The sequence below is a fragment of the Hirundo rustica genome, chromosome 9 (genome assembly GCF_015227805.2).
Source record: "Hirundo rustica isolate bHirRus1 chromosome 9, bHirRus1.pri.v3, whole genome shotgun sequence".
In the NCBI taxonomy this organism is placed as follows: domain Eukaryota; kingdom Metazoa; phylum Chordata; class Aves; order Passeriformes; family Hirundinidae; genus Hirundo; species Hirundo rustica.
Genome location: NC_053458.1, coordinates 8,814,305 through 8,880,705, shown reverse-complemented (window position 1 = coordinate 8,880,705; position 66,401 = coordinate 8,814,305). Strand labels below are relative to the sequence as shown.

The following is a 66,401-nucleotide window of genomic DNA, read 5'->3' as shown; positions in this document are numbered from 1 at the left end:
TGGGATTCAGGCCTGGCTGTGGGGTGTGAAAAGCTTGAGCTGGAAAGCAGTTGTGTGAATGTCAGTCAGGGATAGAAAGGGATGCTGGAACGGGGCGGTGAAATACTTTGGAAAAACACTAACTGTGGATCCATGTGTGTGTATTGATGTTGCTCACAGAGAGAAAACTGCTCCTCTCGGCTTTTGTGAATCAATTTTTCTGATAAAAGATGCAATCTCTCTCTGCCAACCTGCCTGTGTTCAGCTCATGCAGGTCACCCTCTGTTGTCTGACAGAGGGGCTGCTCGCCTGCGGTGTCCTTGGACAGCCCCCAAGAGCTCACAGCCTGCACAGACAAAAGCTGTGCAGTGATCAGCTGTGTTTGACAGACAAGGAGCTAGAGATGGAAGAACTATGAAGGAAGGAATCTCCCTCTGCAACTGCAGTTTTGAAGCAACAGGATTCTGAATCCAGGGCTGCCTTTGCCTAGGGCTGGGAGCCTCAGAAGCATAAGTGTCCTTTGATTTGCCACCAGGCTTCAGAGTGGGACAGACTACAGTTTCCAAAGGTGAGTGAAATAATAACTAAAATGCTGGAGTAAGAAACCAGTATATCTTGATGGGTAACACCAAATGGGACATTGCCCATGGAAAGCTGAACCTCATGGAGTGCCACAGAACTCATGGAGCAGAGCAAATACTCACGGTGGAGAGGATAAGAGAAGCACAACTAAACAACAAAAATAAATCTTGAGAGGTGTGGGCCTCCTGATGCTTCTTGTTTCCTGCAGAGTCTCTGCCTCGAGCAGAGCAGGGCGATGAGGAGCCCTAGAGCTCCTGCCTTTGCAGTCTGGCCCTTATGTCTACAGTCTTGTGCATTTTATTCGTTGATTGACAAGAGTGAAGGACCCTCGTGCTTTAGTGAGTGCATAATGGCTGCCTTGATGTCATTTATTGAAGCTTTGGAATAGCTGTGCTTTCTAATTACTTCTTCCCACCTGCCTGAAGAGCACCTTTTGCTTTCAGATTAACTTCTTGCTGTCTCTTTGAACTTGTGCCTCTGTACTCCAAGCACCCTGGGTTTTGTGAGATCAAGGCAGGCTTGGTTAAGGTAAAAGGCAAGTAGTGATCAAGGTGGTTTTTATTTCCTTTCCTGCAGAGAGACGTGCCAGGTTTGCTGATTAGACTGTGTGTGGCACAATCAGAGCCCTTGTGCCTTCAAAGAGACCCTCCAAGAAGAACAAGTTAGTAAGTGGCCTTTGAAGGGGAAAAGCCTTCTTCCTAATCTTCAGAGGGGCATCAGCAGTGTCCAGCGTGAGCGTGCATCCATATGCACTGCACATATATCCTGGATGTGTGCAGTGGCTTCTTAGCTCCTGCAAGCAGAGAGATTTGGGGGCTGTGTGAGAGGTGCTTCCTGTGTGAGTGACGTCTTGCAATTCAAGCTGCAAGGGCTGATTTACTGCAGATGGTTAAATGAATATGCCAATGTCCAGATCCAGACCACTGCATAGTGGGATAGTGGTTTGACTGAGCTTAAATTGGCAACGATCACGTTGTTCTTATCGAATATTCAGTGGGGCTTTTAAAATTCCATTCACTGTAGTTTAGTTGTGGCGTGGAGGAAAGTCCAAAGGTTTTCCTGAATACACTTAAGACATTGAGGCATGAATGATACTCTGGAATTTGCAGCATCCTTATTGTCTGAAGCAAGGGGGCAGGAGTTGTCCTTGGGCTTTGTGCAGCACTGAGCACACCAGGCAAGCTGAAAAAATGACATCATCTCTTCTAAGATTTGTGTCCTGCCCATCTATTTCAAGCAGGGCATTAAGCTGCTGGTGGTCTCCTCAGAGATGGTGGTTTCTTACAGAAAACTAGAAATTAAGTCAAGAGGGAGGTCTAGGGATCGCTTTAATCCAAAGCATAAACCCAGCTGAAGGCTGTACTGCCTGCTCTTAAAAACTGCAGTGGTGGAAGGCCATCCCTGTCCAGACAAGGTTTTCTCTAATTTCTGACCCAAACATATCCTCTTGAGCTGCAACTGGAGCCTACCACTTTCCTTTCTTACTTCTCATCACAGAGAAGATGCCCTACTTTGGAAGAACTTCTTATAAATTTGCAGATTGATCTCATATTCCCCTTTCCTGAGATTAAAACAATGATATCCTTTTCAGTTTCCCTCTGATAATGCTGATAATCCCTTTGATAATGCTGGTCACTTCTCACCTCCTAACACACTGGGACTGGGGACCCAAAACTGGGCAGGGAATTGCAGTGTTGAGGGAAAGGATGCTGCGTGGCACCTGATGGTTTATGCCTGATGACACAGTCCAGGATGCAGCAGAGCCCTTTAACAGCTGCACATGTGGTGGCTCCAGCAGCTGAGGACTAAAGGAGCCCTGAGCACAATCTCCATCCGTGCTAGAAATTATTGCTGCTTGCACACAGGCAGTGCTCAGAGCAAACTGCAAAACCCTGCTGTAAAGCAGGACAAGTTACTTGGGAGACACGTGGGCTGATGTGAGCACAGCCTGTTTCCCATGGAGCTGTTCCTGAAGGCTGAGTTCTCCTTGGACTCCGTGGTGTCCTGTAAATGAGATGTTTCATGCTCCGGTGTGGCTGTCAAGAGGCATTTTGCACTAGCAGAGTTTCTCTCTCCTCTCCCCACCTACCTGTTTGCTCCAGACCTGTCAGAATGGCGTGTCTAGTTCCCCTGTGAAAAATTTGGTGCAAGCAGCCAAAGGATTTAAAAGTTATTAGGAAAAGGAGAAAAGGAAAAGAAAAATAAAAAAGGGGGGAAAAAAAAGAACTGCAGAATAATTCTGCTTCCTTCAAAAATAAAGCTTAAAAAGATGAAAGGTATTTGCCTTCACTCTCTGAAGGCTCTAACTTGGCAGCCAGCTGGAGAGAATTTGGGGAATCAATTCCAGGAGCCCAGAGCTCTTACTGTCAGTAAAACCTGCTGCTGGGACAGTGGAGCCATTTCACTGCAATCCACTTTCCTCTGCTTCCTGGCAGTTTCAGCTTTTTTACAGTGTTTTCTTTGAGCTGAAAGTCCCCCAGTAGCTTGATCCACTTCCTGTGCAAGATGGCAAGTGATTGCCCACAAGTGGCAAGTCAGTTCCTTGTGTGGCAGTACAGACTGTGGCTTTGGGGTTCTTCCTTTTTGAATTTTTTTTTCTGCAGAGACTCAGAAATGTTCTCCTATAGGAGGAGAAAACAAGGATGACAAACAAGGTGTCAGAGCTAAAGAGTAAAGTGTGCTGTGGTGGGGCTCAGCGTGTCCAGCACAGCTGCCATGGATGAGACACCCACACTCAATTATTCATGTCCCTGCTGTGGACAGAGCCTGAAGGTTTCCAGAAGTTCTGGCCAGTATCTCTTCCTTTTAGAGGCTTCTTCCCCCACAGTGGTAGATGCCACTGCACAGCCCAGATCTCCTTCCATGACAATCCCAGAGCGCTGAGAGGCACTGGGACATTTTTCATCGGAACACTGAACCAGAAGGCTGAAAACTTGAGTTAGTGTGAATGGGACAAGGGGTTGGGCTGCCCATCCTCAGAGATCTTCAAATCTTGACCAGAAAATGCCCAGAGCAATCTGATTTAATCTTTGAAGCTGGTCCTTGGAAACTGGAACATGCAGCTGGACCAGAGACTGCCAGAGGTCCCTCCTTACCTAAACTAATCTGTGATTGCAGGCATGGTTTGGGGTAAAACTCATCCTTCTGCTCCTGAGGTCTCCATCTCCAGTAAAAGGAAAGTCACCTTCCTGATTCTGCATTATCCATCCAGCTGAAATCATAAAGCAGAAAGTCAAAAATAAAATACCCAATCCCTTTTTTCAAGGCTGGAAAGATTGTTGTGCTTGTCAGACATTTCATTTTCTATGACATTTTCACAGATTCTTTTTTTCCTGAAAATGTTATTGCTTTTTAGCTTGACTGAAAACTCTGCTTTCAGAGAGAACTTCTCATAGCCATTTTGATAACGCTTTCTGTTGTTTAAAAAAAACCCCAAACCCAAATGATTAAAAGCCCTCATTACAAATGCTGAAAAACCCCTCACAGCCTGCCTGTTTTGAACCCAGCAAAATGAGAACAACAGATAGTTCTGTATTTTTCACGAAATAGTTCTTCCTCTGTATTTTTTTTAAGTCTTTCCATTCAGGCTGTGAGCTTTTCAGGGCAAAAATTGCCTCTTTAACAATGTCATTTTCCAGCTCCCACTTCACCAAGGTTTTCAATTCAGATGGGAGCTCTAAGTCAGATAATCATTCAAGACCACAATGTCTCTGGCTCAAAGCAGTGCTGACCATTTGAGCTCCCAACTCTAAACTAAGACTTTCAGTTTATTAAAGCCTTAAGTTCGATTTTTTTTTTCCCTCCCAGTAGCTTTGTTCACTGGCGCTGTTTGTTTTGCAAGCCATTATTAAAAAAAAAAAAAAAAAAAAAAAGAGCTTTTTTTTTTTTTTTTCAGGGAGATGCTGTCAGTTCTTTGCTTTTCAGGAATTGCAGCTATCAGAAATTATTGTCTTAGTGCCTAAGAATTCTGTCATGTCTGCCCCTTCCCTTAACACTTACAAACATGTATCATGTTGATGAATTTAGATGGTCATTTAAAGGCAAATTGCTTGTCCTACTTTTTGCTTCTTATTGATTGTCATATAATTAACTGATTCATTTCGTTAATATAATCCAGAGTGCCTGTAACCCACTTAATCAGCAGAGCCTGATCGGAAGACTTGGGTTTAATTAGACTGCTCTAATTGCCCCAGTGAAGTGATGTTTCCTCTGTCCTGAGCTGTTACTTATAGAAGCCAGATTTTTTTATTATTATTTTTATATTGAGATTTAATCAGGGGCAGAGAGAATAACATTTTGCCTCCTGCTAGAGGGAGGACTCTCTACCCAAAGACAGAGGGGTTAGGGAGAGCAGTCCCACGTGAGGTGACACAGCCTTTATTGCTTGGCAAGGATCCAGCAGGATCAGGGGCTGTCCACGGTCCATAAGGCTGAGATCTGCCCTTAGATTTGCTCTGCAGCTCTCTGAGTGCTCTCTAAGTGTCTGAGCTTGGCAAGGAAAATTGTAACTGACTGTAAATTTCTTGCAAGAATGGACCTTCAGCTGGGCTAAACCAATTTGCAAAATCAAGCTGGATTTAGAAAGTCATTTCTGCCTCCCATCCTCCCCATAAGAAATGAGGGATGTGTTTTTGGAAGTGCCAATATAGCTTGAGTCTGATGTTTCCTAAATCCAGGCTTTTTCATATTCACAGGTTGCGTTGTTAGCTTGCATGTGCTTATAAAGGTGAGCGAGATAAGACTAGCTAATTAGCTTGTAAACAAAATTGAACATTTTGCTTTGCATCAAATGAAATATTTTGGGTTGCTGAGTCAGACTTATGCATGTTTAAAAACATTCAAAAAAAAAAAAATTAAATTAGATGCAAAGGTGGTGCAGGGGAAAATACCCTGTGGGGATTGCCTTTCTCTTGAATGAAGGGCTGGCTCCTGAAGGCAATTCCATCGAGTAGGAAAATGCCTGAAGCACTCAAGCTGCTGATGGTTTCCCTCAGAGTGGGGGATATCACTTGGTGGGTGAGCCTGTGTTTACGGGTACTTTTCAGCCAGTGTCACCAGCCTGAAGAGGAATCAGCTGATTAATGTGAAATTAGCTGCAGAGCCTGTGATTAATGGTGGATGCAGGAGCAATGTAGAAGCAGAAAGCCCAGGGTTCTGTCTCTGGAAGAAGTGACTGCATTACCTGGAGGTCATCCCTCTTCCTGCTGTCCCACTGATCCCACCTCCTCCTCCTCTCTCCGTGCCACTGGTCCCCTCTCCATCTAATGACTCTCAAGCCATGGCCTGTGGCTCGGCATGGTGTGCAGGTCTCTGTCCTCGATTTCCAGCACAGGGCCAAGGAGATATTTGGAGAGGGATGTGGCAAACCCATGAGGAAGAAAGTGAGCTTGCAGCATTTCTGGGGCTCAGAGGTCACTGGAGCAGCAGCTGGGGAGATTTTTCCCTGCTCCTTTTGCCTTTGCTGCTTCAAGGAAATAGGATTTTGCATCCTTCCTCCCTCTTCTAACAATAATAAGGGTTAGGTACCACTGGAGCCAAAGGGACAGCAGTCAAAAGAACCAAAAGAACCAGTGAAATCTGGTATGTAATGCTGGAAGGTGAAGGGTCCCCAGAGTGACTCAGACAGGGTCACCCAGCTGTGCCACCCTGGCGAGGGACACAGGGCCATGCCCTAGGTGTGCTCAGGCTGCCATGGGCGATGGAGGGGGCGAGGGATGGGATGTGGCTCAGCCCCCCCAAGCCCTTCCCTGCCAGGCACAGCTGTAGGAGCTGGAGGCTGTGCCAGCTCAGCATCCAGACGGCCGGGGGTGGGATGTGGATCAGCCTGACTCACGTCGCTCCGGGCTCGTGACTGTGTTCTTTGGGTGGTAATCCTGCAAACGTGCCAAGAGCAGCAGCAAGCACTGCTGGGTTCTTTGCTGCTGATCTCCTGTCTCCTTCCATCCAGCCTGGCTGCATGTAGAATGGCACCCAGCCTCCAGAAAGGAAAAGGATTTTTCTCCCTGAGGTTAATATTTCCAAAGCACTCGGTGTTTTCCCTCTCGGTAAGTGGCTCTGTTGGAAGGGCAGATGAGCTGTCTGGTGGTGATGAGACCAGACCACAACTGCAGCTAGCAGTAACTTGGTGTGATCCTAGTCAGTTCCCTCTCCTGGTTTGCAAAGGAATTAACTGGAAGGATATTTAATTACTTTCTCAGATGAATATGGTTCAGCTATGCTGGTACATCTTGCAGTCCTGGTCCTGTCAGAGCTTCACCTGAGAAGATCCATGTGGCACTGCTGAATCTTGTTAAAGCTGTAGCTCTGCCCTTCTGCCCATAATTACAGATTTTTGCCTCTCCTTTCCATTGCAGAATGGCTGGAGCTGTTAGACAAGGTCTGAGGTGTCCTTCCATTAGGAGATATTTTCTTACATTATCTCTCCCTCGTGCTGTTTTCTGCCTGCTACAAAGGTCACAAGTTCTCTTGCCTGTGAAAAGCTGGGTAAGAGGCTCCAGTTCTTCCAAAACATTTCTTAAAAGTTTCTGTGGGGATCTGGGGAAAGCCTGCATTCCACAGAAAAGGAAGGACCCTCAAAAAGAAAAAGAAGAAAAGGGGGAGTGTGCAAAAGAAGGGAGATCCTACGAGTCAGGGAGGCCAGTGGAGAGCCACAGCATCCACAGGGGCTGAGTGCAACAGTGGTCCCAGGGAAATGTGGTGGTGGTTGGCACCCAGGGAGTGCCCTGAGCTCATACCATGGTGGTGACTTGGAAGATAGGCTCTGTTTGATTGTGGACAAACAATATAAACAATAAATATTTTTGGACTGCTTTTTTGCCTGGTTCTGGTGTCCCTGAGGAAGATGTTTGGCATCCTCCCCTCTCCTTGCTTATACTGGAGGGACTCAGTATCCTGCAGAGACAGCAAGGGAAATGACAGGATTATTCCCCATGGTGATTATCCTGTGATCTCTCAGGGCTGTATAAATGGGAGCTGATTACAGCAGAAAAGGAGTAAATTGTGTAATTAGAGAGGGGGAAGAGGGGAGGACTTAACCTCTGCGTGAAGGTGCTGGTTTGGAGAGTTGAAAAGAGAACACTGAGCAGTGTCTGTTCTGGTACCCACAGCCCTGGAAAGGGCGAACCTGGTCCTTGGCTGTTCCTGTTGCTTTGTGCAAGCCCTTTGATTTTTCCCTTCTGGAAAAAGAACAAATTATTTCTCTCTGCTGGAACTTTTGGCCAGTTTCTTTGTGAAGAAAGTCCCTCTTGCATGTCCACCTTGCCCCAGGCCTGCAGTGTGGTTGCCTTACGAGGGGACTGGCTGCACTCAGACACTGGCATCATCCCAAATTTCCCTCTGAGACTTGTCATGAATGGTTAGAAGAGAAAAGCCATTGCAGGACGGAGTCCACAGCAGTTCTATGTTGGGTGTAAGATGACTAAGATCTTTCCTGCTGCTCTGCATGGAGCAGGAATTTTGCCGCCCCTTTTTTTTTCACCTCAATTTTCCCATTGCAGGGAAAAAAAAAAAAGCACACAGCAGAACTACTCTCAGAGCCACGGAGAGGGAGGCTATTATTGTGAATATTATTCATGCCAGGAAAAATAGCCAATTACCTTCCTATAGAACCACTCTCTGCCCAGTGAGCCAGTAATTGCAACATCTAACATTCATCATGGAGCTCTGAAAGTGCTTTGGGAAGAAAATACTGGCAAATGGATGGACTTGAAAAAGACAGGGGGAAAAAGTAAGGTTAAGGCACTAGATATCCAGGGGGTGTAAAATGCCTGCAGGAAATCTGTGCCCACTTACAGCTCAAGTCCTAGAGACGCAAGAATTTGGCTTTGTCTTACGGCCGCTCAGTTTTATGTTTTAAAGGTACAAAACTGCATTAATGTAGATGGTTAATAAACTGAATACTGTGACACATGTAAGTTCTTGCATTTATTTCCCAGGTTTACCAGTGAAACAACCAACAAAGGGGAAACCTATCTTCACCTTTCTTCTTTTCCTCCTTGGAGGAGGAAGGAAAGACAAAGTCCTTTCAAGAGCTGCAGGGTGTTGAATATGTTTGCTCTGCTGAACTGCACTGAAGTCCACGTTTTACTCCCTGCCTGTCCCCAAGGTGATCCATGGACAATGTCTGGAGATTTGTCGGGTTTCCCAAGACCTATTAATGCTGTCAGCTGCTGAAACCTCCAGGAACCCACAGGTTCTGGGGGATGTGCTCCAAGGCCCGTGAGCAGCACCTCTTCCCCATGAGCAGTGCGGGAATCTCATCCTGAGGAAGATGCCTTTCCTATCTGGCAATGGAAGAGTTAACTGCATGTGTTGGAGGGCTTGGCTCATTTCACCGAGTTGTCTGGGGTTTTCCCTGAAGGGAAAGCCAGAAGGATAATTTAGCTGTGTGTCTTCAAAATGCTGCGGTTTTGCACCCTGTAAAATGTCTGTCCTTTAAATTGCTTGGTGAGCACCAGCCCTCATTTATCATGTCAGTTGTGATCCATGGAACAGCAACAGCCTGGCTCTTTCCTGAGGACTAGCCCGCCCTTCTGTTTGAAGGAAAACAAATCTATGCCGAAATTGCTGCTGCCCTGAGTTCGCTTTTTTGCCCTGAACTCTCACAAACACCCTTTAGGGTGCTCCAAAGGGATTTTCTCTTTGTTCCATGGGTGCAGAAAACAATGCTGGCCCATAATCACAGACTTTGGATCAGCCACAATGTCACTTAGGTAATGTCAAACCTGTCAGAACAGGTAAGCTCACAAAATAACCTAAGATTGTGACAAATTGGAGACAAAATTGTAGAGGGACAGCTTCCCCCTCTGCATTGCTCTTTCCTGGGTGCCAAGGGTCACCTGCCTGCTCATTACAGCAAGCAGGGCTGTAATTCCTGCTGCCAGGATCCACCGCAGCCATGGGCCCGCTCTCCTCTTCCGTCCTCTGTGTGGAGATGCCTCCCTTCACCTCACCGCCAGCACCTCAGCCGCTGAAGAGCCAAAATAATAATAAATGCTTATTCCTTGTACTGATTTCCCTACTACAGTCTTACACCCTGATCCTTTTGCGGCTCAGCTTCTGTAGGCCAACACGACTATTGCTTGAAGGGAACAGACCCGGCAGGATCTTTCTTTGGATAGAAAAAAAAAAACCAACACTTTTTTAAATTTTATTTTTCTCTCCCAGTCCCCCTTTGAACACCTCTGCTTGACACAGAAATTCACGATAAATCAAGTCCTCTTATTACTATATACAGATGTAAAAGCAGCGGATTGCCTGTCTTCGCCGTGCCCTCCCTCCGAGGAGCGCCGAGCGGGTCGATGCGGCTCTGTTCCGCTCGGCGCTCGCTTGGCCACGCCTGTGGGCGCGGGGCGGGGGCGGCCCGCCGGTTTTCCCGCCAGCGGCGCGCGCGGGCCGTTACCGCGTCCGCGCGCTCCCGTGAGGCGATGGTGGGTGCGGGGGGGCACCGGGCCGGACCGGGAATCTGTATCTGTATCTGTCTGTGCCAGGACCCTCCCGGCCCCTCACTGTGTGTGTTGTGCCTCTGTTCCAGAGGAGGAGCCTGGCCCCCAGCCAGCTGGCCAAGAGGAAGGCGGGCGATGAAGATGAGGAAGAGGAGGAGGAGGAGTGGCAGCCCCCGACGGTGAGCGAGGGGCCCCGGGACGTGGCCCCGTGTCTGCGTGTTCTCGGCCCCGTGTGACCCCGCAGCCACGGACAGGGGAGATGCGGGGCGGCGCTGCGTCCAAGTCGCTCCCCGGTGCCTCCCCATCCTCTGGGCATCGCGCCCCCGGTTTATGCTGCCGTAAAACTTTGTGTCTCGGCATGTGGTCGGTGGAAGAACTTCATTGTGCACTGATAGTGCTTCGTGGTTATGGAAAAACTTATCCCTGTGAGAGCTTCGAGTGCTGTGTGCAAGGAAGGGTGACAGGGTGACTAAGAATTGGCTGTTCAAGGCAGCTGGTAAGGCATTTTTATAACAGGACACGGGAGGACCAGTTTCACCGATTATCTGTAAGAGGCAGTAAAGGCCTCGTGTAGCCATTCATAATGACACGAGTCCTAGCCCTAATCCTAATTTACGGTTATGTTCCATATCGTGCAGGTTAAAGAGTCTCACATAATGCTTTTTGTGTCAAATCCATTTTTTCTGTGCCAGCGGGTGTTTGAAACCGTGCCTCATGCTGAAGAGGACTGTGTTAAATCAGAAAACAGATCAAAAACTTAGTTATTTTCATGCTTTTCTAAGTGTTTGAAATACAGTGTTCTGTGTGAGGTCTTTCACCTGCATAACACCAGGTGCCATGAGCCTCTGGGGACTTTGATGTAGCTTGTTCCACGCTACTGGCCCTTCCTTTTCTTAATTCTTCTTTTGTTTTTGAGTGGCAGGACAGGACAAATCTTAGTGTGGACAAGCCTGCTCTTTTACAGGTTAGAAACTGGTAGTTATTTTCTTAACTAGGAGAAGGTTTTTAAGCTTCATATAAACTGAACTTCAGGATGCGGTGTCCTTGCTGTGTGAGTCCTGTGGCAGCAGGGGTGAGCGATGATGGCTGTGTGTGCTCAGAGCTGCTCGGCTGCCTGGGCGACGGTTCATGTGCTTTGGTGCTTACTGACTGTGACTGCTGAGCATCTTCTGCCCTCCCCAGCTGCCCCTGAGTTGTTTTCTGTTTCCCAGAGCCGGAAGAGGCAGAAGGCAGGCGGTGAGACGGAGAGTGGAGAATGCTACAGGTCGCCTTTCCGCAAACCCTTGGCTCAGCTGACCAACAGACCCCACTGCCTGGACAGCAGTCAGCACGTGAGTGAGGTTGCTGCTGGTACATACACAGCTCACTCAGCAAGGAAACCCAAGTGCCTCCATGGCCCCATTTGAACTGAGGTGTTCTGGAAGTGCCATGCAGACATGACATCTTTTGGAGAGGCTTTTTGCCAGCTTCAGTCCTTTGATGTTGAAGGAGCTGTGGTGGGAGAACTTGCTGTAGTGGAAATCCTGAATGAGGGAGTTCTGTGAGGCCTGGGTGAAGGACAGTACCCAGAGATGTGAGTTGCTTTCCAGCCAAGTGGGTCAGATGCTGTCTGCCTGCCCAGTTCCCTCTGGGCTTCCATTGCAGGAGACCAGATGCTGGACTAGCTGGGTGCTTGCTGATCCAGCATGGATGTTCCTGCAGTGGTAACCCAGCTCTTTTGCAGGAAATGAGTTGCCTGACTGAATTACCAAGGCAGGGGAAAGCAATAGCTTTTAAAGAAATGACCAAAGCCAGTGGATTTAGAAAGATGGGAGCTACGGAAAATCCATTTAATGTATTAGAAAACGCAAAGGAAAATAGTTTGAAAAGCAGAAGTGGTGGAGGAAATTGTGCTGAATTGTTACTTTCTTCCTTTTGGATAGTCTTGAAAGTAGTTGGAGTTGAAGCTTGAGTAGGTTAAATCGAGGGACTCTGAGTACTTGGCAAAACTGAGTTCTCAAAAAATGTCCTGGACTTGCTTTCTTGAGCAATCTCTGATTTCAGACTTCTGAAATGTGTTTTCTTTCTGAATTTCTAGGAGGCTTTTATCCGCAGTATTTTGTCCAAACCCTTCAAAGTCCCCATTCCAAATTATAAAGGTAAGATGAGGAGGTTTAAGGATTGTCTGTGTTGGCTGACTTGGGTAAAACAGATGATGCTTAGGCCTGTCAAATATATCTGTGGGGATTATTGTTATTTTTTGCACTGATGCATGTGTTCCAGAAATCCTGACTTAATTTTGAAAGCAAAATACTGGCATATTAGCAAAGTCTTCGTATTTCTTACTAGTGTTGGGTTTGGATAATCCTACATTTCAGAATTGGATTTTATAGTCTTACTGCTATGTATTTGATGTAGTGCCAGGAGATTTTACACTATATCACAAATACAAAAGCAAAATGAATTCCAAGCCACGAAGGTTTATCATTTAAATAATGATGCTAACAGACAGAAGGCTGAAGTGAAAAAGATTGTATGTGCCAGTTTTATTTCTACTTGGCTTGGTGTGTTGAGCCTCAAGGTGATCTTCAGAATGAGATGGTTTTGAAGTTCAAAGCCTCAGCTGGTTTGAATCAGTGAAACATAAGATCTCAGAAACAAATGGGCCTGTTTGTGTCCCCTGCTTCCCCTTCACCCTCCAGCTGAAAAACTCAAATGCAGATCAACCAGTTTCACACAAACTTTAGTTACAAAAATATCTGTAAGCAGCCACTGAATATGGAATGACAAGCCCCGAAAGGGTTTGGCAAAGCTCGCTTCTGGAGAAGTGTATTTGTCAGGAGGCTCAAACAGAATTGTAACTGGGAAAGCTGCTTTCTATGGCTGTTACCTTGCTCTATTAATTGGGAAAAGTGGCTGTTCCTTGTGCTCTTCCTTGTTGTGTGTGCATTGCTACCTCAGCTTGTGGTACTCTTGTTTTGCAAAGAGGAGCTTTAGTAAACAGCAGACAAATAGACTGAATGTTTTTCAAGGAAAATCAATCCTAGGAGCACAGTTGCCCGAGTTTTGATGGGAAAAGGGATTTTTATGTATGTTCTTGTGTTCATCTCCATTTCAAAACTGACATCAAAATACAGTACTAGGAAAACGGACTCAAGCTTGGTTTCTGCTTTTCACAGAAATTGGCTCTGAGGCCAAACATCTATTATTGCTCTGCAGAGAGAAAATGATACCCCAGAGCAGGTAGTGACAGTATGATGCTGTCTGTGGTGCTGTAGAGCTTTGTCACAGTTAAAGATCAGTTCCTGACCTTGCATTGAAGATATAACTGGCTAAGTCTGGGTTCAGTGACCCCAAAAGAGGATTTCACCTAGCATATTCTAGATGTAGGAGTTTATTTGTTGCGATGTACATTCTGGAATCCTCCTTGGCTTTCAAAAAACTGCAACAACAGCTGTGGGTGAGCAGTGCCATTGCTCCATCTTGCCTCTGTTCCTCTGTTCTGTTTTTCTTGCTGCTGCAGAGCTTCCCACTGTGTGCTGCCAGAGCGCTGCCAAACAACGGCCTCGCTTAGGTTTGCTGTCTGCACCAGCTGTGTGTGCACCTCCACTCCAGCACCCAATTAATTCACTGTTCCTGAGTGTAATCAGACTCTGCTGCCAGGCTCTGCTTGCTTCCAGGAAGATGTTGTTGTTTGAGCTGTGCCTCTGTTTGCTTTCAGGGCCCCTGGGCTTGCGCTCACTGGGTGTCAAACGGGCAGGACTGAGGGGTCCTCTCCATGACCCGTTTGAGGAAGGAGCTCTGGTTCTCTACGAGCCCCCAGTGCTCAGTGCCCATGACCAGCTGAAAATAGACAAGTGAGTCATCACCTGGCGTGAGTGCTGCAGCTCTGACCTCTTTCTGGGTGTAGGTTTATGTGCTTTTCTCCCAAACGTGTTTGAGCTGCGGTCTGAACATCAAGGGGAGTCTGATTCCAAGTATTCTGCTGGGATTGGTTCAGGTATGGTTACCATCAGAGGAGGAATGTACCCATCCTGGATTGTTTGAGTTCTTCCACTGACTGTTCCATCTCTCATGCATCAAAAATTTAAACCTGTTGCAGGGAATGAGCATACACGCATGGAGAAGTTGCTTAGAAAATCTCATGGCTTAGTCGTTAGTCAGGAAACATCAGCATCTGATGACAAGCAAAGGGAGATGACTGTCAAATGTTAGGCTGCTTACTGGTTTTCATTCTAAAATTTATTTTGTGCTATTGTTACCACTTAAAAAGGCTGTCAACTGGATCTTCGTGGACAGAGGGAGGGGTTTCTTTCTCCAGAAGTTTAGTTACGATATTGTTAAAGAAACAAGAAAAACAATACTGACCTTTTAACTGTGTCTGTGAACCACATTCTGCCCGTGTTTTAACCACAGCCCACATGTGGTTTCACTGATGTTTCAGACTGCGGGTAGCTCTCTAACTTCATTCTCAAAGCTGAATTAATCCATTTTTCACTTTCTTGTTTGAAGTTGCTTCCCCTGTGCCACAGGGGAGTCCTTAATACAGCAGTGAGATGTAACGAAACCTAAACATGTGCCAAATTCCTTAATCACACTCTTCTTCCTTGACTGCCTCCTGCAGGGACAAGGCACCTGTCCATGTTGTGGTGGATCCTGTCCTCAGCCGTGTTTTACGACCCCATCAGAGAGAAGTAAGTTTTCCATTGGGACCTGAGGATTTGCTCCATTTCAAAAAGCTGCTTTGCATCTGCTGGAGTTGTTACAGGTCTGCATAGACCTCACAGACTGACAGTCCGACAGGCTCTAATCTGTTGCAAATACCAAGTGAAACTTTTGTTTTAAGCATCCTCTGTGAGGTTTGAATGCTGATGATACTCCCTGTCCCTTTTCAAGCAGAGTCAGGGCTGAAAGTCCTGCTTTTACTTACCTTGAAGTGTGGAGATGTAGCTCTGCTGGGTGGAATTCAGTGTGGAAGGTGATGGGATATAGCTGCCATAAATGATATTGCAGCCCGGTTTGGAGTCAGAGCAGGGCAGGCTGTCCACCACTGTTTTACTGCTCAGCAGAATTGACTGGATCTGCAGTCCCTGAGCCAGCAAACACTGAGGCTCCAATTTCTGGAGTAGGTTCCTACTTCAGTGGCCTTTTTTTGGAGGTTGCCCTTGGTAGGTGTGAGCTGTGCCTGACCTATGCAGACTTGAAATTTGACAGTGGAGACTGACAAAAATATTTTATGTTGTAAATATGTGCAACATTGTAATATAGCAGCAGTGGGTACAACTCTCCAAATGTCTGATGTAGGCTTCTGGACTGCTCGAAGTTCATCCTGGATGCAGTATATTATCATTTAAGCCTGGAGGGAGCACAGATGGAAGCTGAGATTGCTGATCTTGCAGGTCAAGCTAGATGTGTCCCTGCATGGGAGATCTTCAGATAGCTCTGAGAGCGTTGTAGGCTGCTCATGGCTTGTAGTTTTATCTCAGATCTGGTAATGATCCTGTGACCCAGTGTCATGCTCATCTCTGGCTTCATAGCTGGGGGCAGTGTGGTTTTGGGTAAGCTGCTGCCTGCTGGTGCTTTTGTCAAGTAATCAAAGTTATGTTGGTGTCCTAGGCACACTTTTTTGGCAGGTAAATGTCAATGATAAAGCAGCTTCTGCTCTAGGCTGACTAATAAGTCTCTGCCTGCTGAAATTCCTGTGCTGCTTTATTCATCTGATGGATCCTACATAGTTGTACAGCTCTGCTCCAGCTTTGTTGTGACTTTTGCCCAGGTGCTCGTTCTGCAGCAAAATAAATTCTTGCAGTCAGTAATGTACTTCGTAGTTGTTCAAGTGGCTTAAATAAATTCCATTAGCCTGTTACTAAAAGCCTGAGAAAGAAACAAAAGGACTTGAAAGTGCAAGTGAAGATGCTCCATCTTCAAGTCCTCAGTAGTGGAGCAGAGAGGATGAATCCTTGCAGATGTGTTTAGCTTGTGTATTCCCAGCACAATGCCCTGGTTTTCTTTGACTCGCTTATCATCACATGGTACAGGAACATTTTGAAGTTTGTCTCTTCCCCCCCACTTTTATCTGTCTCAGTGATGTGTCAGAGCTTTATGCAGGGCTGAGGAGCTCTTCTCCCACCATGTGACGTGGGTTATAACCTCAGCCCTGTGTCTTCTCTAAGGCTAAATCTGCCTTGGACCTTGAGCCCCCAGGTGAGTCACTGCTTCTAGGCAGAAATTATGAGGGCTGATGATGGTGTTCTGGGAATTACTCGGGCAGCTGAAAGAGCTCTGCTCCCTCTGATTCTTTAAAATTACCTGATGTAGTGGTGTTAAGATTATAAACCTCTTTGAAATGATTGTTGCATGTTAGTTTGTGGCCAGGCCTTGACTAATGCAGCCAAGGGTAGAAATTTCTGGGAATTCACGTTAGGAAGCTGGTTAGAATTGTACAAGTAAAATGTAGCAAGATTTTGTGCATGTTGTGAGGTACATGTTGGCACCAGTGGTGCTGTTTCACTTCAGATGTGGCAGCTTTTTAGCTGTGCCTCGGGTGATTTCCCTCTGTCTCATTAGAACACTGCATGTCCCCAGGGATGTGTGCGCTACGCAGATCCGTTGTGCTATCAGTCCTGTGCATTGTGGTAATGAAGTTGTCACTCTGCTGATGTTCCCATCCTGCTCTGAGAGAAGGATTTTTTGGCAGGGGGTGAAGTTCCTCTGGGACTGTGTGACGAGCCGGCGGATCCCCGGGAGCCACGGCTGTATCATGGCAGACGAAATGGGGCTGGGCAAAACTCTGCAGTGCATCACACTCATGTGGACGCTTCTGCGGCAAAGCCCGGACTGCAAGCCCGAAATCGAGAAAGCCGTGGTGGTGTCTCCCTCCAGCCTGGTGAGAAACTGGTACAATGAAGTAGAGAAATGGCTGGGGGGAAGGATCCAGCCGCTGGCCATTGATGGAGGCTCCAAAGACGAGATTGACCGTCAACTAGGTACAGAAATGTTTGCAATCTGGGCGTTTGGCTGGTTGGGGTCAAAATCTTGCATTGGAAGAAGGCTGCAGCAGCTCATGGGAACATCTCTGAGCAGTCACTGGATCTCTGCAGACTGATGGTTGTCTCTCCGGTGACATGTTTAGATCTGACCCTTGCATATTCGATAATAGTTGATCTTTTGCCATAATCCACATCTAGGCAGGTGTTAGGGTATGCTCCTGTTTTGCTCCAGCCAGAAGGCAGGAAAGTAGACAGAAGGGACATGGAAATGGTAATAGTTGTGGGAAAAGGAGAATGGGTAGTTATGGATGGAATGATTGTCCTAAATTTTTAAGGCAAATGTTTTGACCACTTGACCTGTTTTCTATTAGTTTTCCTCATCCTTTTTTCCCCCTCCCTTCCCCCCCCCCCCCCCCCCCCCCCCCCCCCCCCCCCTTTTCCCCCTTCCCTTGCAGTTGGTTTTATGAACCAGCGTGGCCTGCGAGTGCCTTCCCCCATCCTGATTATCTCCTATGAGACCTTCCGACTGCACGCCGAGGTGCTGCAGAAGGGCAGCGTTGGGCTGGTCATATGTGATGAGGTACGGGGCCACCTTGTGAAGGGGAATCCATTCCTGGTGTTTTCTCAACATCTGGGTGAAACTGCACCGCTCTCTTAAAAGGAGAGTGGACAAGAAATTGAGTTGTTTTTTCATTTGTCATTCCATCTTTGTGGTTATAGGTAGATAACAGAGATGTGTATTGAAGGACAAAATAGAACGAGTGTCCTCTGCCTCCTTGAAACGATCAGGCTGGGGCCTGGCAGGGCTTGAGGTGTCCTCTGCTGCTGGGTGGGAGGAATTTATTAAATAGAGGTGCCACCCAGTGGTTTGGCTTTGTATTTGCCAGAACAGTGCCGAGAGGGGCTTAAAAACTGTGAGTGTCCTCAGGAGTGTAACTCCCATAAACCTTTTATCTATGGCTGCCCACACCTCTCCACCCATAATCCAAATCTAGCCAGGTGTTAGGGTAGTCCCAATGCTCTTAATTTGCTCCAGCCAGAGTGCAGGAAAGGAGGCAGAAGGGACATAGAAATGGGATTATGGATTATGCCCATTCCACCCCTGGAATGGGGCCAGCACCTAGGGAGTCTGGGAATCCACATCCTTGGCCTTGTGGCTTATGTACATTTCCAATAAATTCCTCTGCTGCAGTATGTCACTCGTGAAAAGGATCTTATCACTTGTGCTTTGTCCTACCCAGCACCCAACTCACTAATAAAGTTGCTTTTCCCAGGCATGAGAAATGGAGCCTGCATTTAGATTATCCCTGTAAGAGGTGAAGAACCTCTTTTTATTAGTGTGCAAAGGTCTGGCAATCCTCTTTATATCTGGTCTGAGTGGCTTGTGGTCTTGACCTTGAGTGAAGCAGTTTTACTGGTGCAGAGTTCAGTGCTTGTGTTGATACCTGAAAACATTCCCATCTTAGAACAGGAAACAGTTCTTAGTGTTATGTTGTGTGATGGTTGTTCTTTTCATGGTAGACTTTCCTGCCTGGGTGGAGCTCAGATACTCCTGATCTGGGAAGCTTGTAATGTCTTGTTTCCTCACATAATGGCTTCAGGTTTTTCACTAGATCCTTGTTTTTGAAACAAGTCTGTTGCAGCACTCCACTACCAGGAATGGGAAAAATGGTGGAATGCCTTTTATCAGTGCTGCTGTGGCTCTCCAAGCTGCTTCCTAACAGGGCCACTGGATTTATCAGCCTTATTCCTTTTCTCTGTTTTTTTTACAGGGCCACAGACTGAAAAACTCTGAAAACCAAACTTACCAGGCTCTCAACAGCTTGAACACACCTCGGCGGGTCCTTATCTCGGGCACCCCTATTCAGAATGACCTGCTGGAGTATTTCAGCCTGGTGCACTTTGTCAATTCGGGCATCCTGGGTAAGAGATGAATGTGTGGAAGATGGGAGGGAGGGGAAGGCGCTGGCCAGGCTTCCCTCAATGCCAGCAAAAACAACAACTGAGATGTTGGTGAAAAATCATGTCAGAGGCTTGTAACTAGATGATCTCTTAAGGTCCTTTCCACCTCAAACCATTCTGTGATTTTATGGGACTTAGTCTCTTTCAGTTTGTATAGGTCAGGGTGCCCTGTTCTAGAGGCTTTGTATGATATGAGCTCTGTTTCTACAAGATTCTGATGCAAAGTACACCAGTCTAACAGGTATTTTGGAAGGAGAATCAAGTGAGGTAAAATGAATATGTGAAACTGAGTGCTACTGTACATGATTTCTTTTTTCATCACAAACGATTGTCTCAGGTTGTTGGGCATCCAGTCCAAGAGGCTTCTCATTAATTCGAGTACATGCACAACTGAAGTTAAACACAATTCATCAGTGATTCAAGATTCTTAGTCTTGCAAACAGAATTTGGGCTGTGTCTTGTTCTGTTCAGCTGTGTTGCCCCCAGGAGTTCTCAAGGAATGGACGGAATGGGATGGTAGATGATCTACATCTGCTTTTTTGGTGTGCTTCAATTTTGGGTAGTTATTACAGGGAGCTGATGGGATTTCGCCTGCCCCCCTTGACCTGTACTTTGGGCAAGTTTACTCTCCCTGTACTTGCAGTCCGTTCTTTCTGAGATGAGGTTAATGGTGTAACTACTGCAGCAAAGCTGCAAGCACTCAGTAGGCATTTTTCCCACTTTCAGCCTGTGGCCAGTAATAAGCAACTGATTACAGATAATTTTGGAGTAGGCACAGATAATGCCTGTGCTGTTGTTTGCAAGGACAAAATCTGGGAATAAAAGTATAACTGGAGTGTGAGCAAAAGCAATATGTATGACTGTTTAAGTAAAATTCTATCACCTTTGGCTTTGCAGTGTTGTTGGAGTACAATATTATTATCTGTTTTACTGATTTGTCTGCCTTGGCTAGAAACAAAAGAACAGTTTTATGGATGGGATGAGGGTTTGTTTTATCTGCTGGGCTCAGTGTTTGGGGTGTGGTAAGTGGGGCTGTGGGATGCTGATGAAAGGTTCTTTGGTAGTTGTCACCTTTTCACTTCTGTTTTGTACAGGAACTGCACAGGAATTTAAAAGACATTTTGAAATGCCCATCTTGAAAGGAAGAGATGCAGATGCAAGTGAAGCTGAGCGACACAAGGGAGAAGAGAGGCTTAAAGAGCTAATCAGTATTGTGAACAGGTGAACTTCATCCCTCTTCTCTTTGCAGAGCTTTTGCTTAAGCCCTTTGCATAAGCCCTGCTATCTTTCCAAATTACAGTTTTAGCTGTAATGAATTTTCTTGCCTGTAATGTCTCTTCAGCAAGTGATTGTGCAAATATTTATTGCCTAAGAAATCCACATAGCATGGAGCGTTAGTCTGATAAATGGAACTGACATGGCACAGTCAGCTGCAGTCACCCCCAAGCAGTACTCTCAGGTACTGAATTATCATTTGACTCCTATGTTTCTGTTTTCTCCTGGGATCTGAATCATCAGGCAGTATCCTTTTATTTATGTTATCCATGAATGTGAGCTGGATCAGACTTGAGATCCATCTGGCCCAGATGTTGAGGATCAGTAGTATAAGGAATGTCACTCAGTTCTGCTGTTTGCCCAAGTCACAGGAGAGTCCAGCTCACACTTCCACAGTTCTGTTGGCTCTGTAGGGCTGATAGGACACGCTACAAGTGTCAGAGATGGGACTTCTGGGCCCCAGGAAGCACCTCTGTGATGTGAAGTGCTGTCTTATTTATCTTTGGTTGATTTGTGGCACTTGTTTAAACCTGTTTTTTCTTCGTGAATACAACCAGTTTATCCACATATGCTGGCAGTTGCTTGGCTCTCTTTAAGAACTTTATAGAAAAGACTCTTGAATTCTCAGCATTTGCTGGTGTCTTCAGGTTTTTTTTCTGATTTTTTTTTTTTTTTTTTTTTTTTTGTTTGTTTGTTGGATTTTGGTTGCTTGGTTTGTTTTAGTTTTTTAATCTGATCTTTTGCAGCCATCACAAATACAATCCTGCAGTTCACAGTCATGGTAAATTAGATTTCACACTAAGTAGAGTCACTCCATTGGGACAGTCCCAACCTTGACTCAGATCAGCTTGCAGAAGCCTAAGAAAAAGGAAAGGTTGGGAGGAGAAAAGCTTATTCTTTCTTGAGGTGCATTTATTTCTTTTTATAGTTGATGAAAAATGGATGTAGAGGTGTGCTCAGGAATGCCTGTGCCTGGCTCTATTGAGGTCTGTGTCCTTTCCTTTGTTGTGCAACAGTCATGATGCACAAATAGGGAAGACAAAGCACAAAGGCAGTAACAGATGAGTCTGTTGACTTTGGTAGGAATTGCAAATGGGACAGTGATGCAGAGACTTATGGAATCATAAGAGGCAAGGCTGGAAGGGCCCTGGAGAAAGTATCTAATCAGTCTTGCTGTCCTAAGGTAGAAGGTGTTAGACCTAAACCATCTCTTAACCCCCACCCAGCACTGAGGACCTTGCAATTTTCCTAGGACACCTTTTCCAGGGCACCGCTGTCTTTGCAGCTAGAAAATGCTCTTAATGTGTAACATAAATCTTCCTTACTGCAGTTTAAGCCTATTACTTTTCATCCTGCTGCTTATAGGTTCGGAGACCAGATTATTCCTTTATTTACCAGCCTTTGACTGATTTTGGGGTTGTCATATAATCCTGCTGTCTTTCTTCTATAGGTTTTGTAACATATTTTTGATCCTTCCTGGCAGAACTGGGTTTTCTGCACCTCTTACTCTGGTTGCTCAGCACTTTTTCTAGTCCATTCCACCTTTTCTGAAGTGTGACAGAACTGCTCCGTGGGGCATTTCCAGAGGCCAAAGGATATGTCCTTTGCTGGAATTTTGGGCCAGGCCATGAGCCCATCTTGGGTGAGGATGGCTACTGAGTTATTAAATGGGGAGTTGCCTGCCTGTACTTTGGGTTATGCCCACCGTTTGTGGTAGTTGATCCCTGCACGTTTGCTGTCTGTGCTGCTGGTCCGTTGTAGCTCAAATTGCAAATGCTGTTGGTAGTCTGAGGAAGAGCGGAGTTTCTCTTGTGACTGAGCTCTGTGCAGGTGGAATCATGTCTGATCCCTCCAAATCTCATGAACCACATGAGAAGCCTTGCAGAGACAATGGGTTATATGGGGCTCTGTAATATGGCTTCATGTGGATTGTGCGTGTCTGGCCTCTGCCTTGTGTTGGACTGTCACAGACCTTTGGAAAGAAAATATCAAAGGGACTGTCTGTTGACCACATGAGGAATAATAGTGATAAAACAGTGGTTTATCAGTAGAAGTGATCCAAGAGTCATCTGATCTTAATTTCTCTCCCTGCAGGTGTTTAATTCGGAGAACTTCAGACATCCTGTCCAAATACCTGCCAGTGAAGATTGAGCAGGTGGTCTGCTGCAGGTACCAAAAAGCATCTGCTGTGTCTGGGAAATAGTGGAAGCAGCAGGAGGGACTGAAAAATTGCAGTAAGCCCTTTAATTCTTGTGGTGGCTGCTTCCCTGTAGGAATGAGGTTGTAGCCATTGACAATATGTTACTTTTTCCACCTGAAGCCACAACCCACAACTGGTGGTTCTGCCAGCCAGCTGGTGAGCTCTGGGCAGCTGTATAGAGCTGTGCTGGGCTGTGCAGTCTCTGCTAGCTTCTCTTCCAGCTCTGGAAAACAGCAATACTCTCCCAGCAGCCCTGCGGGCAGTTCTAGGCTGTCTGTGCTGTAGCTAGAAAAACTGAGCTGAAAGAACACTCTGTGTAGATGGAGCAGGGCTTTTGTTTGACTGCTGAGCTCTTGTTGTGTTACAGACTGACACCTCTGCAGACTGAGCTGTACAAGAACTTCCTGAAGCAAGCCAAACCAGTGGAGGAGCTGAAGGAGGGCAAAATCAGTGTGTCATCTCTCTCTTCCATCACATCCTTGAAGAAGCTCTGTAATCGTGAGTTGTTCACATGGGTTTGGGTTTTGCACTGTTGGTGGAGCTTTTTTTGGGTCTCCCTTGTGCACTCCACAGTCTCTGAGCTCTGTTTATTCTCCAGATCCTGCTCTTATCTATGATAAGTGTGTGGAAGAGGAAGAAGGATTTATGGGAGCCCTGGGCTTGTTCCCTTCTGGCTACAGCACCAAATCTGTGGAGCCACAGCTTTCAGGTATGGTGGAACTCAGCAGTACAGATGTGCTGCCCAACACAGGCAACTATGAGACTGTATTTAACATCTTACCAAGTGCCCCTCCAGGGTCTGGAATTTGGGAATTCTCCTGTAGCTTTTTCTTTCTTTCCTTTTTATCCAGGAAAGATGCTGGTTTTGGATTATATCCTTGCTGTTACCAAAAGCACCAGTAATGACAAGGTGGTTTTAGTGTCTAACTACACTCAGACACTGGATCTATTTGAAAAGCTCTGCAGGAACAGAAGGTTTGTCTTTAAATTTCAGTGGTTTAACCCTGCTAGACTGTACTTCTTGCCTATGCTGTAAAAGAACTGGTTGTTTCTACACTTCCTATCAGCAGGAACTTGTGATCTGTCTTTTAGCTCAGGTGCTCCTGAATTGGAACTAATGTAGCTTGTGCTTTGTCTGCTGGCATCACTCAGCAGAAAATCTCTGGCTCTCTGCTAGCATTCCTAAAGCCCATTCTGTTGTTGCAAAGCTGATGGTGACAGGTTTTTCTCTGAGGTAGGATGCTTTAAAGATGGCAGCAGTCTGATTGTAGTGAGTGCTGTGTGTTCCAGGTATTTGTATGTCCGGCTGGACGGCACCATGTCCATTAAAAAGAGAGCAAAGATCGTGGAGCGGTTCAACAGCCCCTCGGTGAGTAGAACCTGCCGCACATGAGCAGCTCTCCCAGCAGCTCTGAGTGCTGTGGGTTAAAGCGTGGCTGCCTCTGTAGTCTAACCCAAGCCTGCCTTTTTCCAGAGCCCTGAGTTCATCTTCATGTTAAGCAGCAAAGCAGGTGGCTGTGGTTTGAACCTGATCGGGGCCAACAGGCTGGTGATGTTTGACCCCGACTGGAACCCAGCCAACGACGAGCAGGCCATGGCTCGCGTGTGGCGGGACGGCCAGAAGAAGATGTGCTACATCTACCGACTGCTCTCGGTGAGGCAAACTCCTCTCTCCTCAGCATGGAGCCCTGGGTGCCAGCCCAGGCTGCAGCTGCTGTGACTGGGGACAGAAGGGAAAGAACTCTTCTGTGTTGGTGACCGGAATTGATTGGAACTTAGTTGCTTCCTACCCTTAGGTGTGTTGCCATGGAAAACCATGAAGGTTCTAGCTGGAGGGTCATTACTGCAGCCCTTGGTTTCTAGCAGTGGTTGGCTTCTGAGAAATAGAAACAACTGTGGCTTTGCAGATAAGATGTTCCTTTGAAGTCATTTAGGCATCTGACTTCTTTAATTTCATGGGGTGTCTGATGCAGAAGTTGCTGTTTTTCAGTCAGGCTGCAGTCTGTTCTGGGGTGTACGTGTACTTCAGAAACAGCAAGTACATTCCTGGAATTACTGGCAGCATTTGGGATGGAGCTGCCGGTGAGCAGATGGGATAACTGCTCTGTAGAGGAAAAGCATGAAGGAGTCTGCTCTTTTCAGGCTACTCTAACACTTTGTCCAGCAGTGCCAGTAGTGATTACTGCTTAGAAGCATCTCCTCTGCCTTATTCACCTCTCATTAGTTCAGACTGTGGGGATTTTTGTTTTGGTTGAGGGGGGAAGTTGTGGGGTGGTTTTTTTTTTGTGTGTGTGTGTTTGTTTGTTTGTTTTGTGTAAGCTTAGATTCCTTGGCCAGCTATTATTTTTACTTTGAGAAAACAGACATTCTTTGCCCATCTTTTCTTAATGGAATTCTTCTCTGACCTTGCTGCACTTGGAAGCAGGGAGCTCCTTTGCTTTTAGAAATAGGAAATCAGTCTGCAAATCATGACTAATCACCCCTCTCCTTGGTATTTCATTTGTTTGAAAAACAGACATTTTGCTCTTAGATTTTTGCCTTAGAAATACAGCATGCTGGGCTTTCTGCACATCTGTTCTGGAAGCAGACATCTCCCTCCAGGCAGGATGTGATTGATCTGTGTGTGGGTGAACCAGAAAATAATGCTGATGCTCGTGTCACCCAGGGCTAGACCTTGTTGCTGCTTCTTGGGGAGATTGTGGTTGGGATTTTTTTTTGTCAGGGAGCAGCTGTAGTTTCTCAGCTCTTTTCCCTTCCTTCCTGTCAGCACAACCTGGTGCAGTGTGTGAGCTTTAGCCATGAATGGCAGTTCCACCTCTTCCTCATCTGTATCTCCACTGGATCCAGTCCTGCAGCCGCAGGGAAAAAACAAGCAGAGTTGGGTTAGATATGCAACAAATCATACGTGGCTGGAGTGCAGCTACTAAAATTTGCCTGTCACCTGTACTGGCGAGGCACTGAGTGGTCCTGACAGCTTAGTGCCATTAGATCTGTGACACTTCCCCTGTGTAGGGCCTCCTTTAACACCAGTGTTCCAACTGTGCTTCATCGCTGACTTGCCTGTAGACAGGGACCATAGAGGAGAAGATATTCCAACGCCAGACCCACAAGAAGGCACTGAGCAGCTGTGTGGTGGATGAAGAGCAGGATGTGGAAAGGCATTTCTCACTTGGGGAGCTGAAGGAGCTCTTCACGTTGAATGAGACCACCACCAGTGACACCCATGACAAGTGAGTATTCTGAATGACTCAGGGCTGGGATAGCAAAAGTTTGGTTGTGTAATTCAGGGGTGTCCAGGCAGCAGGAGGAAGTCCAGAGAGTGAGCTTCAAGTGTTTCTGCTTCTGAAGCTGTTAACCACCTAGACATGAGCACTTCCTTGCTGTCCTCTCTTTTTGTTGTCTAGAAAAGCTGTGCTGGCTGGACAAGTGAGCAAACATCTTGTAGCTGCCTGTTTTGGAGACTGAAATACTGCAGCTGATGAAAGGAAAAAAAATGGTCAGAGCTGTTCAAACTGATGGAGCTTAATTTGGTCCTTTCTTACTGCTCCCTTCCTGGTGAACAAATGCTGAACTGCTTCCGTGCCAGGGTTTCTCCATTGGCTAAAAATTCATGAAGTCAGCCCAAGTGCTGTTCTGGCAACTAAAAGAATACTCTTCTCCATTGTCTGCCCTTCTCCCCCAGCCCAGAGACCTGTGGTATTACAGCCACCAGGGAGGACAGGGAGAGCAGGAAAAATGCTTCAGTGTGAAAATTAAGACTCTTAATTCAGGCAGGAAGTGAAGAGGATTATTTTTAAGCTGTATCAAAGCTTAGCTCAGTGTAGGTATCCTTTCTGCATGACAACAGCCCTTGCTGGCCTGGCTGCTTCTGCTCTTTGTCTCCTGAAGTGACAGCTCAGTGGGGCATCTCCAAAACAGCGTGAGCACAACCTGGTGGCTGTGGTGGGAGCCAGGATGGAGTGTTTTGGAGCATGGTGTGCTCTTTGAATTTCGGAGTCCTGATGCAGTACTAATAAGATGTTAGCAGCAGTCATTTGAGATCTGCTTTAAGCAGCATCCCACACCTTTCAAGAGAAACTCCTTCTGAACTTCCTCTGGGTCTTGCTGGACCATTCCCAAATGGTTAAACATGAAGAGGAACTGCCATTGGAAGCAGAAGCCCCAGGTTTCAAAATGTGAGTCACTCCTTACCTGTCACACACACCAGAAGGTAGTTGTGTGTTTAAATGAAATGCAGTAGTAATTGAGAAACCGAAAATCCAACTCCAGGGGAGTTAACCCCGATGTTACCGGGCTGCAGTTTTAAACAGCCCGGAGGCAGAAGCAGCGGAGGAGCCTTGCACTGACCTCGCACTGACCTCGTTGCAGGATCAAGTGTCGGCGCTGTGTGAACGGGCACCAGGTGCGGCCCCCTCCCGACGGCTCCGACTGCACCTCGGACCTGTCCCAGTGGCACCACTGCGCGGACAAGCGGCGCCTGCAGGACTCTGTGCTGAGGGCTGCATGGGACGCTGCTGTCACCTTCGCTTTCTATCATCACTCTCATGAGGAGCAGCGAGGGATCCCCTAACAGGTTACTGTCCCCTGTGGGGGCAAGAGCAGGCTCTGTGGCAGCCTGCCCCACTTAGATTCCTTTCAAGGAAAGGGGCAGTGGGTAGCTGTGTGTGCTGGACTGTTGCGTGGCTGTAGGATAGCAGAACAGCGTGGCTCTGGACTGGCTGGAAGGCCCTTGGCAGTGTTCTGTGTGCTGCAGCAGCAAGGAGTCCTTGGCTTTTTCTCTTCTGTTGTATTGTGTGCCTGAACAACAGCGCCTTGGGAACTGGGAATAACAGGACCTTGCATGCCTGATCAGATTTAGCACTGGTTCTCTTGCCTTTGCTGTCTGCCTTCTACTCAGCCAGGCTTTGTCTTCAGGTTTAAGTTGAGCCAGGAGTTTTATAGCACTTGATGTGCAGTCAGGTTTTTTTCTTTGACAGCTCTGGCTTACAGCTGCTGATCAAAACGTGCAGGATACATTTTTGCTGTGAAATGTGAACCTTGCTGATTACTTGGGAACAAGAGGATTTTGTACAGGGGGAAAAAAATTTTTAGCTCGTATGTTGAACATCTGGCCTGAAAGATCATGCAAGCAGTAGGAAATCAGGCTCTGTTCCAGTAACTCCATTTCTAAAACCACTTGCTTTGTTATGGGCAGGATCCCCTGATTTAGCAGTGTTTTAATGAGATCACATTACATGACAGTAATAAAATCCACTTTGGTACATTATGGGTTTTAATTATAATTTTATTACAAAAATGTTACAAAATAACAAACTATTCAAACCTCTGTAAAATGACTGCAGACACTGGAAAAGAGCAGTGTGATTGCAAATAAACAGCAGGCTGCTTGGTCAATAAAAAACTTTTTGGTGTAACTTTCCCAATGGAAAAGGTCAAGCCTGGGGGCTTTGTTAGCTTATTTTCTACTCCCTATAGAGGAGGGAGTTCTTACTTCACAGACGTCAGAATGATGAAGTTGGAAGGGATGTCAGGTGATACTGTCCAATACCCCTCCTCAAAAACAAGATCCCCTAGACCTGGTTGCCAAGGACCACAACCCAATGGCTTTTGAATCTCTCCCACACTGGACATGCTTATTGGTGAGACACTAGCTGAAACAACGTGACATTTTTCTAAACACCCAGTGACATAAACAACTGTTTGTTCACAAGCTCATTTGATGTATGTCCCATTTATAATACTCGAAAAGATGGCAGAGTTAGATCACCTGGAAATAAAGCTTTTGGCCCACGTGGTGTGGTGTGTCACAGCAGTGTCACATCCCTTCTTCCAATGAACAGCAGAGTGAAAAGAACAACTCTGTACTGCTTGAACTGGGGAAGACCCCCCACCACACCTGTGCTGTGAAATCAGAAGCTGATGGCTTTCCTCCTGCTGCTGTGTCCCTCACATGACACTGATGTAGTCAGCGAAGGCCTGGGAGGAGTCCCATGCGTCATTGACAACGCTGCACACGGCTCTGAGACGCCGCAGCGCCTCTTGTGCTGTTTCTGCATCCTGGTCCAGCCAATTCTGGAAGAGGCGGAGGTGTGTGAATGGAAGCTGTCCTCCTCTCTGCTGAATGTGGCCTTCCAGCCTCTTGGTGAACTCCAGGAGCCCGTCAGGTTTGATGCAATTTGAGCTTTCCAGGGAAAGAAGAAAAAAAAACATTAAGTCCAGGCTATAATTTGATCTGTTTAAATTACTGTTCCTTCTAGTAACTGCCAGTGCAGGTACCTGAGGCTGTTTCAAGGCCAGGTGCACCTTTTTCCAGCAGTACAAAATATAAGTCATTTCTCATTAAAAACAAAACTGAGTATGAAGGGCTGGAAACCTTTTTAAACCAAGGTGGTAACAACTGCCAAGTTCAACTCATTATCCAGAACTCTTACTTCTGACTTAAGCAGATTTAGCTGTGGTCTTAAAATGTTGCAGCTGTCAACCCTCTCGACCAAGGGGCCTGGCCCAACACAAGACTCAACAGTAAGTGATCATTCATCTCTTCCTGCTGAGAAAATCTGAAGGGCATGTGTCAGTTCCTGGTATTTCTAGGAGATTAAAAGGTCAATTCCCACACAGAGATGTGTAAATAAATATCAAGTTGCATGCTGCATTTAAATCTTGTCAGAGGCACAGTAACAATCAGGCTTCAAGCCTGCTTGAAGGAGTATGGCCATGGTTAAATAAATAGTCAAGCCTCTGTACTCTGAGCACTCTGAGACATGAGGATGAAAAGAAGGGGCAGAATCAAGCAAAGCAGTTGTATTGCAGAAATGCCACCCCATGTGGTTCCTGAAGGTTACTGTCTATCTGTAAGGCCATTCAGGGTCAAGAAGAGAGTAGCAGTTCTGACTGAAGACCAATGCTCTGGATGTGCCAGGAATAGTGACAGAATTCCCCTTGCTATGAAGGGGCAGTGGGAACAGAGCTGTTCACACTGATGCTCAAGAATAAAAGTATGTAGGGATGTTAGTCCTAACCTACAGCTCACGGAGGGCCTGCAGGAGGCTTCCCAGGGAGAAGCAAACCAAAGCTGCTTTGACTCCTTCTAAAGGTGAAATGTCTCAGAGATCCTCGAGGTCCCTGAAGGTGTATTGCCCATTGCAGCATTCTCTGAGCTTTTCTTGGGCACACGTTCTCTCAAGGAACAAAGCCCTGCTCAGGTTCTCCTGCAGTCAGAGCCCAGCTCAGCTCTCTCCCTCCCAAAACAGGGATTCAGTGTTCAGAGAGCAGAATACCTGACATCCAGCTGGCAGAGAGAAGAGGAGGAATCTTCAGAGAAAATGTCTGCAAGGGCAACCAGCCTGTGATTCCCTGAAAGGGAGAAATGCACTATTAGATGCAAACTGGAAATGGTCTTTAAATTTAAATTGCCATAGGACTAGGATAATAGTGAAAAAAAGGAGTCTGTAAGTGTGTGAATGCAACACAAAGAGCCCACCTCTGCACCCTCAGTGACATCAAGTGAGTTCATCCCCCCTGAGCACAGTGTTTGAGGCAATGAAAACATCTGGTGATAGGATAGTTTGCTGCCCTAGAAAAATCATGGTTTTGTTTGAAAAGTCCAGATGCAGCTTTGTTTTAGAAATTAGGTGCATTCAGGTTATCCTAAGCTTTCCTGTTATACTTAGTTAAAAGAACAGAAAACAATATTCTGGATTTATCTGCAATTACTTTCTCAAACATTTCTACTTGGCCTGTGATTCAAAAAGCCCATCACTTCTTCAAATTCAATTCCACTCCTTTGACACAAATTCCTCCTTTACTTGTTCTCATCCCTCCAGTGGATGCCAACAGTTATTAAGAACAAACTGCCCAAACTTGGGCAAAATCTGTGCCTCTGAATCAGAGGCGGTACATCTGATGTTCTATTCCTGTTAAAAGTTTGAAGCAGATCAGTGTTCAGTCAAATTTGGAGATCTGCTGGAACTAGCATTTGCTGGAAAGCAAATCAGCCATCATTCCTGCACAGTACCTTGGTACACAGCTGAATGCAACTGAAATTTTGTCTTTAAAAATAGATCCAGTGCTCCTTATTTTGTGAACTAAATCCTACCTCGTTCCTGCACATAGGAAGTTCATCACTGTGGTCAGCAGCTCTCAATGGTCCTGACTCCAGCCCCAAAGTTCCCTCCAGAGAGCTGCTCTAAGGCCCCACAGCCACACACACACTACGCACCAAGGCGGTTCCCAGGCAGCTTGAGGCTCTTCAGCGATGAATTTCTTTTCACTGTATTGATTATTTCTGGCAAAAACTCAGCAGTAGAGCTTTCAAACAGCCGGCAGAAGGAAAACGTGATTTCTATGAAGAAATGAATTTACAGTACATATGAGTGCTCCCTGTGCTTCATCATTCCATAATTACATTCTGCGGACAATTCCAGCCCCTAATCCACATGCAAGAACAAAGCTCCCCCAGCAGTGGATTGCGTGTAACAGCACTTCTGCTGTGTCAGGAAGAGAGCAGAGATCACAGCCAGGCAAGTGGCTCTGCCAGCTCACCCAGTTAAAGGCTGATGTGCTCTGCAGGTTAAAAATCTTTGTTTTATAGCTGAGACTGCAGACACGTCCCTGCAGGATTTGCCAGCAGCTCCTCTGCTCCAAATGTCTGTGACATTTGGCTAAACCTTACACATCCAAAGATCCCCTCTAAATGCTAGCCAGCCTAAAGCAGCCACCCACAGCACCTTTCCAAGCAACAGCACCCAGGAACTGGCTGTACCTTGTAGGCCAGGATCCTGAAGCAGAAGCAGAACTTCTTTCTGGTGCTCAGCCAGGTTCACATCATGAAAGCTCAGTTTCTTCAAATTGGGAGTACACTCTAAAAGCAAAACAAGTTCTCAGGTAAAGCACTGCACATTCTTGGGATAAAAAGACCCTGACCCAGCTACTAGCTAACACCCAGAAACTGACTTAGGCTGTGGGTAATTTGTGCTGGATTCTGGATAATTAAAAAGGAACCATTGTGCTGTGCAGGATCATCCACATAGCACAGCATGTGGTATGGCTGACACCCATTTCCTTTTTTCGGGAGACATCACAGATGTCCACACTGAAGAGATGGACCCACCTAAGCTGGCTTCATGCTAGAGGATGGAAGAACACAGCATGGAAGCTACACTGTGTGTGCCCCAGTGGTGCTGCCTATGGGTTAGCAGAGTACCTTTAAGCACCTCCAAAAGGAGCCCAAGCTCCTGGGGGCAGGGCAGTGTGGCACTGTCAAGGGACAGCTGCTGGAGGGACTTGGATGCCTTGAGCACCGGCAGCAGGAACGCAGTGTGCAGAGGTTCCCTGGGGAATCGCATCTCCAGCACCTCCAGGCAGCTTTCTAAGGGAAGGAAAACAGTGAAAAAGTTTGCTCTGGAGTGCCTGTCTTCAGTGTAGCTACAGCAAGCAGGAAGCCTGTATGCCAAACACCACCATCCTTTTGATGCTTTAAGTTTTAGCTTTCATATTTTTCAGATTCTGTGCTGCCTTGGTGTGCAACTGTGAATTTCATATTAAGTGTAAGTTCTCTTCGGTTTAGTTAGACAAAACAATCCTTTTCCAGCTTGAGAACCAAGGATGACTGTTACAAGCTTCAGGCCCCAAAAGTATAAACAACGGTGAATTGAGGAAAGCAATTGGAGAGGATGGAACTTCATAACCTGAAACTGTAATTGGACAATTAACCCCAATACGCAAATGGACCAAAACTTATAAAGTGTGAAACCTTGTGACTGGTCATCCATTTTGGGTCCATCCTGGGTGTAGCCCTGGCCAGGCTCTTGTACTGCCCAAGGTGTATCCTTAAAGGCCTTTTAATAAATACCTACTTTATTCTTTAACTCTGTCTAGGCTGTCCTACCTGGGATTTCTGCCTCACTGCAGCTTGGGTTCACCTCTGGCCTGCTGCCCTCCACCTGGTTTTTGAGGTCGAAGCTGACTGAGAGCGTGTGGAGCCGGGGAAGGGCGCTCAGGATGCAGCGAACGAGCTCCATGCAAGGCATGTGGGAGAACATGTCGCTCACGCGGAGCGCACGGAAGCGGCACTCTGGGTGGCGGGACAGGGCCCGGAGCCCGGAGAGGATGCAGGAGATGTTGGCATTCAGGCCTGGAACAGCATTTGTACAGAAAAGGGTCAGCTGTGTGTGTAGGCACTGACACACAGAGCTGGAGATGCAGCAATGGCAGCCCAAGTCAAAGGATAAACTCACGGACCGCTTTATCCACACATCCTTAAGCTACACTCTGTGTGTGGGAGATGGAGATCTGGCTCTTCCCTCTGCCCTCTCTGAAGGATGTTTAAGCACGAAGCCAGGGGCTGTTCTGGGACAGAGGGATCCCATTCTCTCCCTCAAGTCCTCACGCTCATTAAATACCCAACGCCTTTCTCAGGATGGGGCACCAATACTCCTACAATGCCCCTTCCGGTGAAAATTAACCCAGGGTAAACCCCTGCAGTAAGCCAGACCATTAGAGCAGGGCTGGAAGGAAGTGCCCTATTCATAGCACTGACCATTGTAAGACAGAACCAGGTTTTCTAAAGACACCCAGGAGCTCAGCAGGTTACTCAGAGTCCGACACATCTCCCCAGTCAAAGGAATGGAGAACAATTCCAGCGTGGAGACACTTCGGAAGCGGTGAGCAGCTTTCACAGAAAGGATTCCAGCAGGTCCTCCTCTTTTCTTACAGCCAGCATGGCCAGTACATGGAGATCCTGGGGAGGAACTAGTCCAGTTCTCAGTGTTCTCTCTCTCTGTGGAACTAGTTTTGTCCAGGAACCCTGAATTATCCTCTCTAGCAACAGTGAAAACAAAATCATACAGATCTTCTGGGTCAGCATAGTGTCCCCTCCTCCGCCTGAGGCAGCGACGTTTCCTCCCCACTGCAGGTTTCAGCCGTCTGCGTGTCTTTCGAGGAATGGGGTGACATGACAGCTGCTCTGAGCTGGAATGAGGGGAAGAACCCCCCTGAATGCTGCTGTGGCCGCAGGGCACCTCACTGCTTGTCTCCTCACACCCTGGGTTTTGCAGGGGAGGACTTCTGGGCCCAGAGAGGACAGAGTTCATGTGAGCACCAGCCTCTTTTGGGGGTCTCTTCTGGTTCTCACCACTGCTCCCCTCCTGCTCAGCATTACATCCCCTCTCTGCTCCCTCCTGCGTTGACTCCTGGCTCTGGCCTTTGTCCTCCTCTCTGCAAAGGCCACACGGGCTGCCGTGATAGGCGAGGGCATTTCCTGAGCGCCAAAACCCAGCGCTCATGGTCAGGATGAGAGGGAGAAGAACCGTGTCGGGAACAGGCCAGGAATACATGGACACCTGGCTGACAGAGCCGTGGTGGATCAGCCGGTGAAGGAGCAAAACTAGCGAGCGCCTGACGGACTGGTCGCAGGAGAGGAGGTGCTGGAACTTCAGGATCCGCAGGGAGCCAGCCAGGTTCTCAAGCACTTTGTGGTTGTGCTCAGCAGTGAGTTCCACGGCGCCCTGGAGCATGTTGCAGAGAGTGAGCTGGGAAACGTGCGGGGAGCTGTGGAGCAGCGGCGAAAAGTGACGGTCATTGAGGCGCCAGTCAGAGGAAACGTCCAAGACACCATGAAGGACGTTGGAGAAGAACGTTTCAAGGAACTTCTTCCTCCAGCATGTTATGCTCTGCAATTGAACAACAGGGTGTCGGAACTAAAAGTCAGCACCTATTTCTCTTGTTCTTTCTAAGTTAAATTATTGCTGTCTGCTAACCCGGTGTCCAAACCCCCCTCCTTGCTAGCTTCGCTGAGAGCTCCACTCTCTAGTTCTCAGCATCCTTCCTCGGTGTATTCCTTGAAAACCTGAGTGAATCCCATTGCTCTTTTCATTCTCCTTCTGATCTAATTCAAACACTCTGGTTTGAAGCTGAGCCATTTTTTTTCCCCCATTAAAAACCACATCAGCAGCAATTTTCTCCCATAGCATCTATTTACTGGCTGTCATTAAGTTGTCTGTTAAGGATTCTTTTACGATGATGAAGCAATGAAGCTACTACAGTTTTTCTACATAAAACCATTCTCCAAACTCACTGTCTTCTCTTTTTCTCATGCTTTCTAAGACATCAGCATTTTTTTTATTTGCCAATATAGGTATAAACATGATATGAGATACTGTTTTTATCCTCTGTTTCAGTGAGAATCTCTTAAGACAAAGATTTGCTCTTTTGACAAACTCACTGTTGCGAGATGAAGGGTGTGGCTGTGCTCTACGCTTCCATTATAAATTCTATTTCCCCAAAATGTTTGTATTACCAGGGTTATGCCTGGGTCCAGAGCTCTGTGAACGCTTATAAACAGGTGCCAGGAATTAACTGGAGGCAGGCAGAAAGAAAACCTCATGGAAAACAGTGTCGATCCAGCCCCTTCTCCCACCAGGGCATTTCCTCACCTCCGAGTTGGGTGGCCTGGTTTTCATCACGTCGTCCCACAGCTTGCGCCAGATGGGCTGTGTCGAGAGGCCTGGGGGAGAAGAATCATCAACCGGGCGCTTTCACCCCTCTCCCTCTCCCAGTGTCCCGCTCCGGAGCTTGAGGAGATGCCAGGGGCACAGCCGAGCGTGTCCGGGTCTGGGAATACAGGGCGGTGTCCCTGGGACTCCATTTGCAGCCCAGAGGAGCTGCTCTCTCCCGATGAGGGTCCCCGCGGTGTGGGCTTCCCCCGCCAGGTTTGGGGCGTCCCTCCAGTCACTCACCCCGTCAGTTTGAGGGGCCCGTCCCTCCCGCCCGGGGGTGTCCCCACGGGTTCGTCGCCATCCCCTCCCGCGTCACCTGCTCTCCGCGCGGCGTCCTCGGCCCGCTCGAGATGGAAGACGGTGAGGAGCGGCAGGAGCACCCGCAGGAGGTGCCCGGGCAGCGCTGCGGAGAGCCAGAGGGAGAGGGCGGCAGGATGCGGGCAGGCCCGGGCCCCGCGCCCCGCCGCCCCGCACCGCCCGCACCTTACCCCAGACGTCCCGCTCCAGGGCGGCCATGCTGCGGCTCACGGCGGCCGCGCTCAGCGCGAACAGGCTGCGCGGCCGCTCGGCCGCCATCACCGCCTCGGGCGCGCACCGCCCCCACCGCGCCGCCATCTTGGGAAGCGGCGAGAGCGGGCGGCCATGTTGGGGAGGTCCTGTCGAGCAGCGGGGCGAACAGACCGGCGGTAGCAGCCCGGCCGAACCGGCTCCGAAGCCGAGACACGCAGGAAGAAAGGAGAGAACGGGCGGGAGCGCAGCAATGGCTGTCCTGGCGAGGCCACACGCTCGGCCTGCTGCCCCCTGCCATGTTTGGAAGGGCGGCCGCCGGGACCGAAGCACCACCCTGCGGAGGGAGCGCTTCCGCTTCCGGCGCGGGCAGCAGCGCTTCCGGCGGGTGACCCTGGCGAGTCCTTCTGTGCGGCGGGAGCGCAATGGGTCGGCGCGGGGAGCCCGAGGTGAGCGCGGGGCGGCGCCGGGCCCGCACCGCTCCCCCGCACGGGCAGCCGGGCCGTAACGCTCTGCTCTCTTGTCTTTCCGCAGGAGGAAGAGGAAGAGCTCGTGGTAAGACGGGGAGCCGAGGCGGGGACTCGCAACTGCCGGGGGCGGCTGCCCGGGGCCGTCAGCGCCGAAGAACAGGCTCAGGGGGCTCTGGCGGGGCCGCGCCGTGCCGGCCGTCCGGAGCTCCGTGGGGAGGCCGGGCTGCGGTGTGGATGCCGGGCTCCCTCTTAGAGCGCCGGGGATCGGGGGGAGGCGGTGTGCGGGGGTGTCCCTGTGCTCACCGCAGCCCCGTGTCCGCAGGACCCGCTGACCACGGTGCGGGAGCACTGCGAGCAGACGGAGAAATGCGTGAAGGCGCGGGAGCGGCTGGAGCTGTGTGACGCGCGGGTGTCCTCCCGCTCCGAGACAGAGGAGCAGTGCACAGAGGAGCTCTTCGACTTCCTGCACGCCAGGGACCACTGTGTAAGTGCAGCGTCCCTGCTCTGCGGCTCTGAGCAGAGCTGCCTTCATCCACGCTGCTCACAGTGCTGCCAGGTTGGGTGTGAGCTGTGGGAGCTGTTCGGTGCTGTTTTCTTGCTTAATGTTTAGTTCCTCCATGTTACAACAGATCTTGCTGGGATCGGTATGTTATTAAACAATCAAATAACTCAAACCCAGTGTTTGTACCCTGCAAATGGCACATGGCTATTTCTGCCTTGTATTTGCCATTTGAAAATTAAACCTTTTGAACCTGAGCTAAAGCTTTGTAAGGCATCTCAATAGCTTTCTAGAATGACTTGTTGCAGAATAAAAGCCGGGGTTGTGGAGCTGTGTGCATTGGGGGCCCAGAAAACCACGGGGCAGGTGGTGACACCTTGCTGATTTCCATCCCTGAACCATGAGTTACTGAGGGCTCTCTTTCTTTCCAGGTTGCTCACAAGCTTTTTAGTAAGCTGAAGTGAAGGCGGGCATGGTTGTCCATCTGCTTCCACAGCCGGTGCCAGCGGTTCCTGGATCACAGTTCTGCTTCCTGCAGTCCATCCTCCATGCTGAGCATGAACGAAATGGCTTCCTGGCAGCCTGTCACTGCCTCTGTGCTCCTGGAAGATGTGCAGCTGTGCAAAATAAAACAAACGTGTTGATGTTCTGTAATTTTCCATATTAAACGTTGAGAGTTCCTGTGGAAGTGCCCTGTGTTTATTTCCTAGTTTTCGTGCTTCTGCCTTGTACTGGGTCGAGATGAAATCAGCGGGTGTCAGAGCCCAGTTAAGGGTGGGAGAGTTTTCCTCACTTGTGGGAATATCGTTTTTTGTGCTGCCGTGATGGACAGCTGCTGCACACCGATCCCATGGGGAATAATTTGTCTGTTGGAGCCACAAAAATTATTCCTAAGCCCCACATGACCAGTGTTGTTCACACAGTATGTTCTAAGTTAGACTGAGGGGAGTGATCCTTTTCTAGGAGAGAACAGTTCCTCCCCACCCTCAGGGGAAAGATGTCACCTATCTCTCCCTGTCTCCTGCTTCTGCCAGCAGCTGGAAGAGCCTCCTGGCAGCAGCCAGCTGCCTTCTTGCCCATGAAACCTGCCACGGGGCTGTGGAGGCACATGGGAGTGCTTCACCTGCTCGAGCCCCGTCAGGGTCACCTGGGGGGAGCTAAAGCCTTTCTGTGTGAGTTACCAGCCCGTTCTCTTCACCCTGGCACTGTCCTGCCCGTGATCTGCCTGCTCCTTTCGCGAGAGAGAATGTTTGCTAGGAGGAAAACCAGGCTATCTCACAGGGCAGAAAATTTCTCGGCTATGCTTCAAAGTGTAATGAAAGCCGCCACCTTATAAATTTGGCTGCTCTTTAGCCATGTAGTACTTCATGCAGATTCAGACTTTTATTATTTGGGTAAGCGTGCCATGTAAGTTCGTTAGGTTTTGGTGTGGGTTTTTTTTGGTTGGTTTGTTTTTTCCCCGGTGGCACAGGGCAGGGTCCAGCCGTGCCTGCGCGTTTCTGCTGCAAAGCGCGCTTGTTGCCGCATCCTTTTCAGCAGCTGCTGCTCCAACCCTGCTCAGTAATCACCGGACCTTTAGGCCGGAAGGGACCTTAAAGCCCCTTTGGTTCGGCCCCCGCCGCGGGCGCGTTTCCCGGAGCGGCGGCCGCTCGCCGCGCGGTCCCGCCCCGGAAGGCGGGCGGCGATGGCGGCGCTGGGCGGGCGCGGGCGGGCGGCGGCCGCGCTGCTGCGGCGGGGACCGGGCACGGCGGCGGGACCGGGAGCGGCGCCGCGCCGGCACCGCCACAAGGAGAAGTGGGTGAGCTGGGCCGGCGCTGCTTGCGCCCCGCCGTGGTCCCCACGAACCCTTCTGCGCCCCACTGAAATCCCCTTCTCATCCCCCTTTTCGCCTCTCGCTGCGCCCTCGTGCTGCCGCTCTGTGCAGCCGTGCCCGCCCCGGGCCCCCCATCCACACCGGGCCGCTCACGACATCCTGGAACCGCTGAATAGCCTGAGCTGGAAGGGATGCATCAGGCCGCAGCTCTTGGCCCTGCACAGGATGCTCCCAACAATCCCGCCCTGTGCCTGAGAGCATTGTCCAAATGGTTCTTGAACTCAGACTTGGTGCTGTGACCGCTTCCCTGGGGAGCCTCCTTCAGTGCCCAGCCACCCCGTGGGTGAAAAGCCTTGTCCTGTTATCCAACATAAGTCCCCCTGTCACAGCTTCATGCCATTCCCTCAGGTCCTATCTGGACACTCCGGAAGGGCCTCACAGACTTCTGGCAGCACAGAGCCCAGTGCTGCGTTCTCCCAGAAGAACATGAAGGTTGGGTGGGTGGGGAGGCTGGGTCTGGGGGTATCGAGGTATTTTGTCTTTTAACACTTCTGTTCTTTCCCCCCACAAGGCCGCCACGGCCCCGCGCATCCCGTCCACGCGGCTGGCGCTGCACCACTTCGACACGAGCTACAGCCTGCGCCTGGGCGCGCTGCGGCCCTCGGTGCGTGCTGGCCTGCTCTGCGAGCAGAAGTACGGGGCCCTCCTCAACAACTTCGCTGCTGCTGACCACGTTCCCCAAGAGCTGGAGCCGCTCAACGCCGCCGATTTCGTTTCCGAGGCCTCCCAAAAGGCGCAGCAATGGCAGCGCGGTGCAGCTGTGGGGGCAGCGGCCAGAGGGTGCCAGGAAGGCTCTGGAGAGGGCAGGACTGTGATGCAGGCAGAAATGATGGCACAGGCAGAGATGATGGCACAGGCAGAGATGTCCCCACCACTTGGCGCCTCCATCAGCTCCAAAATCAAGTGCTACACCTTCCCCAGGGGCGACATCACGCGCTTTCGCCCTGCACGGTGAGACATCCCTGACAGACCACGGCGGTCTTTCCCAGCGTCAGGAGCTGCTTCCGTGTGTCCCCATCCTCACTTCCAACTGCTCTTTTATTTTCTTTCCCTTCCAACACTGGCTTTTGCTATTCAAACTGATGATTTCCAGGCCGGATTCTCTGGGGCTCCTCGACTATTACCTCATGGATGCAGCATCTCTCCTGCCTGTCCTGGCGCTCAACGTGCAGCCGGGTGACTTTGTCCTCGACCTCTGTGCGGCTCCGGGTGGGAAGACTCTGGCTCTGCTGCAGACTGGGTTTTGTGGTGAGTGGGGATGAGGGTTCCCTTGTTCCCATGTGTGAAACGGGGCTGGAGGAGTGTACTGCACCCGTTCATGTCTGACCGTGAATAGTTTCTGTGTGTAAGAGCTGGGAATCGGATGTGTTTTTGCAAAAGTGACATTCCCAGTGTGCCTGTTCTGTCCTGTCAGGGCATCTGGCAGCCAACGACATCTCCATTTCCCGGACAAAGAGGCTGTACCAGATTCTCCACAGCTATGTCCCCAGAGAAGTCAGGGATACTGTGAGTGTCACGTCCTATGATGGAAGGGACTGGGACCAGGTGAAAGGTGGCACTTTCCATAAGGTATGTGTTTGGGAACCAGTGAAGATAAACCTATCAAGTTCACTTCCCTCCTCTTTTTGAGGAAGATAGCAACTTATCCTTCCCTATAACTGTGTAGTTTTCTGGAATCATAAGTGCAGAGAGAGGACCAAGCCAAGTAAGGAGTAATATTTCCCCCTGCTATCCCTTCCTGCGGGATCTGGTGCATTTGTGCATCTAGAGTTGTACCTTTATTTGTCTGTGTAATACCCCTTAGAAATCCTGTTCTTGCCCATCACCTGGAAGAGGTTAAATATGAGGATTAGATAATTCTGGCTTCTCAGCCATGTCAAACCACAGGGGCTGGGTTTGGTGCTCCAGGGGCTGGGTACTCCAGGAGGTGTCAATGCAGCAGCAATGCCCGTGTGTGCTGCAGGAGCATTGCCGGGGACACAGAGCAGGGACATTAAATGAGGGCATGAGTTAGTGCAGACTGTTTTGCACCATTTTTGCACGTTCCCAAAATGCCAAAGCAGCCAGATGATTACAGTGCAGTGTGGCGCACACCTGTGTTCACTGAGAGCTGCTGGCAGGGCTGGAGGAGGTGGGCGTGGGGCTGGCTGCAGGTGGGGACTTGCTGAGCTTGACCTGTGCAGGGGGCTGGGGCGGGATCTCTGCTGCTGCAGGTGCTGGTGGATGTTCCCTGCACGACAGACAGACACTCTGCCACGGAGGAGGACAACAACATCTTCCACAAGAGGCGAACCAAGGAGCGTCAGATGCTGCCCATGCTGCAGCTGCAGCTGCTGATGTGAGTGAGCTCCGTTGTGTTGTGTTCCCCAGGTGCTGGGAGCAGCTCTCCAGCACTGAAACCTCTTCTTACTCTGCCCTCAACTGGGAAAAGGGGAGACCATGCGTAGTTTTCTGGCAGTAGTTGGAACACATCAAATCACAGTAAGTGTAAGAAAGTTCTTGGTCGTATCACTTGTCCTTCTGTCCCCAGCAGTAGCTGTAGGATACAGGGAGAAGGCTCTAAGGAGCAGGATGTGTACAGTTGTTTTGGGTGGTGATCTCCTGGGTCCTGGCAGTCAGCCCTGGAGGATTCCTTGGTGCCCACCTGTCCCAGCACACGGGAGGCCATGTGGCATTGGGAAGTGCCACAGCTTGTCACTGTGTGCTGTGGCAGGAAGGTTACCAGATTAGAGAGTCCCATGGCAGCACATGAACTGCAAGAATCTCTTCCCCTGTGCCTATATCCCATTCCTTTGGATGTGACTGCAGGATTATACCTTCCAGCTGCTCTCCAGTAACATCTCCCACGTTAAATTCTTTATCAGTATCCGTTTGACTCTCTGCCCTGGCCCAAAACACTCCTCATGTTGCAGTGACACAGACTGCCGAGCCTGTGGAGTTCACTGGGGTTTGTCTGTCACTTCCTGGAAGTTCCCTCTTGGCTTCCCAGTTTCGGTGGGTGGGAATGCCCGTGTCCCTCCCTCCTGATCCCGTGCCCTGTGTGTTCACCTTGCCTGCAGGGCCGGGATCCTGGCGGCGAAGCCGGGAGCAGAGGTGGTGTATTCCACGTGCTCCCTGTCCCCGCTGCAGAACGAGTGTGTGGTTGAGAGGGCGCTGGACATTGCAGAAGCCCAGTTCAACATCAGCATCCACGTTGAGGACTTGAGCCACTTCCGGACGCTCTTCCAGGACACGTTTTCCTTCTTCTCGGACTGCCGGCTCGGGGAGCTTGTCCTGCCTCACCTCACAGCCAACTTTGGGCCGATGTATTTCTGCAAATTGCGTCGGATGTAGAAGGGGTGACGCACTCTGTCTGCCGTCAGGGAATAGCCCAGTATTTAAGGGAGAGCAGAATTGCTTTGTATTTATTTTTCTTTCTAAAATCTCCCAAAGGAAGCCTGCTTTTTTACTGCAGACGTAGGGAATAAATGAGAAAGACCTGCTGTGGTGTTTCCTGAATATTTATCTGTTTGAGACTGAGGTGTTTAATCTAGGAAAGAGTGAGAGGTCTTATCAGAGGGAGCACTTTATCTGTCTGTGTAGGATAGGATAAATAGCCCTTCTCTCTTCCTCCTGCCTGACTGCTTTGATCCTACATGAGCAGGTTTCGGTTAACAAACACCATCTGCGGATATCTGCCTTTCTGTCCCACATCTCACCATCTGCATAAATGAGTTGCATCTGTCTGTTTATCTCCTGCCTTCAGAGAGAGCAGCCTGAGGTCCTGAAACCAGAGGTTCCCTGAGTGCCCCTCCTGTGGGGTTGGAAATGTGCTTGGGGTTCTGGAGATCTGCCACTCTGGAGAGGCCAGTGACTTGCCATCCCTCACAGCTAGGAAGGCTGTGGATAAATGTGAATGTTCCCGTGCTAGGTGCCATTTAAAGTCCAGTGGGCAGGTGTTACGATTTTGAGTAGTAACTTTTTTCATAGAATCATCACCATCAGTGAAAGATTACTGGAATTTGTGATAAGAGTTGCTTAATAGTTACATTTTTATTCCTCATGGGGCAGCCCGTAGTTACATCCATACAAAGTTACTCCACTGCCAGCAAGAAAATACTGTTGAAGTTCTGTAATCCTTTCCTCCCAGCACCGCCCTGCTTCTGCAGGAGGCAGCAGTGATGGGCAGAGGGGTGAACCCACATCCATGGCCATCCTTGCTGGAAGTGCAGTTCCTGGATTTACCACTGTTTGAAGCTATCTTAAGCCAGTCCTGCAGGGCACTTTGGTTCCTTGCAGGATGTTTATTGGCAAGGAGAGGGGTCAGGAGGTGGCGTTTCCTTCCTCCTCCCCTCCTCAGTGTAGTCTCTGCACTGCTGGTGGCAGTCGTGCAGCACTGTCCCTTCTCTTTGGGGACACTGGTGGCTATGCCACTCTCTTGTCACGGCTGAGGGTCTCCACCTCCTTCATGAAGCGCAGGCACAGCTCCTCCTGCCACGGCAGAGCCACGCACTGCACGGCCACGGGCATCCCCACAGCTCCTGACACAGCCTGCAGCGAGTGACAAGAGAGGGGTCACCCCGGGGCTCGCCCCTCCAGCAGATTTTGGGAACTTGGGTTAGGCCTCTGGCTCATCCCAGGGAGTTGGGGGGGAGGTTGGAGTTTGAGCTCTGTTAGTGTGCTGGGCAGAGGGAAGGCTCTTGCTCTTCTCGGATAGAAATGGTTGCCAAATCTTGGGTAACATGTTACCCAAGAGACACCTTCCCCCACACACACACCCCAGCCAGCTGTGCTTTCAGCTGTCTTGTAGGCACATCCCTTTTCCTTCAGCTTCCTCATTCCTGATCCATGCTCCACTGACAGCCTGGGCCTGGTTGAAGGCAACGTGGAGCAGGAGGAAGGTGCAGTGCAGTGGTGTGGGCTGTGGCTGTTGCAAGGACCTGCTCTCTTGCTGGCTTCAGCCTTCCCAGCCTGCGGGAGATCCTTTAGTTCCCCCAAAACTTAGTGATTTAACCTGTTGGGGGCTTGGGAGAAAAGCAAGGGATACGTTCAAGGTGGATTTGGGGATTAGCAAGGGGCGTATAAAGAAGATAGGAATTTCCTTGTGCCGTGCCCATACCGATGGAGATAATTAGGAGCCCCCGATATGATTGAAACTGTTACCTGAGCTCCCACCAGCAGTCTCTGCTCCACCACCTCCCATACCTGTTTCAGTGCCCGGTCCCAGGGGTCATCACAGCATCCTTTGTAAAGCTTCAGCTCTTCCTCATCAGCCTCTGTCACGGTGCTGACGGGAACCACGCCGGCGGGGAAGTTCAAGACGTTGTACAGCATCGTGGAGGAGATGGCAGCTGAGAGGAGGAGAGGATGCAGGCAGTCACAGCCTCCTGTCTTACTTCAAAACTACACATTCCACATTCACTGAAGCCCTCGAGAGCTGTGTCTGTCTCCACCTGCTCAGAGAGCTCTGTGTAGTTTACTTTTCCTTCCTAATTCCCGTAAAATACTTGGGTGGGCAGTGAAGCTCCGTGGTAGTGGATGTTGCCCTCCAGCCTCAGCCACTGTGGTTGGTTCTCTGCCCTCCTGGGGAGGCCCCAGACTCACTTACTGAGGAGTTTCCCAGGGTATCCCTTGGTGAAGGCAGGCCCCAGGATAGGGCACAGCACAACGTCCAGCTGGAGTTCCCTCCACTGGGTGATGAACTGGGAGCGGTACACCTGGGGGAGGAGAGGGGCATGTCTTGGAGCCATGGCCGTGCCTGGAGCCTCTCAGCCTCTCCAGACACAACTGAGGAGGCAGCAGCAGCAGCAGCAGTGCTTGAGGGATGAGGCAGAGGAGCATGTGTTCGCCCCCACAGCATGCGGCTAGCCCGTGGCCAGGATTGGAAAGGTCCCACCTTAGCCACCCCCACTCCCAGGACAGCCTTCACTGTGCCTGGGCATGAGCACTGCAGGCACCAAGGAAGTCCTGTCTGGGCCCATCAAAAGCTCATCTACCCCATTCCTATGTTTCTTTGTGCCTTTTCCCCCATCCTGTCTCCTCCCCTGCACAATCCCTTTCCAAAGCGATGACTCTCTGACCTGGTGCTTGCCACAAAACCTCAGCTTGTAGCATGATGCCAGAGGGGAAAGTCCTTGAAACACACCTGTATTTGATGGTGATGATTCCACATCTCCTTCACTGACCTGCAAGTGGAAATCGTAGCAACATCTTTAAGCTTTAAGAGGAGGAGGAGGAATTGCTTAAATAGTCCTCTGGGTTGATAAGCCCTGGTGATTTTTAGCAATTGCTTAAAACAATACAGCGTTCACAATCTTCCTGAAGTTTCCTTTGGCATCTGTCCAAGCAATTAAGCAGCAAATGTCTGGAAGTGCTGGGGAGAAGGTTTCCCTGATGGACCTGGATTTAATACTCATCTCTTCCACGGGCTTCCTGTAATGATTTTATCCATGCCAGTGCCTCATTCCTGTCAGGATATCACTAGGGGCAGTGAAGCCACGTCCAGGAATGAAGGACAGCCCCTGTTGTGAATCCAGCCCCCCCAGCCAGGGACACCTAGAGGAGAAGGTGTCTCCCATTTCCATGGACTTCCCTGAGAACAATGCCATCTTACCTCATTCCAGCAAAGACACTCAGGTAGTCAGCCAGGCGGGGAAACTGGAAAGGCACGAGGTTCCTTAGGGACATGGCCTGGGGCTGCAGTAACTTGTGTCACTCTGGGAAGCCCCAGATCCTGTCCTGAGGGACAGGGACTCACCAGAGGTTTAAGAAGCAGCGCCAGCAGCTTCTTCACCAGCCTCGGGAACTTGCAGGAATTCACCAGTGGTTTCAAGACTGGATCTACAATATTTCCTGTCCTGAAAGACGACAAGAGGATGGGGTCACGCCAGAGGAGCTGTTTGCCCTTTCTCAGAGACCTGAGTTGGGGTGGGAGAGCTGGGCTCATTGTGCCTGTGCCGTGCTCCCGGTGTGGGGATGGAGGTGTTGGCATCACTGCTGCTCCTACTTACAACACATCCAGCCAGGCACGGCCTCCATCAGCAAAGAACGTCTTCAAAAACAGTTCAGTCATGACATAGGGGACCCGAGGAGGAGAGAAGGGCACCAGCTGCACCAAAACACAAGATTACGTGGCAGTCTGGGGATGTGAATGGTTTCAAAGACCCAAATGTGGATACGCCTCAAAGGCAGAGAAGCACCTCCCTGGGCTCCATGTGCCAAGGGGAGGCCTGGTTCAATAATCAGATTATTCCTGCTGATTTCCCATGAGATACACTGCTCCCTAAGGCAGAGGGGTCTCTGTCTGGTGTTATGTGGCTGCAGTAACATAATGCCTCAGCCAGGTCATTTTTCCCCACAGATGTGCTTGGGAGCTGTGTGTGGTTTCTGAAGGGTGCTTTCCTCAGCAAGGCTGGGGACACCCTGGGGAGAAGAGCAGGGGGTGGTGGTGCTCACCTGGTGCCCAGCTGCCTGCAGAGCACGCCTGGTTTCCTTCACCGCCCTCCTCATGCAGGGGGGCAGCGGGAAGTAGCCGTCGGTGTCGTAGTACCCGACCCGCAGGGGAGCGGAGCTGGAGTACACCTGGAGCAGAGACGCCGGTTTAGCGTTCCTGTTCCTAACGGGATTGCTGTGAAAATCCTTCAGACATACACCATCGACCAGGTCAGGACTGAGACTGGATCCAGCCCCACCCACACTACAAGAAGAAAGCAAGGGGGCTCCTCTCTGAACCTTGTGACGCAGTGGGAGGGTCTCCCCTACTCCTTGTATTTGATTCTTAGTATTCCTTAGATTCCTTGTATTTAAATTCTCAGGCATGAACTGTTGGCCAGTCTGGGACTAGGAGTGGATTTAGCTGTACCAGGCTCTGTCAGGAGCTTAGAAAGCAAGGGGGTCCTTTCTGAGCCTTGTGACTCCATGGGAGGGTCTTCCCTGCCCTTTGCACCCTTGTCCTCTGCATCCCCGGTCCCCACGGAAATCAGTCCAAAGAGACGTTAAGCTGATTTTCCTTTCTATGCTCCATCTTCGTAATAAGTAACAGAGTGAGCCCTGTCATTGAACTTTGTCACCCTTTTGCAGATTTGTATTTAAAACCTGCTTTTTCCAATGCCTTTGACAGTGATTGTGTAGGTGACCAAAATCACACCTTCGTGACACCCACCTTGCTGGGGGTAGGTCTGCTCCCGTGCTGACACCCACTGCAGAAGGGGGCAAGAGCTCCAAATGCTAAGGAGTGACTAATATTCTGGTTTGCTGTTTGTAGTTACCCTTTCCAAGCGTCTACCCTTGCCTTTTTCTCCAGAGAAAAGGAGGAGCACAGCCACTCTTGACAAATGTATTCAACCACTGCTAAAAACTGTGAAGGTGGAAACACCTGAAGCTGGTGTGCTGCCGAGAGAAAGTGAGCACCCTCAGCTAAGAGATTTGCTGCAGCAGTTTTTGATCCTGTCTCATCTTCCCCTAAAGATCTCCAGCTATTTGCTCCCAGTGTTGCCTTCTTCTCTGCTCTTTCCTGGATCCTCTCCATTCAATAAGATGCATTCCAGCTGAGAAGACAGACAGGATAACTACTGATGTGCCTATTAATTTTTAATGAGAACTATGAATTGTGCCCTCAAAGAGATCTATTTTACTGAAAAAAACCCGTAAAGATAACTGGACCCTTTGGGAGGGTGTGTGGCACCCTGGAAAGACCCAGTCTGAGTAGTGGCCTCACCTCCTCATTGAAGGGGATGGGGGGCACGGCGGGGTCCAGCTGGAACATCTCCTGGCAGAGCAGCGCCTTCATGCACAGGGCCAGGCTGTCCACGTCCCTCGCCATGGGCCCCAGCGCACAGGGAACTGGGTGGGACAAGAGCAAACACCCACACTGAGCAGATGGACGTGCCAAAACACCAGCCCACCCCTCTGCACAGCCACCTTGGGGTGAGCAGGCAGTGAGGGAAGGTTCAGATGGACTCCAGACAGGCCTTTGTTGTCTCGGGTTTTCTTCTGGCCTACAGGAGAACGTCAGGCTCTTCACGGGGTACAGGGAAAAGGAATTTAAATTTCATGTACCTGCTAGGATGCCATTGACAGGGCCGGTCACTCCAGACAGGCTATGGGAAAAGAAGTATATTGTCATTTCAGTAATGGGGAAATATTCACAGTATGTTTGAAAAGCAAAGTGGGGTTTCCAGCTCAGGACCAGAAACAGAAGGAAATTATTTCAAAAATTTGAATTGAGTAGTGCAAACTGGAAATTTTGGCCAAAGTAAGACAAGCAAACAAACATAAACCCCAACAAATCTTGGTTTTTGGTTTAACCAAAACTGTTCCATTTTGGCATTATTTAACCACTTTAACTCCCTTTTACTTTTAACTCCCGGCTAGATTTACAATGAAAACATGCCCATTTCCCGCAAAACCTAACCGTGCTGTCTCCTGGGAGACGTTCTGAGCAAAGCCAGCCACGCTTTAAGGGCCACCCTCTCTCCTCCCTCCCCGTACCCACCCAGTGCTTTTCCCCTGCAGCCGAGCTGGACCATGAGCAGGGTTGGAAGGGCAGAGCCAGCACCCACCTGAGCCTCTCGGCCGTGGGTTTGAGGCCGCAGAGCCCGCAGAAGCTGGAGGGCAGGCGGATGCTGCCGCCCATGTCGGAGCCGATGCCCAGGATGGAGCCTCCCCCTGCGATCAGAGCTCCCTCCCCTCCCGAGGAGCCCCCGGGGCTCTTCTGGGGGTTGAAGGGGTTCGAGGTTCGGCCAAAGATGGGGTTGCTGCAGTCGTAGCTGGGGAGAAGGAAGCCAGGAAAGAGGCTGTGAGGAGCAGCCAAGCGCCTTGGGTTTGTTTGCTTTCCCTTGCAGAGAGCCTGTGTGGCACAGCCAAGCCCATCCTTTCATCCTCTAAATCCTCTGGGACACAGCTCATTCCCACCAGCCTCTGCTCTCCCTCCCATGCACAAGTGCTCTCGATTTCTCTTAATTCACGGTAGGTTTTTTCCTCTCTTTATCTTATTTGACAGCTCTTTCAGCTGAGATTGCTGGCAGATAATGGAAGAGGGACTCTCCAGGCCACCTCTTAGTAGCCAAGGACGAGCCTGTCCAGGGACCTGCAGGCTGGGATTTTCCTTCAGAAGTACAGCCAGAGGGAAGATTTTTGATGGCGTGTGTCACCTGAAGAGGGATTGTGGCACGTTGGTCATTGCAAACGGGATGGCCCCTTGTCTCTTCAGGACCTTGACCAGGACGCTGTCCTCCTCCATCAGAGTGCCCAAGCACTGCACAAGCCCACAGGTTGCCAAGTGCCCCTGCAGAGAGGAGAAGTGACAAGGGACACGGTCAATGCCGTTCCTTTGCTCTTTTGGAATGATCATCTGGTGTTCCTTCAGGAGTTGTGTGTTTGGTACCAACCCTCTCCCTTGTGAGCCTTTGCTTGAAGGACTTCCTCTCCCTCCATCCTTGGCAGAGGGCTGCCAAGCAGTCATTGGGTTAAAGCTTCTCCTGAAGCTCTCCTTGCTCTTTTCCTTGCTCCTTTTCCTCCCCTGACCCAAATGCAGCTCCATACTCTGTAGGTGCACTAGCTCAGGATCAAACCCAGCATCCGGCTGTGCAAGTGAATCCACCAGTGGATGTTCAGGGAAGGAATAATCCCAGGTAAACAAAATCTGTGAGCCTTTTTCATTAGCCTTGGTATTTGGGGCTTGCTTTGGGCTTAAAGCCCTCAACTTTAGCACAGCCTGTGCTGTGTCATGTATCAGAGGAGAAATCATTTGTGTCTGTAACTATTCATCCCTGGTTTTTCTCTGCTGATGGAGCTTTGTGCTGCTTTTGGCTGGGGTAGAGTTTATTTTCTTCACAGTAGTTACTACAGGGCTGTGTTTTGGATTTTGTGCTGTAAACAGTGCTGATAACAGAGGGATGTTATTGTTATCACCGAGCAGGGCTTGCACAGAGCTTCTCATACCACCCCACCAGCGAGCAGGCAGGAGAATCTGGGAGGGGACAGTCAGGACAGCTGACCACAAGTGACCAGAGGGACGTTCCATACCACGGGGAGTCATGCTCAGCATGCAGAGCTGGGGGAGGAGGAGGGAAGGGGAGGTGTTTGGGGTGATGGCCTTTGCCTTTCCCAGTTACCTTCACACATGATGGAGCGCTGCTCTCCTGGGATGGCTGAACCCCTGCCTGCCCATGGGATGTGGTGAATGAGTGACTTATTTTGCTTTGCTTGAGTGCAGAGTTAACCTTACAAACTGTCTTTATCTCAGCCCCCAGGTTTCCTCACTTTTACCCTTTCTATTCTCTCTCCCACATCCCACTGGGTGTGGGGGGAATGAGTGAGTGCCCACTGGGTTGCAGCTGCCTCAGACACAGCCAGCAGGGAGGGATTGGGCCCCTTCCCCACTCTCCATCTCCCAGCACTTCACCACCTGGCCCAGCCCACGATGGGACGCTCCACAAGCAGAGAGGGAAGAACCTTGTGGCCGATGTGATCCTTGATGCTGACGGGGATGCCGTAGAGCAGCCCCTTCTCCTTGTGCCGCTGTATTTCCTGGAGCTGCTCCTCGCACTCTGGGATAAAGTGTCGCAAGCAGTTTGTCTGCTGGGTCACTTCCAGGGCCTTGGTTGGACGTGTGGAGGAACAGGTGTTAGAAAAGAACAGCATCATTGCACTGGTGCATTCAGCAGCTATCTTGTTCTACAAAATGCAGCACGAATAACCCCCTCCCCAGAGCATCCCAGCTCCAGCCATCTCAAAGGACTGTCCAGGGATGGATCTGACCCAGGAGACAGAGCATGTTTTTCTCTTCATATCTGCTGCATTAAAGTCTGGTCACAATCCAGCTCCAACGAGCCTTTTCAGCCACCAGCACACACACCTTGGCACGGAGAATGTGAAAAATTTGCTTTGTCCATCTCACTGTGGATGGACACTCACCTTCTCTACGTAGGTGTAGAGGACAGTCCTGGGGGACAGAGACCCTTCCTGGAGTCTTCCAGTGAGTTCCAGCAGGGGCAGGGACAGAATGGCATCTGTCTGGACACTGGGGACCTGCAGAGGGAAGGTGACGGGGATCCAGGGCAGCAGCTCCTGTTACCCTTTGGTGCAGGGGATAAGGCTGTTAAATTTTGTCAACATTATCCACAGAGCTTGCTGGAAAGGCAGATCCTGCATGTGGGGGTTCAGACCTTGAGCTGCCAAGTGTTTTCTCCTGAGTTTGGATATCACAAACAGGATGCAAACACTGGAACCCAGGTGCAGAAGGGCTTTGTCCATCCAGTGCAGCAGAGGACATGGCAATGCCTTGCTCCTGGCACGGTGGGACTTACCCCCTGACCCAGACATGACCTCAGGTGAGCAAACACTGCCCGGGGCAGAAGGTACCAAAGTCCTTGCACACAAGTCTCAGGCTGTCCTTTCCTTCCTCAGAACAGATACAGGCAGTGCAGGACAGCCTGGGCTGAGAACAAACATTTAACTCAATGGGCTCAAGCCCATCAAACTGCGAGGAAGCCAGCAGGGACTCACAGGTGGTCTACTCAGGTAAAGAAGACTGCCAGTTCTCAGTGCCACCAGGTTTTAGAGGTTTTATATCATATATTTATATTTATATAGATCTATATTACAAAAAAAAATGTTCTAGATATATGTATCACTTGTGGCTGGTGTGCTTTATCTCCAGGTGCATTATCTGTATAAACATGAGCTGGTTTACCCAGTATGTATTCAGAAGTGAATGGAGCAGAAAGGAAAGGTGGTTGGAAATGGTGCTGCAGTAGGAATTCAGGGCTATGCTGGTTGCATGCCTGGCTCATTCACCCCCATGGTCATGTCCTGGCTGCTCCCAGGGGACACTGAAAGCCCTGTGCATCTTTAGTGTAAATTCAGACCAGGCACGGTGCCACTGATGGAGAATGCTGCTTTTGGAGATACCCTTAGAGCTGTCCAGAAACCAAGTTTTAGAGACAAAGGTATAGGGGTGTGAACAGATGTACAAACTTAGAGTTAAGCAGAGGAAAAAGCTTTCTTGCTTCTACCCATTATTGGCAAGAGACATTTCCAGATCATGAAAGAATTGGGGTTTGGATCAATGAAGATCCAGTGCATCATCACCTGTGTTCAAAAACCTCTTCTCAGTGAGTAATGCACACTCCCCAAGCTGTAGACTCCCACCACATCTCACCCAGCTTGAGGAGGGCAGTGATCTCCCTCTCTCCCAAGGCAGCCTTTCCTCTTGTTGAGGGCTGCCGGCCCCTCTCCTCCTTATAAAAGTTATGGGGCCATGAGCTGGAAGGAGGAGCTGAAGGACAGCATCAGCAGACACCCCAGTGGGACTCCGATGCCCGAGGAGGGTGGGTTACCTGCTCCCTGAACTGCTGGACAGCCTTTGCCATTTTCTTCATGCCCTCATCCCTGGTCCTCTGAGCCTCTTCCATTTTCTTCTGGATCATCTTTTTGCCCAGCCATTTCCAGACCACCAGGGCTGCCACGGAGCTGCCGAGCAGGGTGAGGGCAGCAGAAGCGTCCACCTTCATCTCTGGCAGGAGCTGTCTCAGCTGCTGCTGGATCATCCTGTGTATTTCTGGTCTCCGAGGATGCAGTGAGAAAGAAAAGCAAGGCAGGTGCAGGGGACCTTCCCTGACTCCCCAGGCCCATCCCTCCCCCCAGCACCAGTGTCCTGGGTCAGCAAATAGTTCAGATAGTTCAGCCCAAAGCTGACCCCTGCAAAGCCGCCGTAGGTGGAGCGTGCAGTGAAAATGATTAACCACCAAATGGAGAACCTATAGTTTGGCCAATGAACCTTGTGTTCATCGGGGTGTTGGGTTTGTAGGGGCTTTTGGGATGACTGTGGGAAGTTTTCAGCTGTGGAGGACAGTAGGATCAACTGAACAAATGAAGCAAGGAAATTGCTGCTCTCCTATTTCCTGTGTAGCCTGAGAGGACAATGGGAGAAGAGGAAAACCAGCTTGAAATCACAAGGCTTTCCTGCACAGGGCTGGGGAGTGGTGTGCTGAGGGAATGCATAACTGTGGGCTCACCAAGTACCTGCTGCTGCTGCCGTGGCGGGCAGAGGATGTTTTGGCACTGCCGTGGTGCTCTGATGCACCAGGAGAGGCTGTTCCACCCTGTGACAAAGCACATTGGTATTGCCTTAGGAGTGGAAAATCCCACAGGCTTGCAGGCCAGAAGTAAACTATTTCCACCAGACATGGAATGGCTGGTGTCTGACATCTTCCCAGCACAAATGCCTCTCACTACAAGCACCAAGAACCACACACTGAGATGAAGGCAGCAGCCCAGCCAACATCAGCCATGGTCTGTCTGCAATCTCCTCTGTTGCTTTTGGATGGTGGATCCCCCCTATGGGTCCCCAGCTTGGGAAAAGGGTTTGGGCAGCTATGGATTGTGCATTACAAAGCTTTGCAAGCTTCCAGCAGAGTGTGGAACTGGATATGGAGGGGAGGCTGAAGAGCCCTCTCCCTTCAGGGCTAAGTCATCCTCTAGTGCTCAGTTTTCCAGTGTCACGTCCGTTCTTAGTTGTAAGAGTTTTACTGCTGTTTTCTGTCACAATTTGTGTCAGCTGGGAATGTTCTTATCTTAGTCCTAAACTAGAGAAATTTATGGACTCTGAACAAATCTGGCTTTGGTGTCCTTGAGAAAACATTCTGGAGCTGTCAGCAATGTGGTAACAAAGTGAGCTGGCGTTTTCCCGTGTCCATTCCAGTGGCACCCTTCCTTGGGGGAAGTGCCCTCAGCTGTGGCACAGCTGGTGTGAAAAGAGTTGCAGCTTGGGGACATTTGCAGCTCATCCCACTCGTGCTCCATGGTGCTGGCTGCAGCAGGAGCTTCCAGACGGTGCAGAGTGGTGCATGTGAGCGGAGTCAGCATGTAGCAACGCCCAGCCCTCTCCCAGTCCTCATCCAGCCTCCGGGAATCCATGCGAGCCCTTCCTGAGGCAGAGGTGGGTTCTTTGCCTGCGTGACAGCACCACAGCCTCTGTGATGGGCTGAGCAGATGTGGGAGGGTTTCCTCCCTGTGCTGGGAAGTGTCAGGGCATTGACCTCCCACATCCGCCTGTGCACTGGGATCAGAGCCCTGATCCTGCCCTTTAGACACTTGGTAAATGTTTAACACAGACAGACACAGCTGTGTCCGGACTGACTTGGCATTTCAAAGGGCAAACTTTTCAGCAGGCACAGCTGCATTTCCAGATGGCCGGATGCTGCTGGGGAAAACCCTTCTCCTATCGATGTGCCAGCATGTCCACATCCTCCATGAGCCCGAGGTACGGCTCCTCCTGCAGCCACAAGGCCACAAATACAAGGGAACTTAAAGGAGGGAAGCAGAGGTATGGCCCAAGTCAAATCCCAAGTCCACAGCAGAGGAGACAGTCCTGCCTGACTCACAGGTCAATAGTCACTTCTCCCTGATGATTTTGCCACCTGAATTGATCCAAGGCCAAGGTCAAACCCACTAGTGGAGTTCAGATGAAAGCCATGACCCTTTTCACAAGGAGAGGCAGCCTGTAGCAGCTGGTCTGGGATTTTGTTGTGGCATCCACAACACGCCCCTCTCTTTGCCCATGCCAGGTAAAGGCAATTAAACAAGTCAGAGAGTCTCCTCCTGTCCCCAGAAGACCTGCACCATCTTTGCTTGCAAGAGCAAAATTGCACTGATTCACTCTCAGCAGGTTCAGCTCTAGAGCAGTCTGGGTCTTTTCCGAAATCCTTATAACTGAACTGTTTTCTCTTTAAATTGGTAAGAAACATCTTTGTCAGCTTTGACCCCATTTTGATTAAAATGACAAAGAATAAATCCTGACAGCTGTGACTTGCGTTCATGTATTTGTAGCCAAACACTCTGATGCTCTTTTAAAAACTATTTACAGAATGAGGCATGTTAACTGTGCTGTTCTGAAAGAATTTTAGACATTTTACAAAATACTGAAATCATAGTGAAATGGGCTGGACTCCTCTGGGGAACTTGTTCAAGTTGGCTCAGAGGGCTGAATAAATGTCTTCAGTGAACTCTCCAGTTTCTGACTCATTTCAGCCTGGAATATCCATTGGAAGCATAACATTTTCCTCCATTCCAGTCCAGCTCCACCAGCACTCACAGAACATAACAGCTGCGAAGAAACTTTCCCCCACCTAAGCTGCAACTTTCCAAACACCAAGGACATCAGTTGGGAGGTGAGGGTCTGTCTCTAACAACCCCTTTTCACATTGCTCAGCCAGGACCCTGCTGGCTTTTCCTGAATGACCTGTGATAGGATGGGAAGAGAGAACTCCCGTAACAGCCCTCAGACCTCTGACAGCAGGAGGTGCTTGCTCTCCTGTCAATCCCTATATTTTTCCCACTTTTTAAGGGTATTGCACTATTTTCCTTCAGATTTTCCATAGCCAAGTTGTACGAATCCTACTTAGAACTTGTCCAGCAAGGCAGGGACATGATCAGAACGGGTGCTGCAGAGAGCTGTTATTTCTTCACCAGAAGTCCAGGACCATTCCTATTTCTTCCATCACGTCTGGTGTCTTGCAGGGGTCTGTCCTCGCCGAGTGACAGCTGTGACTTCAGTGCCCTGATGGTGAGGGACTGGGGTTTTCCCAGCTGCTCGTGACTGGGCACAAACCTTACAGCAGGAAGCTGGGCTTCCACTGGTGTCCCATGGGCAATCAAAGGAATGTAGGGAGCTGGAGAGCAGTAACAGGAAAGAAAAAACACAATAAAGAAAGAGGAGATTGAGACTCCACACCACGGAGGGGTGAGAATTTGTGCAGTGAACAGCCACTTTGGAACGAAAGTTCTTTCAGAAAGAAAGAACAAAAAAAAAAAAAAAAAAAAAAAAAAAAAAAAAAAAAAAAAAAATTTTTTTGTGTTTCGAGGGTGAGCCTTGTTACGTTCAGGTGTTTCATTTCACCTGCTTCTTGAACGTGTGCTTTAAGCTTCATCAACTACCACCTTCCTCGAAACTTGTTTGAAGTGAATGTCTGGGATCCTGGGAATGTTTTTGTTCTTAATTTTTTCTGCCACTGCCTGCTACGTAGAGAGATCTGTGTGTTTTGGATGCTGTAAAGGAACAACTGACCTGTTCTAACCACTCAAGTTCTGTCAGTTGAAGTCCTCCTAGGGAGTTTTATTTGTTCCTTGTGTTCCTGGTGTTGTGCAACAATGTGAACGGCAAACTAAAGAAAATGTCCTGCACCAATAGGTAAAACCAAATAAAACCCCTGGATTTTCTGATGCCTCAATCTCTCAACCTTGCTTGATTATTTATCTGGCCATGGAATGAGATGTGGATTAAGGAGGGCAGATTTAAATTATTAAAATCAAGAGGGAGGAGGAAAAATGATCAAAGACCACAGCCAGGATATTGTGCTGAAGATGAAAGAAGCTAGTAAAAACAAAGCCCTTTTGGCGCAAGCAGCATTTGTACATAATTCTCTGAGACAGACCAAAGCCTGGACTTTGGTCAGTGCTAGGCAGCTGGACAAGCACTCTGCAAACACATTTTTGCAGCTCTGCAAGGGCTGCACAGCTCGAGGCCGCAGCTCTCGGGGAAGGAGCTGCAGCGGGCTGCAAACAGCAGCACTGTGCTGGTGCCTGTGGAAGGGGCTCACATTCTTTCTCCAGCTTGGAGGAGGCCTGGAGAAAGAGCTCTCCTGAAAACTTGAAGTCATGCCCTGCTAAAGGCCTTTCTCTGTGTTTCAGCACCCCACCTCACCAGAGTGCTCTCAGCATCACCCTCCCCACTTTCCCCTGCATTTATGCAGAAATGGCAACTGATGTCATGAACAGCCTGGCTGGAGAAGGGCCCTAAATTTTACCCAGGAAGGTGCTTTGCTGTCTGCCCAGGTGAGGCATTTAGCTGATCTGTAGATTCCTGAACAGACCCCTAAATCAGGTCCAAACACGTATCTTATTTCCTTCACACTTTTTCAACATATTTCTGGGTGTCTTCTCTACCTCATCCACTTCGGTGCCAGGAGAGTTTTGTCCAAGCATCCATGCTCTCTACTTCAGTATCTGCTGGATCATAGGGAGTAATTCCCTTTGCCTGCTGGGTTTGGAGTGAGTGCTGCAGGATCCTGAAATCTAGTGACTGGCTGGAGGCAGGAGAGAGGAGAGAGGGAGGAACAGCAAATCCTTTCTATAGAGCCATCCTCAAGGAGTAGCTGGAATGCAGAGCACAAGTATGCCTGCAGAAATTCCTTTCAGAAACAAGACTTTTTCACTTGGTTCAGCCTTGCGAAGATATGGAGGGATACAGGAGTGGAGGACACAGACCTTTCCTTGCAAATCAAGGTCTGTGCATGCTCAGGTCTAGCCAGGAATTCCACCTGGGCAGATTACTTGTTCAATGGAGATCTCCCATCCTCCCTTTGAGAGGACAGCTAAAGACCCTTTGCTCCTGGCCTGAGAGGGTCACAGTCACTCCACGGGCTCTCCCCATGCCGGGGCTCCCTGGCTGGTGTCCCAGCAGAGGCAGGGCATCTCCTGGGGGCAGGGTGTGCCAAGGAGCTTCCCCTGGCCCCGCACGGGTGGGAGGCTGGTGAGTCAGCTGTGTGACTGTCACGCTCCCTGTGTGACTCAGACCTGCCCCTGGCCACGGAAGGCAGCTGGATGACTGCAGCATCCCGGGGAGGCAGAGGAGCACCAAGGGCAGAGTCACCCCTTCTCTGTCCCGGCAGGATTCACCCTAATGATCATCGCTAATGATTGTGCCTTATTTCAACACACACCTGTTTATTCATCTCCTTCATCACTCCCCTTTTGTCCTCCAGCCTCTTCTTCCACCCGGTCGAGAAACAGCGCACGATTGTCACCGTGAGGTTGGAAACACCAAACAGTGGAACGGCCCAAGTGTAGCCACAGAAATGCTTTCTCAGTTTTCCCTGAAGTGTTTATAGGCAATAAACCCACATCTTTTCCCATTGCTTAACTGGAAGAAATAATGAGGAGCAGGAGTGATGACAGACCAGTTAACGTTTCTCTCAGCTTATGGTTAAACAGAGAACATTAATCCTTACAGTACTCTGTGCACAGCTAAACTGCTGGGTGGTGTGGAGACCTAGACAGCAAATGAGTTCAGGAAGGGGACAAGTTTGTGGAGGAGAGCTCTCTTGGCAGCCATTTAAACCCATGGGCTGACTGCGAGTCTTTGCCAAAAAGTCTCTTGGCCAAACAATGGCACAGCCAGAGAGGGAATTCTGCACTTACCAGGTTATACTCTCCCACAAACATCTGCTCCTGCCCACTGTTGGAAATAAAATATTGCAATAAACTGCTCTTTGGTCTCACACCATACAATAAATAATATTAAAATGTTGTTATGGTCCAGCATTAACTTTTTTTTTTTTTTTTTTTTTTTTTTTAAACTCAGTTTAACTCTAACAATGAAGGACAATTTAGATAGAGACGAGATTTTTGCTAAACCAAATTTAGTGCCTCTTTATTTAGACATTAGTTCAGAGTTTTCAACTCACTATCTACCTTGCTTCGTATCAGGTAGAAGGTGGCTGGAGTGAAGGGCAGGGAAGGAAGAGCCACCACACTGGAGGCTGGCTCCCAGAAATCACACATTTCTCTTCGTGCCGCGGGCAAGAGCCTCCACCTCCTTCATGAAGCGCAGGCACAGCTCCTCCTGCCACGGCAGGGCCACGCACTGCACGGCCACGGGCATCCCCACAGCTCCTGACACAGCCTGCAGGAGTCAAGGACAGTGCTGAGTCAGGGCGCCAGGGCAGGCACGGGACGCTGCAGGAAGGGAGGGCAGAGGAAGACAAGCGAGGGCACAGCTGCCAGGCTGATAAACACCAGCCCCGCTGCACCACAGGGTGCTGAAAGAGTGGATGCAAACTGCGCTGCTAAACAAGCTCCCGCTCTCCCTAGGAGGTGCAGACCAGCCTTGGGACAATGTCCCAGAAGTGTCACTCTGCTGGTTGCTGAGATGAGCTCTTTCCCTGCTGACCTCTTTCAGCCTCTTGTCCCAGGGGTCTCCGTAGTGCCCCCGGTAGCGCTCCAGTTCTTCTTCGTCGGCACTTGTGACCACGCTGACCGGCACCACCCCAGCGGGGAAGTTTAACACGTTGTACAGATTGGTGTAGGACGTGGCAGCTGGAACACAGAGCATGCAAAATGGCAAAATTTAATGTGCTGGGCCAGCAGTGACCTTCAGATGGTAACATGAATTGCAGGAATTGCAGACTGGAGTCGCTGGTCCAGAGGAGGCCCTGAAAACATGCTGCCTCAAAGGGGCTTTTGATGGAGAGCTTTGAGCTCCAGAGAGCAGAGAGTGACCTGTGCCTTCACCTGTCACTCGTGTGGGGATTAGTTGTGCTCTGGGAGGGACCAATTCAGAGTCTACATCTATCCCTGGGGAAAAATCCCAGCTGTCTTTTCAAGATATTCCTGATGTCCAGTTATGTAACATCACCGTGGGGATTTTGGATCCCAAAAGGTCATTGCTAGAGGGATGGAGGACCCCTGACTGTTTGCTGGAAGCTGTAAAAGAAAGGTCTTTTTCTGCAAGTCACACGCAATGAGCCTTCCTGCTGTTTGCAGAGGCTGGGGAAATGTGAGACAGCTGCATCCAAAAGAGCCTGGTCCTGTACCAAAGCCTACCACAGCTGTCCTCACTGCCACTCTCTCCTCCAGGAGTAGCTCTGGGGCTTTCTGCAGCAGAAAAACAGGGAAAATTCACCAATGAACATCCGGGACAGAGCAATTAGACCACTAACTGCTGCCCCATAATCATCCAAACATCTCCAGCTCAGGTGAGGTGGGGGTGGGAGAGGACCCACGCAGAGGCCTCTCCTTTGCTGTCTTCCAGAGGGAAGGAAGAGCGAGCACCGAGCCCCGTGCATGGTTTGGGGAATGTCCAGGGGACTCCAGTGTCCTGCTGCAGCTCTGCCCACAGACAAGACCCGGGTGTGTGCGTTACCAAAGAGCTTCCCAGCGTAGCCATGGTTGAAGGCGGGCCCCAGCGCGGGACACAGGATCACATCCAGCCTTAGCTCCCTCCATTTGGCGATGAATTCCGTGCGGTAAGCCTGGGAGGAAAGGCAGAGAAGGTGACAGGCGTGCCTGTCAGACAGCAGTGGCAGAACAATGCTGACACAGAGGACAAGGAGGGAGAAAGCCTTCCTGGATACAACAACAACAAAATAAATTAAGATAAAATCTGAGCTGTTCTTTGAATTTTTTTTTTTTTTTTCAAGGAAGATAATCCACTTTTAGGTTTCCTGTCAGAGTACCATGTGCTGCCCAGACCTAGATATTAATGCTAGGTGTGTGTTTCAGAACTGATTTATTTGAGTGTTAACCCAGTATTTTCCAAGAGCAGCTGTATTTTGACTAAAAAGTCACATTTCCTAAAAGCTTTGGTTATTCCGGTAGGAGTATTAAAAAACATGAATCCAAAATAGTTCCACAAAACCTTCTATCATTCTCCACGAGGATGCGGGTAAGGAAAGGAAGCAGCAAGAGAGATTTGGGCAAGCCCCAGGACATCCCCCACAACACAGGAGGCACAGGTTCAGGATTGTACTGCAGCTCCAAGAGAGATCCAGATTTGTCGTCTGGTTCACCACAGCTTTGCTGAACACCAGGCGATGCACGAATCCATCCCCAAAGGGATGTCCCACTCTGTCTTAGCAAACAGACACGGATGGAACCACAGTACAGTTGTTTCCGCAGCCGTTTTCTGGCTACAGGGACAGAGCTGTCCCACGGCCCAGCCCCTGTCCTGCACAACCCTTTCACAGCAAGTTGTGTGTACAAGAGTCTTCCAGCTCTTTCACAAAAGACATGGCCTTGAGGCTATTTTTCAGTCTGACCTCAATTTCCACCTGCAGTCTGAGATCCTTCCTGTTGAAAATGTAACAAATGAGATGTGTTTCCAGGAAATACAGTCACTGCAGCTAACCTGATTTTTTTTTTTTTTTTTCCCTGAGAGAAAAGCTGGTCACTAGCCAAAAGCTTTGAATCAGCTCTTGTTTGCAGTAGATGAAAACATGTGAATATGGTTTCACTGAACTGCAACAATTCAAAATATCTTTGAAGCCATCAAATATTCTAAAGTGTTTTCTTTTTGCTTTTTTTTTGCCTTTTTTTTTGTGGCGGGTCTTTTTTGTGTGTGTTTTGTTGGTTTGTCTGTCTTGGTTATTTTTATGTTTATTTGTTGGGTTTGGTTTTCTGTGGGATTTTTTTTTCAGGAGTGGGAGAGGAATCTGTTTTCACCTTTAAAAAAAAAAAAAAAACACAACCAAAACCCCACACCCATCTCATTTCAAACACTCCCACCAGTGACCAGGCAGCATTTTAGGAGTTTTTTTCCTCTGCTCTATAATTTGTCAGACCACAGCGCACATCCATGGAGTGAGTGGCACTGATGGAGGCTGGTGGTGCAGGCTGGGGGCTGTTTCTGCTCAGGGAGGGTTGTGAGGGTGTCCCAGGGAACACAGATCATGCCTTGTGGGAGGACACCAAAACAGCCTCTTCAGCGTTGCAAAACACCAGCTGAAAGAGGATACTCTCTATAAATAAACGGAGGCGGTGGAAAATACCAGAGAGGAGAGGTGCTATTTAAACCCAGGGACAAGAATAAAATAAGGATAAACTGGAAGGGAGTAAAGAGCACAGAAAACATGAAGGTTTCCAACCATCAGAGCACAGACAAGAGGAGGAGTCAATAAAACCAAACTGAAGCATAAAACTCAGCCGGTTTAAAAGAGGAACCTGGTCAGCTTGTGGCAGCACTGGATGCAGCTGTCCAGGAAAAACTTCCTGTCTGAGGTTCCTGGTCTCAAATGAGTTCATAAGGAACCTACCTAAGTCACAGAGTTCATCTACACATTTTTTGACTTCTAATGTCTCTGCTTGATAGTTCAAGCATGGCCTTAGCTCAGAACAATAATGCCTAATACCTGAAATGAAGAATTTGCAACAAAATACAGAAAAGACAAAGTGAGGCCTCATCTTTAGCAGCTGTTCCTATGCTGGTTTTGCTTAGACAATGCAGGGCAAAGTATGGTGAATAATTTCCATCCCCAAATCCATCACAGAGTGCAAAGCAATTGCTTAGAAACCTCTCACTGTAGTAAGAAAAATAAAGTAAAAGTCACATTACCGCCACTGCTCCATGCTGATCCCAGAGGTTTTTGGCAGATCTGGAAAGGTGGCAGAATTAATGAGCTTTGTGACTGTGGCAACAGGAAACAATTAAGAAAATGCACAGACAGCCCATTTTTAAGGTAACTGCATGATCCTTCTGGGAACAAGCATTGGTACCACCCAGCTGATCCCCTGGTGCACACACGCTTACAGGTACCTCAAAAGAGATTTTGTTAAAGCGTGCCGGAAGGCCTGGATAAAAATCAGTCTTCTGAATTAACCTGCTACCAGTTTGGTGTGCCCGTGCCTCTTTTGGAGGTGCAGGTACCTCACACCACACTGCACGTGCAGGCAGAGAACTCTGCATTAACTTGGCACACGGTGGGCAGAGCAGCCCTTATCTCCCTGTGCCCATCTCCATGGACTCATCCCAGCTCCGTCACTCTGAGGATCCTTCAGCTCTTGAAGCAACCCCCGGCTGAGAAGCCCTGGATAAGCCAGCGCTGAGGCCAGGTGGTGCAGAGGCAGCACGCACTCCCCTTGCTGCACGCTCAGCCCGCGCCCCGCAGCCCCTGGCAGGGCTTTGCACGGCCGGCTGGCGTCCGCCTGCACGAAGGGGTGGGCACAGCCAAGCACATCCCCTTCCCCAGAGACACCTCAGCGTGTCTTACCCCACTCCACAGAGAGCGCTGAGGTCCCGAGCAATCCGTGGGTACTTTCGGAGGAAAGAGAAGAACTTGGGATTAGTCAGCGGCGATGCAGCGGGAATAGCTGCCTCCCCTGTGGCTGCGTTTGGGGCCTCTGCCTTTGTCCTGGCAGAAGTGGCTCTGAAGGACAGGCCGGTTCCAGTGAAGTGGGTTTACTCCCACAATAATGTACACATTTAATCACTACAAGTCATAGAAATAAGGCTCTAGACCACACTACTAGTCCTGAAGAGCATCTTCTCGATGTGGGAATGCTGTTTAGATCCTCGCTAGTGTTATCTGTTCTCCCGGAGCTCATTGCGGGAAGAGCTGTATGCTCAGAGGTTTCCTGAGGAAGGATCATATTTCAACTTCCCCATCCAAAACTCCCACAAAAGGCTGTCAGACTCACTTGATAAGTTCAACTTGGGTTTAAAAATTAAATGTATTTCACTATGAAGCCCCTCAGGCACTTAACATGAAGCAGCCAAGCGTTTCTGTGTGGTACAATCTACCTCCCTGCACAAGGAAACCTCCCCACCTTGCAGATCTCCTGTGACACAGGTGAGACATCACACACTTACTATGGGTTTCAAAATGATAGCCAAGATCCTTTTCACTAGAGCAGGAACCCTGTAAGTATTGTACTGGGATTTCAGGTTGGGATCCACGATGTCTCCTTTGCTGGAAGGACAGAGAGTGAAAAAGTCAGGACAAGTCACCTGTGGACAAGTCACAGAGCAATAGTAACAACAGTGCTGCTCCCAAGGCAGGGCTTGTCTTGGAGGGGAGCTGCTGGAAGACAAAATCTGCCCATTTCAGTAGAAAACACAGAGCAGTAGATGCTGAGGTATAAATGTTCATTGCAAAAGTGACAGATAAATCAGTACTTTACTGCATGTGCCATCAGGGCCATAAAAGTTCTGGGGAGCTTTGCAGTGGAGGGGCCACGCACAACCCTGGGCATGCTGAGGTGAGAGAGTGGCTGGGTGGGCATCCATCATGTTACCTGTGTGTGTGCGCTGCCTGCTGCTCATGCTAAAGTCACCCTGCCAGAACCTGCTCGTCTGCTGCCCTTTATCCAGTTTGCACCCACGATATAAACGCGCTGGATGCAGCCACTGGCCTCACAGTTGCTGGTTTCACAGCCCACACAGCAATGGGGTTTTACTCACAAGCAGTCCACCAGGTGGGCGGCCCCGTCTGAGAAAATCCCTCTGGTGAACAGCTCATCCACCACGTAGTCAATCTTTGGCAGGGCAAAGGGAACGAGCTGCAAGAAAACCGTCCCTGTCCAAGAGGCAGCAAAGGTGAATGGCTCACAGAGCCCTCTCTGAGCCTCCCTGCCTCACCAGTGGTCACCAGAGGTGAGTGGGAAGTGGTGGGAAACTTACACCCTCCTTTGCTGCTCCAGGACAGCAGGACCTCATTTTCACCTGCCTGCTGTCCTTTCCCAAGGCATTAATACATATTGGCACCTGGCACGGGCTCTACTCCTCCACATTCTTAGAGAAGGATTCTTAGAAACTTCAAACCACCAATTTTAATTTTTTTTGAAAAAATTATTTTGCGTCATTGGAGCAGCTATCATATAGAAATCTCCACTGGTGGAACCACAGAAAAATGTGGGCTGAAAGAAGTCCTGGGAGGGTCAGCTGCTGCAACCTCCTTCCCACTTACCCACTAAGAAACCTACAAGCTGTGTTTAACAGCTGAGGGATCATGGAAACTGTTCTGAGTTTGATATTTATGGGAACACCAAGCAGGATGGAAAATACAGTGACTTCGAGATACTATCACGACTGCTAGGCCAGAAATATAAGCAAGATCACTCCAGTTTAGAAAACAAGCTGTTGCATTTGCCTTTCTCCTTTACGGGGTGCAAAAGTGGAGATGGAAAGGGATTTATCCAGACTGCTAGGAGCAGGGGAACAGCTCCAGGCAACCACAGGCATGGAAACCCACCGTATGCCCTGCGTCCTGGAGGAGTTTCCTTGTGTGCTGGACAGCCCGTTTCATGCTAGGCGAGGGCTGGAAGTAACCATCTCCTTCGTAATACCCGATACGGAGAGGCTGTGAGCCGGTGTAAACCTGTGAGAAGAGGAGCCATGGCTTGCATCCAGGAGAAGAGCAAGACTGGGCTGTTTCCAGGGCTCAGGGAGGCACCAGCTGAGGTCTCCTGTGGTGAGGGACTGATGGGAGGAACTGGGCTGGTGAAAAGCAGTGCTGTCCAGAACACAGCAGTGGTCCTTGGTATGGGTTTTTTTGACACCACCTCCTGCCTGCCAACCCTGCTGTGCAGCTGCTTCTTGGGGTCACAGAATCACAGAATGTCTAGGTTGGAAGAGACCTTCAAGATCATCGAGTCCAACCCATGCCCTAATACCTCAACTAAACCATGGCACTGAGTGCCACATCCAGTCTTTCTTTAAGCACATCCAGGGATGGTGACTCCACCACCTTCCCGGACAGATAATTCCATGACTTCATCACTCTTCCCATAAAAAAACTTTTTCCTAATGTCCAACCTGTATTTCCCTTGATGCAGCCTGAGACTGTGTCCTCTTGTTCTGTCAGCTGCTACCTGGAGAAAGAGACCAACCCCCAGCTGACCACAGCCACCCTTCAGGAAGCTGTAGAGAGTGATAAGGTCACCTCTGAGTCTCCTTTTCTCCAGGCTGAACAACCCCAGCTCCCTCAGTCGTTCCTCACAGGGTTTGTGCTCCAAGCCCCTCACCAGCCTTGTTGCCTCCTCCGGATGTGCTCAGGTGTCTCAATATCCCTCCTAAACTGAGGGGCCCAGAACTGGATCACTGGGTCATTCACACTGGGTGTCCTCTGTCCACAAGGATGTGTGTTTCCCTGGATCCTTTGCTACCTTGGACATGAAACCAGACAGGAATCTCCGGAGATCGTACCTTGTTGCTGGGCAAATGGAGACATGGGAGAGCCTCTGAGCCTCACCTGCTCATCGAAGGGGATGGGGGGCACGGTGGGGTCCAGCTGGAACATCTCCTGGCAGAGCAGCGCCTTCATGCACAGGGCCAGGCTGTCCACATCCCTCGCCATGGGCCCCAGCATCCCTGTCACTGTGGGCACAAAGGGACTGTCACTGCAGCCAGGTGGGCTGGCGCTGTCACAGAGTTACTGGTGGGGCTCCAGCAAGGGGGAGTTTCAGGTCAGGGAAAAGAAGTGGGGGATGAGTGTAATGAGCAAGGATGTTCAGCAGGGATGATCTCTCAGTCTCAGAGCAGAGGCAGCCTAAGGAGCCTAATGACCTCCTGGGCCAGGCTTCTGCAGCTGTGAGGAGAGAGGGCTGCAGCCTTCCTGCCAATGCTGCCTGGCAGCAGGTGAAGCTGTCAGTGTCCTGGCAGCATCTCCAGTGAGACGTCCCAGGCCTTTGGCGTGCACATCTCACACCTCTCCTGCTACGCATGGCACTGCCTGATTCCATTCCATCACGGCATTGATTTCACCCTGCTGAGGTTCAGCCAACACTGGCCACCACACGGAGCAGAACAAAGGGTGCAAATTGTCATAGCACGAGGCTGTTTTAATCTGTCACTGCTCTGGCCATGAGGCACAGAGCAGAGCAAGCATACTTGCTGGTATTTCAGTGGTAGGAGATGTAAGAGGCGAAGGTTTGATGTAGTAACATGTCATCATGGACTTACCTGATTGCATTCCTATGAGAGGTGAAATGACTCCCTGTTTGCTGGGAACACAATGGGAGAGGCAGATTAGCATCAGGCTGTAGGGCAGGTCACCATGCTGAGTTGCAATCTTCCCATTTGCCCTCAACCAAATCTAGGAGGGCAGAAGTTCCTGCAAATACTCGATACTTCCTAGGCTATGAAGAAGACTTACATGGTCTGGAAGGTGCTAGGGACAGCATTTATCATATCTTTTTCCTGCTGAAACTAATTCCTTATCTATGGGCAAACCGCCTCTGATAAACAGAAAACTCTCACAAGCAAAGCGAGGGCTGGAAAATGTCTGAAAATAAGATAATTCTGTAGTATTTGCTTTCAGCTTCTTGGCCAGGGCTATTAAAAACTGAATAAGTCTTTGTTGTGATACAGATTGAAATCATCTTGTGTTATTAACAGAGCAAGTTCAATGCTAACTAAACCCTGGAGGAAACCATGGGCACTGCTACAAATCTTGATGCGCTGTGGTGGCAAACTGATGTTTGTGCAGCCTCCAGAGCGGGTGGAAGAAGAGGACAGAAGCTGGGGTGTACCTGATCCTGTTGCCTGTGGGTTTGAGGCCGCAGAGCCCGCAGAAGCTGGAGGGCAGGCGGATGCTGCCAGCCACATCTGAGCCGATGCCCAGGATGGAGCCTCCCCCTGCGATCAGAGCTCCCTCCCCTCCCGAGGAGCCCCCGGGG

General features: G+C 49.5%; 6 protein-coding genes across 11 annotated transcripts in view; 3 read left to right on the top strand and 3 right to left on the bottom strand.

Moving 5' to 3' along the window:
• Window positions 1-9,929: 9,929 nt before the first annotated feature.
• RAD54L (RAD54 like) lies at window positions 9,930-27,675 on the top strand. 3 transcript variants are annotated; one of them, XM_040072840.1, is made up of 18 exons: window positions 9,930-9,989; window positions 10,094-10,183; window positions 11,216-11,335; window positions 12,082-12,142; window positions 13,705-13,840; window positions 14,608-14,677; window positions 16,681-16,969; window positions 17,428-17,552; window positions 18,745-18,895; window positions 20,029-20,155; window positions 22,304-22,378; window positions 22,777-22,907; window positions 23,008-23,118; window positions 23,261-23,384; window positions 23,700-23,778; window positions 23,884-24,063; window positions 25,476-25,639; window positions 26,778-27,675. In XM_040072840.1, the coding sequence occupies exons 1-18, from the start codon at window positions 9,987-9,989 to the stop codon at window positions 26,977-26,979; spliced, it is 2,238 nt and encodes a 745-aa protein (XP_039928774.1). In that variant the 5' UTR covers window positions 9,930-9,986; the 3' UTR covers window positions 26,980-27,675. The 3 variants fall into 3 exon arrangements, with proteins under 3 accessions (XP_039928774.1, XP_058277717.1, XP_058277716.1); XM_058421734.1 differs by lacking the exon at window positions 26,778-27,675 and adding an exon at window positions 25,814-26,749; XM_058421733.1 differs by lacking the exon at window positions 26,778-27,675 and adding an exon at window positions 26,298-26,744.
• LRRC41 (leucine rich repeat containing 41) lies at window positions 27,665-35,479 on the bottom strand. The gene is made up of 10 exons (XM_040072839.1): window positions 35,392-35,479; window positions 35,220-35,306; window positions 34,841-34,911; window positions 32,947-34,078; window positions 32,296-32,541; window positions 31,612-31,776; window positions 31,171-31,269; window positions 30,628-30,750; window positions 29,687-29,762; window positions 27,665-28,590 (listed from the first exon to the last, which is right to left on the bottom strand). The coding sequence occupies exons 1-10, from the start codon at window positions 35,477-35,479 to the stop codon at window positions 28,356-28,358; spliced, it is 2,322 nt and encodes a 773-aa protein (XP_039928773.1). The 3' UTR covers window positions 27,665-28,355.
• A 255-nt stretch (window positions 35,480-35,734) lies between these two features.
• On the top strand, window positions 35,735-37,067 carry LOC120756406 (cytochrome b-c1 complex subunit 6, mitochondrial). The gene is made up of 4 exons (XM_040072718.2): window positions 35,735-35,859; window positions 35,945-35,965; window positions 36,203-36,364; window positions 36,811-37,067. Exons 1-4 carry the CDS (start codon window positions 35,836-35,838, stop codon window positions 36,841-36,843), a joined length of 240 nt encoding a protein of 79 aa, XP_039928652.1. The 5' UTR covers window positions 35,735-35,835; the 3' UTR covers window positions 36,844-37,067.
• A 664-nt stretch (window positions 37,068-37,731) lies between these two features.
• NSUN4 (NOP2/Sun RNA methyltransferase 4) lies at window positions 37,732-41,734 on the top strand. Of its 2 annotated transcripts, none has more exons than XM_040072948.1 (6): window positions 37,732-37,773; window positions 38,764-39,203; window positions 39,346-39,500; window positions 39,667-39,821; window positions 40,466-40,590; window positions 41,312-41,734. In XM_040072948.1, the coding sequence occupies exons 1-6, from the start codon at window positions 37,747-37,749 to the stop codon at window positions 41,583-41,585; spliced, it is 1,176 nt and encodes a 391-aa protein (XP_039928882.1). In that variant the 5' UTR covers window positions 37,732-37,746; the 3' UTR covers window positions 41,586-41,734. The 2 variants fall into 2 exon arrangements, with proteins under 2 accessions (XP_039928882.1, XP_039928881.1); XM_040072947.1 differs by having other exon boundaries at window positions 40,436-40,590.
• Window positions 41,735-42,161: 427 nt separating this feature from the next.
• LOC120756548 (vitamin D3 hydroxylase-associated protein-like) lies at window positions 42,162-53,150 on the bottom strand. The gene is made up of 17 exons (XM_040073057.1): window positions 53,026-53,150; window positions 52,257-52,336; window positions 51,572-51,888; window positions 50,148-50,261; window positions 49,686-49,829; window positions 48,383-48,516; window positions 47,792-47,998; window positions 47,289-47,329; window positions 46,948-47,072; window positions 45,687-45,812; window positions 45,242-45,339; window positions 44,989-45,088; window positions 44,845-44,888; window positions 44,377-44,416; window positions 43,840-43,948; window positions 43,437-43,582; window positions 42,162-42,782 (listed from the first exon to the last, which is right to left on the bottom strand). The coding sequence occupies exons 1-17, from the start codon at window positions 53,148-53,150 to the stop codon at window positions 42,657-42,659; spliced, it is 2,076 nt and encodes a 691-aa protein (XP_039928991.1). The 3' UTR covers window positions 42,162-42,656.
• A 4,518-nt stretch (window positions 53,151-57,668) lies between these two features.
• The window catches only part of LOC120756436 (vitamin D3 hydroxylase-associated protein), a 12,340-nt gene continuing 3,607 nt past the window's right edge, over window positions 57,669-66,401 (bottom strand). The window contains exons 5-15 of one of the 3 annotated variants that reach the window (XM_040072819.2): window positions 66,255-66,401; window positions 65,686-65,726; window positions 64,976-65,100; window positions 63,977-64,102; window positions 63,187-63,284; window positions 62,596-62,695; window positions 61,997-62,040; window positions 61,342-61,381; window positions 59,155-59,263; window positions 58,183-58,328; window positions 57,669-57,915 (exon numbers count right to left, since the gene is read on the bottom strand). The exon at window positions 66,255-66,401 is cut by the window's right edge and continues 60 nt beyond it. In XM_040072819.2, the coding sequence (XP_039928753.1) occupies window positions 57,787-57,915; window positions 58,183-58,328; window positions 59,155-59,263; window positions 61,342-61,381; window positions 61,997-62,040; window positions 62,596-62,695; window positions 63,187-63,284; window positions 63,977-64,102; window positions 64,976-65,100; window positions 65,686-65,726; window positions 66,255-66,401 (1,105 nt within the window). In that variant the 3' untranslated portion in view covers window positions 57,669-57,786. Of the gene's footprint in view, window positions 57,916-58,182; window positions 58,329-59,154; window positions 59,264-61,341; window positions 61,382-61,996; window positions 62,041-62,595; window positions 62,696-63,186; window positions 63,285-63,976; window positions 64,103-64,975; window positions 65,101-65,685; window positions 65,727-66,254 lie in introns of those variants that run through there. The other 2 variants (XM_058421729.1, XR_005702142.2) reach the window with 2 other exon arrangements.

What these genes read in the sequence shown, in the direction of transcription:
- RAD54L (XM_040072840.1), top strand. An exon ending in TACGACCCCATCAGAGAGAA is followed by an intron (nt 14,678 to 16,680) that starts GTAAGTTTTCCA and finishes ATTTTTTGGCAG; the next exon opens with GGGGTGAAGTTCCTCTGGGA. An exon ending in GGCTGGTCATATGTGATGAG is followed by an intron (nt 17,553 to 18,744) that starts GTACGGGGCCAC and finishes TTTTTTTTACAG; the next exon opens with GGCCACAGACTGAAAAACTC.
- LOC120756406 (XM_040072718.2), top strand. Translation starts at nt 35,836, where the DNA reads ATGGGTCGGCGCGGGGAGCCCGAG. An exon ending in GTCGGCGCGGGGAGCCCGAG is followed by an intron (nt 35,860 to 35,944) that starts GTGAGCGCGGGG and finishes GTCTTTCCGCAG; the next exon opens with GAGGAAGAGGAAGAGCTCGT. An exon ending in TGCACGCCAGGGACCACTGT is followed by an intron (nt 36,365 to 36,810) that starts GTAAGTGCAGCG and finishes CTTTCTTTCCAG; the next exon opens with GTTGCTCACAAGCTTTTTAG.
- LRRC41 (XM_040072839.1), bottom strand. Translation starts at nt 35,479, where the DNA reads ATGGCGGCCGAGCGGCCGCGCAGCCTGTTCGCGCTGAGCGCGGCCGCC. An exon ending in CCTGGTTCTGTCTTACAATG is followed by an intron (nt 32,542 to 32,946) that starts GTCAGTGCTATG and finishes ATGCTGTTCCAG; the next exon opens with GCCTGAATGCCAACATCTCC. An exon ending in CCTTTTGGAGGTGCTTAAAG is followed by an intron (nt 31,270 to 31,611) that starts GTACTCTGCTAA and finishes TTTTGCTTTTAG; the next exon opens with AGTGTACTCCCAATTTGAAG.
- LOC120756548 (XM_040073057.1), bottom strand. Translation starts at nt 53,150, where the DNA reads ATGGATTCCCGGAGGCTGGATGAGGACTGGGAGAGGGCTGGGCGTTGC. An exon ending in TGCAGGCAGCTGGGCACCAG is followed by an intron (nt 45,340 to 45,686) that starts GTGAGCACCACC and finishes GTTTTGGTGCAG; the next exon opens with CTGGTGCCCTTCTCTCCTCC. An exon ending in CGTGCCTGGCTGGATGTGTT is followed by an intron (nt 45,089 to 45,241) that starts GTAAGTAGGAGC and finishes GTCGTCTTTCAG; the next exon opens with GACAGGAAATATTGTAGATC.
- NSUN4 (XM_040072947.1), top strand. Translation starts at nt 37,747, where the DNA reads ATGCAGATTCAGACTTTTATTATTTGG. An exon ending in TTCAGACTTTTATTATTTGG is followed by an intron (nt 37,774 to 38,763) that starts GTAAGCGTGCCA and finishes TCCCCCCACAAG; the next exon opens with GCCGCCACGGCCCCGCGCAT. An exon ending in CTGCAGCTGCAGCTGCTGAT is followed by an intron (nt 40,591 to 41,311) that starts GTGAGTGAGCTC and finishes CCTTGCCTGCAG; the next exon opens with GGCCGGGATCCTGGCGGCGA.